General features: G+C 41.5%; 3 protein-coding genes, 1 long non-coding RNA gene and 1 pseudogene across 8 annotated transcripts in view; 1 reads left to right on the plus strand and 4 right to left on the minus strand.

Annotated features, from left to right (window-relative positions):
• Window positions 1-15,514: 15,514 nt before the first annotated feature.
• On the minus strand, window positions 15,515-19,522 carry LOC144707922 (Pentatricopeptide repeat (PPR-like) superfamily protein). Of its 4 annotated transcripts, none has more exons than XM_078581215.1 (3): window positions 16,729-19,522; window positions 16,450-16,570; window positions 15,515-16,368 (listed from the first exon to the last, which is right to left on the minus strand). In XM_078581215.1, exon 1 carries the CDS (start codon window positions 19,339-19,341, stop codon window positions 17,233-17,235), a length of 2,109 nt encoding a protein of 702 aa, XP_078437341.1. In that variant the 5' UTR covers window positions 19,342-19,522; the 3' UTR covers window positions 15,515-16,368; window positions 16,450-16,570; window positions 16,729-17,232. The 4 variants fall into 4 exon arrangements, with proteins under 4 accessions (XP_078437341.1, XP_078437328.1, XP_078437347.1 ...); XM_078581221.1 differs by having other exon boundaries at window positions 15,516-16,368; window positions 16,450-16,820; window positions 17,127-19,522; XM_078581206.1 differs by having other exon boundaries at window positions 15,518-16,368; window positions 17,127-19,522.
• A 6,498-nt stretch (window positions 19,523-26,020) lies between these two features.
• Window positions 26,021-27,539, minus strand: LOC144707947 (LURP-one-like protein (DUF567)). The gene is made up of 2 exons (XM_078581231.1): window positions 26,823-27,539; window positions 26,021-26,756 (listed from the first exon to the last, which is right to left on the minus strand). Exons 1-2 carry the CDS (start codon window positions 27,060-27,062, stop codon window positions 26,403-26,405), a joined length of 594 nt encoding a protein of 197 aa, XP_078437357.1. The 5' UTR covers window positions 27,063-27,539; the 3' UTR covers window positions 26,021-26,402.
• Window positions 27,540-39,735: 12,196 nt separating this feature from the next.
• LOC144714322 (small nucleolar RNA R71) lies at window positions 39,736-39,829 on the minus strand (annotated as a pseudogene).
• Window positions 39,830-67,957: 28,128 nt separating this feature from the next.
• LOC144707956 (bifunctional protein FolD 2-like) lies at window positions 67,958-70,195 on the minus strand. Its single transcript, XM_078581240.1, has 5 exons — window positions 69,837-70,195; window positions 69,427-69,737; window positions 69,045-69,281; window positions 68,805-68,972; window positions 67,958-68,144 (listed from the first exon to the last, which is right to left on the minus strand). The coding sequence occupies exons 1-5, from the start codon at window positions 70,063-70,065 to the stop codon at window positions 67,974-67,976; spliced, it is 1,116 nt and encodes a 371-aa protein (XP_078437366.1). The 5' UTR covers window positions 70,066-70,195; the 3' UTR covers window positions 67,958-67,973.
• Window positions 70,196-71,459: 1,264 nt separating this feature from the next.
• Window positions 71,460-72,089, plus strand: part of LOC144716508 (uncharacterized) — a 4,192-nt gene continuing 3,562 nt past the window's right edge. For both annotated transcript variants that reach the window (XR_013584908.1, XR_013584906.1), the window contains exon 1: window positions 71,460-71,691. This is a non-coding gene — a long non-coding RNA (uncharacterized LOC144716508). The remainder of the gene's footprint in view (window positions 71,692-72,089) is intronic.

The raw sequence follows: 72,089 nt of genomic DNA on the forward strand, positions 1-72,089 counted from the left end.
TCTCTACTGAACCTCTCAAAGCACTAGAGACAACAAGGATCACTTGATGGAGCTTCAAAACTTCACTCTCCAGAATAAAAGTGAACTTAAAAATATTTTTTACAAATAGTAGGGGTCAATTTATGGATCCAACCATATGGATGGTTAGAAGACAAAAAGATGAAGCTTCCATTAAAATTTCAATTCGATCCGAGTTCTGGATCATCAGATATCAAGCTTGGAATTTGGCTGATTTTTATTCGTCAATTTAATTCAAATATTTCTCTCTCCTCATCCTCATCAGTACCATCACACCATTTGGTTAGTGTTTTGTCTCAGCTCGGCATTAAATGCAATGATTGGCTAAGATTCTGTCTCGTCATTTGCTATTGACGGCTGTCGTCGCGCCACATGGCACATTACAGAAAAAGACAAAAAGGGAATAATCAGAGTATCTTATTAAATATATTTTAAATCAGATATCTAGCAGCTGATGTAGCGACACGTCAGCGTGCAACACGTCAGCAATTTCCTCTTCTATCTAATGGAAATTTGACATGTGTGCGCCACGGGAGAGAGAGAGAGAGAGAGAGAGAGAGAGAGAGAGAGAGAGAGAGAGAGAGAGAGAGAGAGAGAGAGAGAGAGAGAGAGAGAGAGAGAGAGAGAGAGAGAGAGAGAGAGAGAGAGAGAGAGAGAGAGAGAGAGAGAGAGAGAGAGAGAGAGAGAGAGAGAGAGAGAGAGAGAGAGAGAGAGAGAGAGAGAGAGAGAGAGAGAGAGAGAGAGAGAGAGAGAGAGAGCCAATCATTAACTGAGCTTAATCATTGATTGTGCCAATCATTATACTTGCAGCTGATTTTTTACCATGCAACAAATCAAACAGAGACATGTGGTGTCACGGAAAACAGATCTTAAAATATATTCAAAAATTCATGATTGGCCCAAAAATATAAATATATATATTCTGACTTTAAAAATCATATCTTTCTAATTTCAAGGTCAAGACGTCCACAATATTGATAACATGTATAAGTAATTAATTTAATGCAAATAAAGACATAAATATTATCATATTAAGCTAGGAAAATTGCATGTTATCAAACACCAAAAATATTGAATACGAAAATGTCAAAATCAACATGCTCTTAAGGGGATTTGTAATTAAATTAGTGGGGCACACAACCCAGTTGTTTGAAGAGACTGCACCACTTTCAAATGAAACAACCAAGGTCATAGTACTCCACCATCATTAATCCCCAACATGAGACCAACCTTGCCCTATTATAGGCTTTTGGTTTTTTTAAAACTCTTTCAAATGTTGGTATTAATGTTATTTTACATTTTCATCTAGCAGTACAAATATTATAGTGAAGTAATGAATTATTCGGTGATTTTTGGAAGTTATTTTTTTCCAAAAAGGTTGACTAAAGTTTTGTCTCTACTTAACGAACTTTATCCTTGATAACATCCAAAATTCATTGTTTAATTCACGTAATTATCATAGTTTTATCCATTTAAAGATTTTAAAATAGGGTTGGTATCATATATTTATAGGTTAATTACTTTTCCAAGTAACTTCTGATTTTACCATAATTTTGTGGTAGTATATGGATTTTTTGGGATTTATTTAAGCTGAGAATCACTCTATTTAAATGAAAATATAGGTTTAAAAATTAAATTTAATGTTATTTAATGTGGGGATGAATTAGTAAATTTTCTAGATTTTTCTAGCATTTGAATTAATTTTTTGAGAATTTATTCTAGGAAGAAATGATTTTTTAAAAAGAAAATGATATAATTATGAAAAATATGAGTTTAAAGGAATTTCTTAGGTCGGAGGGACTTTTTAAAATTTTGGTTGCAAATATACCCTTAAAACAGCTCTCGGTCATGCATTGCAGCCGTAAAGATTCAATTACAAATATCCTTCGAGTTTTATTGAATTAATTTTGATTTTTCTATAATTTTAGGGAAATATGGAGGACAGAGAAGCAGAGAGGCATATGCCCAATTACTTTTGAGCGGCGTTAGTTTGTACGTGCAAATTAAAGCAGGGACTTTGGTGAAAAAATTCAAGAACCAAAGTAAACGGGGACACGCAGCGAAATCTGGCCGTTAGAAGGGAATCAGATGGCTTAAATGCGATTGGAGGAGGAATCGTTTTTGGGCGGTAAGTGCACCTCCCCTACTGCGCATGCAATGTTGCACGTATGGAGTGATGTGGCGACCCCTGATTGGTTGACATTGGTCAAAATGCACAGGTAAGTGAAACTTGATATGTATTTGTACTGATTTTTTATTTTCTCTTATTTCCAGCCTGGGGGTACGTGGCACGTCAAGAAAGAACCCGCAAAAATTCAATTAAAAATGCACTGGCCAATCATAAGTTGATAGGAAATTGCTTGTAAAGTGAAATTTAATTAAAAAATGATATATTGGTCTAATGGTTAGTATTGGTCAATATTCATTTTTTAATTACTCTTAATCCTGAAGTCAGATTGAGATCAAAGTTTATGGCCTTGTGCATCTCAAACTCCTCTTTCTATTTGAGTTGTATCACTCAAATAAATCATACATAGATTGAAAAAAAATTAATTATTGGGGGTAAAATGGTAATTTTTACCATTTAACCTTTAGTAAAAAAAATTGATTTGAGGAGGTCATTCTGGAGGGGGCGCTTTCACAGCTACATGATAGAGAGGAGCTATAGGCTGGATCAACCCTATTTGGTATTTTTTCCTCCAGTGTATTTCAATTTTAGTGTAGTTTGAATTATTTGTCAGTGAATTTCTTTGTTCTTCTTGATCTTAGTCTGAAACTCTAAATCACTTGGTTTGAGTGGCATGTACAAGCCCTTACAAAAATTAAGAGGAATGATTATTGAATTGAACTAATTATTTCACTTGGACATTAATAATAATAATAATAACAAAAAATGAAAAAAATGGAGTTTAAGTTCTAGGGAAGATTAGATTATATTTATGAGATAGTATTGAGCTAGTTTGGATTCCCAGTCTCAAAAAAAAGAAACTAAAATCAATTTTTCTTCTTAATCCCTCTACTTGACTCCTTTGGTCCTTTTTATTGGATCAAAGAAGTCAATTTAGAGCATCACTAATTCTTCTGTTTTTCCGATCTCTTCTACCCTCCTTTTCAAATTCTTCATATAATTAGGGTTATTTGATCTTTATTGAAGATTAAATTAACCCTAATTAGGGTTAGATCATTCACACAGATCAACAATTGAATTACCTTACTAGCTTCCCTTGGATGAAACATATACTTATCATTATATATTTTAAGTTATAGTCTTATAAAATTTATTGCATAAGCTGAAATTAAAAATGATAAGGGATTACAATTGAATAGTTCATCCCCTATTTTTGGCGTATCAATTCTTATTTCCCTGTCACAACAACTTAAATGGGATACTCGTCCACCATGTCACTGGTGGTTGTGAATGGCAAGACAGCTACCCTTGATGCATCAACTTCATGCCATTCGCTACCATCTACATGCGAACATTGTGCACCTCACTCATCTCCACACATGCATCGTTAAAACATCCAAACCGTTGTTAATATATCATGCATATAACATAAAAATGTGCACCAAAAATACCCATACTTGATAGAAATATCCTTTATTAGAATTTATTTTTTATGGATTTTTTAATATCTTCTACAGTTTTTTATAATTCAGTATTTTTTTTTGGAATTACTAAACTCGTAATTTTATTCACTAACAATATAATTTTAGTTCTCTAGAAATATATTTAGATTTAATTAATAAATTTAATATCTTATTTTTTATTTAAATCTCGGTCACAAAATGTCACCACATATTTGGCCAATATTCAGTGAATGATTGGCTCTACCAGTCATTGAGGCATCACGTTTGTGATGCTATAATTATTCAATCACTGCGCATCCTTATCGAATTCCATGTGACATGTGTCATGTTCACTTTTTTTTTATTGAATGCAGTTATATCATGCCAACATGGATGAATAACAAAATCCAGCTATTTTTTTCGTGCTAAATGTGACTGATACGGGTTCCCCATTAAGCAATTAATGAAATGTGCCCTTGTGTGCATTAAATTGTGCATGGTTTGTTTTGGAGTATTGAGATTATAACGGTGGTATGGCATATTTCCATTCATTTTAAGAGGGCACCTTAGGGCAGGGAAATCAAGACCACAAATGCACAATTTTTTGTATGATAAAATATTATGAAATTTTTACTCCATGTACAGGTCTATAATCTGGCTGGCTGAACAGGAAATAATCTCTATGGTATCCCATGATTCACGAGATGCTAACATTAATTCATCATTTCTATTTTTAATCAAAGTTTGGCTAGACACAAGGCAAGAATAATCTCTGGATGGAGAAAACAAGGAAATTACTGTGTATTTATCATAATTGATGATTTAATCCAGTTGGCACCCACTTTCATCTAACAAAAGATAGTAAGCTATTTTAAAATGTCGATATTTGGAGATCCAACAATCAGATTCTGCATAGTTTTTTTCAGCAGACTCGTATCTCAAACCTCTATCCATCCATAGCATTGGATTACACAAATATATTGAGAATAGACAGAAAAACATGATAAAAGTGGCCCAACCCTAGTTGGCCTAGAAGGACACAGCAGATTCTAGAGTCAAAATTTTACTTGCTTCTTGGATAGATCTTGAAAGTTTTTCTTCATCTTTCAATTCCTTGTTTATTTATTTTGCAAAAGGCCAAGACGTGGGCCAAATTTTCATGCCCATCGAGAGGTATTTTAATGCTTAAGAGCATTGCATTTCATCAAAGATCAAGGTAAAAAGACAAAAATATTTGTCAATCATATTTCTGATATCTAACCTTATATTAGATTTACAAATCAATTTCCCCACATTCTCACCTTTTCTCGAGAATGATTTCCTTATTTTCTGTGTCTAGATCTGGAAGTTTATTGTTTTGAATTTTGTATGTCAACTTCATTAGTGGGTCTTTCATTCACCTATCAATAAAACTTTGATTTCTCTCTGCGCACATATTGAATACATGAGTTTTCAAAGAGGCTTGTACCCCCAAATCATTATTTGACAACCATATCTTCATGCGACTTCTATTTTTGGGCATTAAATTTCAAGCGTCATATTTCTACCCTCTGATAAATAACCTGCATCACTTTTTATTAATTGAATTAATTTATTCCTAAAACTGCTCCTAATCCTTGAACTATTTTCATTGTCAGTTCTTAAAGTTTGATTGAGATTCAAAAAAAGGTTTTTTTAGTATTGGCTTAGCAAATTTATAAGAACCAAAATTTTTATAAAAAAGTATGATATTTATCTGATAATATTATTGCTCTTGATCACTCGAAAAAAGGAATTCCTAAAATATATTAATATTTTTCTCTCAATTCTCCTAAAAGTTAACTTTTAAATCAAAGCCATCATTCTAATTCTCCATTTATTTTATTATTTTTTAAAATTCTTAAAACTATAAAAATATATCTATAATACCTATATCTACACGTCAAAAAGAATGCAAAATTCTGAATTTTATATCTCAAAAAGATTAGTAACTTTAATTAATTAACCCATTAGTGAGAGTTTATTTCCACAAAATTTTTATTCTGATTTTTTATTTTTATTTAATCAAAGTAAATTAATTATTTCATATAATTATAGAAAAACGTTAAGTATATACTTATACTGTTTATTCTAAATGCTTTTATTTTTATGTTATGTTAGCTTGTAATGATAGAAATAAGTTTTATATAAGTACATATATTTAATAAATATATATGATAGTATTTGGATAAAATAAATTGGAGAATTTGGATAAATCAAGGGAAAACACTCGATGCTTACTAAGTGTTTCTGAAAATGCCTCAATGAGCCAAACTATAAGCCGACATTCAAAACAGGATTGAGACATCAACTTATACGAAATGTTATCAAGGAATCACTCATATAGACTAGATATCTACCCAAGAAGTTTCAGAAGATCACTAGTCTCACCCTGATTCGAGTGGCTCAAGATGGGGACGCGGTTTGTCGCCCATGACTTTGGCTTGCATCGCAGTCGTCCTCCTTTGTGTAGACACAATTCTGAGTCATTCTGAACCTTCCTAAGTTTCTGGCGATGGATGGTGTGCAGCTGTTTTGCATGGCCGTATGCGATTGTGCGGGCAATTGCAAGCAGTTATGGGCGCTACGTCTAGGGCACAACATTGTAGCTGCTGTTGGCAACCCATGTTCAGTGTTGCAGCTGGCACTAGCGCTTGTTGCAACTAGTATCCTAATACTCTATAAACAAAATCCAAAAACAGATTTTTGGATGCCATTTTTGGGGTTTTAGCTTTTAAAGCAAAACCATAGCCATGCAACCTAGCTTTGATATCATTGTTGAGTTCTTGGGTTATGGTTTTGATGTATGAAACTAATTTGCGGCAGGACAAGCAGGAGATGATTTCATAAATGATATCTAAAACATGTAATATATTGATTACCTATTGGGGAATTTTTTCCAGTCATGACTTACTTCCTGGGAGAGTTTCTACAAGCCGATCAATTGCTTAACCTCCAAGAGTATCCACTCGACCAACTTTATGATCAATTGACCAACTTTATTAATTAACTATATCAACATGAAGATTAATTATCGAGGATCAATTTAACCCATCAATAGGTTAAGTTTTCAGCCGTTGGGGATGCCATGCTACACCTCGTGCTGTAGAAGATACATAGTAGTCTTTGAACTCTCTTATGGAATCCTATCCGTCATCAATTACCATACATGTATAATACTTTGTCTGTATAAGACACCCATATGACTTAGGGTATGGTTAATCATCAAACCCTAATCCATCATTTGGTTAGCACTGATGTGTAGCATGGATCACTGGATAAGGTCTTCTTCAATATTGTCACTACCGTGGCCAGGGATTCAGCTGAATTATTTGCCTTAAGTCAATCTCCCCTTATACTGAGGGCCAATGATCATGTCTTGACAATGCAATCATCTCTGTGGGCTTCTAGATATATCTGAGCTAAAACATGTTTGAATCCCATGGTTAAAGACTCGTAAGCTGTAATCAAAATATAATCATCCATCCATGAGATGTCCTTAGTGTCTCATTTCAACTGATATCTTATACAACCATGACATGAATTAACCATATTGACGTTTAGGTACAAATCAATTCAGTAAAATCTTTCTCCAAAGAGCACCCGTTATCTGTCCTTAGTGTCTCCACACTAATGGCCACAAGCTCAACCATATTTATCTTATAAGCACGATCAGATGGTTTTATTCTATCAGGATAACTCGAATCCCATCTCAATTATCCATTGAATAAGTATATGTGGAATACATGTTTAAAGACCAATGATCATTGTAGTATGATATCACCATAATTCCCTAGGTCATTGCACAAATTCAAAAAGTTCATTATAACATTACACTATAATAATAATGAACTAATATTTCATTTAATGAACTTAAATAAAAAATGGTGGTATGATTTGGTTTGACAACCACAATATATCCATCAGGGTTATGATCCATCTCATCGCTTGTCGGCCCGACCTGGTGTAGAGCTGAAAGAAACAGCCAGATATGATCCCATGTCGTAAAATATTATAAGAACAATGTTATTTGACTAAGATTTAAATTAAAATACCATACCCCCATACGATGGTGGGGGCTATCTCTATGCTAGGCCTGTCATTTATAGTGGGATCCTTTTCTGGGCCTTCTTTTGGCTTGTCCTTCTGTGTAGCTGGGTAGCATTGCTGCTAGTGTGCCAGCCCTTGCGGCTGAAAGTAGCCTTGAGTGCCCTATGCTCGCTTGCCTATAGCTGGCTTGAGCCATATTGCACCATGGCTCAACCCCAGGTGCCTCACTTAAAAACCCATTTATATATATAAATAAATAAGGGGTTATATCACGGTGTGGCCCGAACTTTTTGGAAAATTCGAGTTATAGCCCTTACTTTTTTTTTGCCGCGACACAGCCCGAAGTCCCATTTGGTCCGCAGCCTGTGACGTGGAGTCTACGTGGCTGCCAAGTGGAGTTCCGGCGGAGTCCACCTAGGCAGAATCCATGTGGCAGCCACGTGGATTCCACGTCACAGTGCGATTTGAAGAAAGAAAGATTTTAGCCCACCCAATGTGAGTCACCCGGGAGAGAGCTGAGAAAGGCGACGAAGGAGAAGGAGACGGTGGAGAAGGAGGAAGAAAGGGTGCGAGGGAGAAGGGGCTTCTGCGCTGATCAACGCCGTCGGCGCCGGAATCGTTGTGAGCACGCCCTCACCCTCGCCCTCCTCGATCGGCTGAAGCGGCCGCCCTACTCTGTCGCGCCAATGGTCCTCACCTACAACACCATCATCAATGCCTGCTCTCGGGCCACGGAGGTGCCCTGGGATAAAGAGGAGATGGGCGAGCTAAATTCATGCTCTTCCATACCCATTCGTTCATTTGCGCTTGTTGTTCTAGGGTTCATTGAAATTTGATCTTGAATTCTTCTTCCTCGCCGATTCTTTTTTGCTTTGATCCACGAGTGATGGTAGACTGCGGACTGACTGGATCTCAAATTTCAATCTCTCTCTTTGTAGAACTCTCGCATGAAGGAGAAGGGGGGGAAGAAGAATTCCCGCAGATCGGAGCATTGTCTTCAATTTGCCAAGAAATCAATTCTCCAAACGCAGCGAATTTGTTTTCATATGCTTTTTTTGTCAAATTCTGTTGGAAATTTGGTTTCTCGTGATTTGAATCAAGATTTATTTTAAGCAGTACAGTTATCCGGCGAATGGATCTGTTGATGAACAGATTCATCTTTGACTGTTTTGCTTCTTAGTTTGATTCGTCCTAGGTTTGACGCCTTCTTTCTGCGTTGCCTTTTCTCTTGGTAGATCTCTGCCTTTTCTCTTGCGGTCGTCATGGATTTAGGCTGCTTCAGGATTCAATTTCTTGCTTCTTTAATTGGTGGGTCTCTTTGCAGAGCAGATTCTTGTGAGGATTGAATTGTTGACCCCCCGGTTCCCTCTTGGCCTATGCTGCAAGATCTAACGGAAAGAAAGAAGAACACGACGGATCTATTAGCCGCCGGACGCAAGAAGGTTTTTCTTGCCCCAATTCCCTTTCATGTTACTTTTTCATTGTTCCAAGCATCAGTTTCTTGCTCTTTACTGATATTTCATACTATTTTTCTCATTTTTTATCCTCATTTCTATTCAGTTGCAGCAATATAGGCAAAAGAAAGATCATAAATCTCTCATGGTTTGTCGAGCACCTTTGAAGATGTTGTTGCTAGAAATTACCTTGAGGAACGCCAAGCCCTCCAGAAGAAAGCAGAATCAATCAAAAAAGGAGAAACACCTCAGAATAACTTCTCTTGCCTTTCCCAAACGACTGATGATGTACATCTGATTGCGATTCTGAAATGTCATCTTTATTTGAGTAGTGTCACTAAGGATTTTCTCCAGTCGCAGATTTCTGAGCTGGTCGATGAACAATAACTTAGTTCTGCTATTGAAATTTTACAGCCCCAGGATCTGGCCAAGGCGCATTACAGTTGAACATTATTTTTCCTCCTTCAGATGTGAACCTGCCTTTATTTTATTGTCTTTCATTTAACGCTTTTAGATATGCACCTATGTCGTTTGAGAATTTATTGAAAAACATATTTCAAATTTCCTATCTCGGTTGATACCGAAATTTTCAGGCAAGAAAAGTGAGTTGGCTGGATTCTGTGTTCCCCACAGATAAAAACTCCAACGTAGGAGACTGAGTTCCCCACAGCCGGGCTGCATTCTGTGCCAGGTGAGACGAACAACTATATTGCACCATGCGTTTATTATTAATAAACAGCATTTCAATAAAGTTAAACATTATTCTTGATTGGCAATTTGAATTTAAAATATGTTCTTGCTGGGTTAGAGCAGGGGACGGTGAAGGAGGCATTGAAATGACGGGGAGCATGCAGCATATCAGCTTATCAGAGAGCTAATGACGGGGAGCATGCAGCTCGACCATGCTTGGAGGTTGACCCAGCACGGACCGGAGGTGGCCCGGAGGTGGCCCGGAGGTGGCCCGGAGGTGGACTGCTTGGCTCGACCCTGCCCGCCCCCTTTGATGTGCCCCGGGCGTTCAATGAGGCCATATCAATTAGTCTGCAAGTTTTACACGGAGACAAAAAACAACAGCCCAAGCGATTCTTCATTTAAGAGAGAGACTGCAATTTCCCAATGTCTTGTTAGTCAAAAGAGCAGCTCAAGGAAATCTTCCTTTAAGAGAGAAAGAGATCGTAAAATTTTCAAATGTCACTAAACAAGATGTGAAAAATGAGAGAAAGCTGCAAGAATGGAGTTTGAAAGTTTTACATAGAAACAACCAAACAGCCCAAGGTAGTCTTCATTAAAGGGAGAGAGACTGCACAATTTTCCAAATGTTACTGAACAGAATGCTAAAAATTAATAGCAGCCCTGGGTAATCTTTATTTACGAGAGGGACAGAGAGAAGAACTTTCAAAAGTCATTGAACAAGATCTTAAAATTGACAGAGAAAGTTACATATGGGCTTCAAGATAAAGATAGAAGATCATCGGTATTTTGAGAAGCAGTAATGTATGTCCATCTAGAGAGAGAGAGAAAGCAACCCACACGTAGCTAAAAAAGCAGTAAACCATGAAATCTAGAGAGAGATAGAGAAAGTTACATGAATGGAACAGAGAAACCCTACCTCATGGAACTCCCGTAGCCAGGAAGAAGCTCGCAACGATTCCCGTAGCCAAGAAGAAGCCCCTTCTCCCTCGCGCCCTTTCTTCCTCCTTCTCCACCATCTCCTTCTCCTTCGTTGCCTTTCTCAGCTCTCTCCCGGGTGACTCACATTGGGCGGGCTAAAATCTTTCTTTCTTCAAATCGCGCTGTGACGTGGAATCCACGTAGCTGCCACGTGGATTCCGCCTAGGTGGACTCCGCCGGAACTCCACCCGGCAGCCACGTAGACTCCACGTCACAGGTTGCGGACCAAATGGGACTTCAGGCTGTGTTGCGGCAAAAAAAAAAGTAAGGGCTGTAACTCGAATTTTCAAAAAAGTTCGGGCCACACCGTGATATAACCTCAATAAATAAATACATATATATATGTATTTATTTCTTCTACCTCTCTCTTTTTTTTTCCTCCTTTAATTTTGACTACTTCTCTATATGATACAAACTAAGATGCCATAAGGAGAATTAAGATCATTAAAGTAAGTAATGTTTAAAGCTAAGCACATTTTCAATAAGAATTAATGCGCCTAAAAATTAAGTAAAATTACAATAAAACGTTGTTTTAACAAAATGGCACATTAAATGCATGAAATAAAATCCATCTAAAAATGAATACAATATCAGTAAAATGATCCAAAAATGATATTGAGATGAGTACATTTTCATGCCTCATTCGGGTTCATCACATTAGTCACGTGCCCGATACACCTCCTCTTCCCCACCATACAAGAGTTAAGTGCATATTGCATACAATTGTTGACTATGTGGTTCTTACTGCCATTAATACACCACCACTCCCACAATCACACACTCACCCCCTCTACAACCGGAGTACAGTAGTAACTAACACAATAAAGCACACAGAGACATTGATTGCATCATCCTTATAGAAACTAAGCTGGTGATTTCTGAAACGTCCCATGTAGCTCTACTTGTTGTCAACACTGCTGCCACTATACTACACAATAAATCTGCCACAAGGCTGACACCAAGTGCCACCAAAGCACCCTAGCAGCGAGAAAGGTCTATTTTTCTCTCTTTGGTTTTAAAGTAAATATAGAAAAATCATAGATTTGGTTGAAACTAATTTTCCACTCTTCCTTGGAATTCGTTCACAAAACTAATATAGAAATTTAAAGAAAAATTTTAAAAATGTTTCTCTTTATTAATTCTATCACTATTCTCCTTATTAATAAATCAATTATTTCTAACCACATGATGATGAAGGAAGCTGATGAGCCTGTTTTTTCAACCAAAATTTTTTAATGACATGTTTTATACACAATAAGGATTATGAATGGGAATTGTATTTGGTGATCAATATGCCACTGAGATTAGTGAATTGTTTGTATCTCTTCTGACTTTTTGAGTATATTTTTGTTTACCAAGGCGAAAATGAGGTGTAATTTTGTTGTTGTTATTATTTTCACCTTGATCAAATAAAATTTTCTATGTGTAATCTTACTCAGATATGTATATTGTTGAGTAAGTCGTCTCCACAGGGATTGGCTCTTAGAGTCAATTTTAACTAATGAGTTAGAGGATATATAGAGAAAGGATTTGACAAAGGAAGTTCCTTCGTAGAATTTATTTAGACCCCAAATTTAATATCTGTGTAGTGGAGGTATATTAGTGATTTTAGGATATTTTTAGAAAATTTTTAGAAGTCGATTTATAGGAGAAATCACAGGATCAAATAATGAAAGCAAAGTTTTTGATGAAATGACTCGGAGAACAAAATGGATTTATATGTATTTTTTATAAGGAACAAGATCGATTTTAATGTATTTTAATTTAATTATGTATATATAATAGGAAGTTTATCTTCCTAGATTTGGAGAGAGAGAGGACGAAGATCAAGAGAGATATCCTAGCGTTCCAAAGATCTGATGTTCAAGAAAAACCAAAGATCAAGAGAGAGAGAGGACGAAGGAGTGATTTAGAGAGAGAGAGAGAGGATGAGGGAGTGATCTAGAGAGAGAGAGAGAGGACGAGGGAGAGATCGATTGAGAGAGAGGGAGGAGAGGCAGTGATTGAGAGAGAGAGAGAGGATGAGGGAGTGATCTAGAGAGAGAGAGAGAGGACGAGGGAGAAATCGATTGAGAGAGAGGGAGGAGAGGCAGTGATTGAGAGAGAGAGGACGAGGGAGTGAGCAAGAGAGAGGGAGAAGGAGAGGAGCGATTAAGAGAGAGAGGACGAGGGAGTGATAGAGAGAGGGAGAAGGAGAGCGAGCGATTGAGAGAGAGAGAGGGAGAGGGAGTGATCGACAGAAAGAGAGAGGGAGAGAGGGAGCAATAGAGAGAGAGGGAGAGGAAGCAAAGGAGAAATATTTTCGTTCACAGAAAGTCATGCGTCATCCGTTCGTCATTTTCGTCATCTATCATCCGTCACGGAGGACAGATAACAAATGACGGATGACTAAAAGCTCTCCGTTCAGTCATCTGTTCGTCACTCTGGACGATGACGGATGTCTTTTTTTAATGGACAGATGACAAAACGTCATCTGTCCTACGGCTCTACAAAGAATGATGTCTGACCATTTTAAGATCTTCTAATGATAGCTGACCAGGGTCAACTCACTACTCAAACGGGTATAAAGGACAAATAAATGAGATAGGAATGATGTTTTGATAAAACCCCAAATTTGGTATTTATTTCAAGAAATTTAGCACAATTCATGCATTTAACGAGTTTAAAATGGGGTTGTTATCATAAATTTACATGTAATTAATATTTCCAAGTGATTTCTGATTCATCCCTAATTTTCTGTTAAATTTATTAAATTTTATGAATCTCTGAAATTAATTAAATCTTGAAATAATGCTGTTTAAATGAAAATGACAGGTTTAAAATTTAATTTTTATGTTAATTAATGTGGGGATGAATTACCGAGTTTTCTAGAAATTTCTGAAAGTTTATTGGAATTTTTGGGAATTTATTTGAGGAATAAATGAATTTTTAACTAACAAAATGATATATTTATAAGGAAATATGAGTTTTTAAGTAATTTCTAAACTTCCAGGGGCTTTTCTTAACGATTTGCTGCAATTATGCCCCTAAAAAAGCTCTTGGTTGTGATGACAAGCGTAATGATACAATTAAATTAAGTACGTGGTTCAATTGCAATTCATTAGGATTTTTTTATGATTTCAGGAAAAAAATTGGAGGAGAGAGAATGCGGAAGGGTGTATATGCAATTACTTTTCGGCAGTGTCAAGCAGAAAATACACGTTTTAACAAGGACCTAAATGCAAAATAACAAGGGGGAGTTTCGGGTGGCTTACGTGGCTGTCGGATGAGAATCCAACCGCGCTTGATGAATGTGCCAACGAGCAGTAAGTTCACTGCCCGCGCGGCACATACATTGCACGCACACGAGCGATGACATGCCATATTTCTATTGACGACCCGTTGTGCATAGCGCACAGTTAAATGCATTTAAAATGTACAACCCTCATTTTTTTAATCTTTTTTCTTTATTTTTACTCTCGCCAAGGGGTATGTGGCACTCATAGATTCAACCTGAAAAATGGATTTCAAATTGCGCCAGCCAGTCCGCCATCGACACATCATGGCATGTGAATAAAATAATTAAATGAATTTCAATCCAATGGCTAAGATTGGTCAAAATTCATTTATTCATAACTTTTGATCCTGAAGTCCGATTGAGGTGAACTTTTTATGAATTTGCTCGTCTTAACCTCCTCTTTCCATCTATATGGTTGAATCATTCATATCACGTATAAAATTATAGACAAAAATTAATTACCGAATGGGGGTAAAATGATAATTTTTACCATGTAACCTAAGTATAAAAGCCAAATTTCGAGAGGAGGAGTTCATTCTGAAGGGTGCTCTATCACAGCTGCAAGACAGAGAGGAACTTCAGCCTGGATCCACCGGTTTGGTACTTGTTTCTTCATTGTAATTGAATTTTTAGTGTATTTTGGATGATGTTTTAGTCAATTCCTTCATCGTTCTCCTTGATCTTGGTCTGAATTTCTAAATCACTAGGCTTGAGTGGAATGTACAAGCCCTTACTGGGATTGAGAGGAGAGATTGTGAAATTTACATAGCTATTCCATTTGCACATTAAAAAAATCTATAAAATAACTTTAAATTGTAGGAGATATTGTATTGCACTTATGATCTAGTAGTTAGTAAATTTTTATACCAATTTCCTCGAATTCAAACTCAACCAAATCATATTTTTCTTAACAACCACTCTAATTGACCCCTTTGATCCTTCTTTTTGGATCAAAGAAGTAAATCTAGAGCTCCTAAGTTCTTCTATTCTTCCCATCTCTCCTATCTCCCTTTCTAAATTCCTCCTCTAATTGGGGTCATTTGATCTTTATTGAAGATTAAATTAACCCCAATTAGGGTCAACTTATTCAAGTAGATCATCAATTGGATTCCTTACTAGCTTCACTTGGACGATACTCATACTTATCACTGCACATTTTAAGTAGGGTTCTATAAAATTTATTGTACAAGCTTACATTAACACGACAAAGGATTAAATTTTTTGCAAAATTTACCCCTATTTTCGATTTATCCTGTTGGAATTAAAACATGTAGAAATAGAGGAATTTAATATTAGGGATTTCACTTTTAAATAGAGATGGGAATGATCCAGGGATTTCACTTTTAATCTGGTGGGGATGGAACAAGAAACATATATGGATGAATAAAAAGATTTGTCCATTTAATTTATTATTCCAAACGAGCTGTGATTGCAATTTCTGAAAATGACCTTGGTCCAAATAAACTTTGGAGGCACTTTTCCATGCATTTTTTAAACATCATGTACCAAAAAGTTATTCCCACGCAATCTGGAATGTCTCCTTGCTGTAGTATTGGAAATAGGATGATGATGAATGCTATTAGATCCTAGTGAAAGACCAAGAAGTAGCACGGCAAAAGCAGCCCCATCAGGGGTGTTCCCAGAAGATAGAGACTTAAATCAAATATCTCAGAATAGGCAATTGTCTTTTTTTTCGTCGAGGAATATTTCTCATGATGGTTGAGCAACTTGGTAATGAAGTGACCCATATATTTGACGTACCAGGAAACTTGTGAACCTGCTTCTTCAAAGCATATGGAGGATAAAAAAATGGGATCAGGTAGTTAGAAAATATCTAATGCGCCCAAATGGCTTGAAGTTTACAGAAGTGATTAAGAACAAATTTATTGCCTTGAAGGAGGGTCAGAAATTTAATCACCAAACTATAAATTTGAGCATACACATTTTGTTTCATAAACTTAATCAACTACAATGACACTCATGACTAGGCTCCTAAACTCCTTGGTGAATCAAGGCACATGAAGTCCTAAAAAATGTCTGCATTCTTAGTCCCAACAAACCAAAAATGAAGGTCAGGTTCTGCATCGAGACACAGATCATACCAAGGAGATGATATGATGCATTCCCGGGCAATCCTAGATATCAGAATGAGAAATCTCACAATAACGAGGGGGAAATCCCCAATTTCCTACGGGAACATGTTTGATTTCATGCAACATTTGAGAGAGAAACATGTTTGATGTGAGGGAGAGAGGCTCTAGGTGGTAGGTGGGATGCTTGCTCGGAGAGAAATCCTGCTTGAACTAGCACCTGACGATGTAATACAGGGGAGGTCAGTTAGGTCACAAACGCGGATGAAAGAGAATGAGAGAGAAGGGAAGGCATACTCACGATTTACTTCATGTCCCCTTCTTTCCTCCCAACTTGGCTAGTTATAGCCGTTTAGTGTCGCTTTTTTTGATGCACCAGTTGTCGGATCATATCATAATGGCTCTGGTGGATCCTCTACGTCCTATCTCATTACATTTAAAAGTAATCAACAGCCATAAGAATAAATGGTAGAAGATACTTGAGAGACATGACTGGATCTTGATGCTCTAATGAGGACTAGAGAGAAATTGATTTTGTTTTCACAAAGAGCGTATAAGTTAATCAAACTAAGAAATTTACCCGAGTATGAAACAAGACGCATCATATTTTTAGTTGATCATGAGCCAAACATATATATTTCAACAGCTTTGAATAGTTTCAACTGGATCACACTGCAACATTACTCAAGATATAATAAGACCCCCTGAACTGGACAATAAACGGCAATAAAGGAACGGGTATACAAATAGAACTTTGAAGAAACCAAGGCTAGGATAACTTACCCACTGTCACACTCAATGATACAACGTCATGTCATTCTAGATATTTACAGCTACCAAAAAACAATAGGACACTAAATGATTGTCAACTACGATGATCCAACATCAAGTCATTGTTGATATTTACAGCCAATAAAAAATAATAGCTTCAATTTTTTATTTCCAGCTAAAGTGGAGCAAGTAGTAACAAATACTCACATCAGCGCTGGCCTATACTTCAGTTAATCAACCTCAAAGGTGTTGAATGCTTCCACGGAGATAGCAAACCAGGGGGAACAGACAGAGGAGGCGGTACTCCTAATATTTATTGTAATAAATGGAAGTATTTTGTTTGGAATGCCTCATCTGTGTTTTTAGAGGTAGAATTCTGAATCTGATGCAATAACTTCTTTTTCAAATCAGTGGCAAGCGAGTGGTCACCATCAACACAGGCACTTAAAAACCCTGCATAAGTCACATAATCCACGCTGCTTTCCTTCCCCAAAAGTTGGTGCAGAAAGCAGGTTGCCTGTGCTACATCCCCTCCAGAAGAAAATTTCCGCACTAAGATATTTGCTGTCCTGACCCATGACTTTTTATCAAGCACGTCTAACACGTTCAAAGCACTAGAGACCTGATCCTTCTTGCACAACTCATATGCTAGAGTGACACGTGTCACCTCACAAGGGCAAAGCCTCTTGCCAACCATTTCTCTGTACAGGGCCTCTGCTTCTCTCAACTTTGACTCCCTGCAAAGCCCACTGATTAAAGCACCATAAGTCATGGCATCGGCAGCACATGCCTTATACTTCATCCTCTCAAAGATTTCCATTGCAAGGCCCACTTTCCCATCCCTGCAATACCCACTAATCATCGATGTGAAGGCTTTCTTATTAGGCACTAAACCCAGCTCAAGAGCCTCTCTTAGAAATATTTCACCATCTTCCATCCTCTTTAGTCTGCAGAAAGAAGAAATCACAGCAGTGTACGCATAAATATCAGGCTGCCATCCGAATTTCCCCATCAAGTAAAAAAAATCCAAGGCCTTGGCCATCTCCCCTTTTTTGCAGAGCTCATTGATCAACACTGTGAACGTTGCACGGTCAGGCTTGGGCCCATCTTTAAAGCATGCATGAACAAGCCCACAAGCTTCTGCCCACTTCCCCTTCTTCAAAAGACAATTTAAAACCGCATTGTGTGCGCATATGTTAGGAGGGAAACCTTGTTCATTCATCTGGTCAAAGAAGTAATATGCACGAGTCAAATCTCCAGCCTTGCAGTGCCCGTTGACCAGAACAGTGTAAGTATTGGCATTTGGTTCCAGACCCTGCTCTTTCATTCTAGAGAGAAGCATCTCTGCCCTGCTCATCTTCTCCTCTTTGCAGTACCCTCCAATCATGGCAGTATAAGTGTACACATTGGGCTTGTACCCATCACTCCTAACCAGCTTGAGAAACAGCCTAAAAGCTCTCTCTATCCACCCAATTTTGCACAGGCCATCAATCAAGGCTGTGTGAATGAAGACGTTGGGCCTCAACCCTGCCTTCGTCATCGTCTCCAGCGCCTGAAACGCCTGCTTCACGCTGCCCCGCTTGCAGAGGCAGTTGATCAAGGAAGAGTAGTTGATCACATTGGGCTGTAGCCCTCGTTCTATCATAGTCTCGAACACGGAGACAACATCAGCAGAGCAATTGGCATTGCTGATGGCAATTATAACCATCGAGCACGTCGCATTGTCGACCATCCCCCCGCGGTCGAGCAGTTCCTTCAAGAGCTTCTCCAGGGAGAGAATTCTTCCTGCTCTACAGCAGGCAGCGATCAGAGTTCGATAACTGCAATCATTGGGTGCAATTCCGTGGCCAGGCATTTCATCGAACACTTGCTGGGCAAAATCTACGGCACCGAGCTCGGCAGCCACGCTCAGACTTCTGTTCATTGTGTGAATGCAGAGAGGAAGGCCCTGGTTAGTCATCTCAATGACCATGTCCACAGCTTCTTTCAACTTACCAATCTCAGCAAAACTTGTCACCATGCATCTCATCACTTCCTGAGCTTTCTCAAAGTTAGAGCGGCGGAGGAGGGCGGAGGCAGCGGTGAGGTAGAGCCGAAGGAAGTGCTTGAATTTGGGCTGAGAAGTAGCCCAGTAGAAGAAGCTCATGGCCGCTACAGAGCCTTCCGTGTCGGAGATCATGGCGAAGACTGTACCCACTTGCTCGGGCAGAAGGTCGCTAGCGTTGAGACGAGCTTGGCGGAGTTTCATGTCTCCTGCCTCGCACGACTCGCAAACTAGACGGCAGATTCTGCCCATTAAAGTGGCAGATTCTTCGCCATCGCCGCCGAGAGAGGGAGAGTTCGCTGCAGTCGAGAAGCAACGCAGGCGGTGATTTGTAGCAAGCTTCGCGAGATGAAGAAGGTGGGTAGAGGAGGACCGCATTTGCAGGTGGGCATTTAGCCGAAGAAGAACGTTTGGTCGAACTGGAATGGAATTGCACGGTGTTGGCCAATTGCTGAGGAGAAATTAGCGTTGCACTTCTCGTGATTTAAACTCTGGGAGATGGTATAAATGGCAGAAACTGCTATAATTGCCGAAGACGCAGATGGGTCAGTGGAGAAAACCAGACGGCAAAGAAGAAAGAACACCGCATGGTCTGCTAGAGCTGTAGTTCAGAGACGCGGACGGGACGATTCTTTCGCCCCGGGACGAAAAAATCGTCCGTCCAAGGGTAAGAACTAAATTCGGAACGAAAATTCGTCCTGGGACTACCGGACGGGGCGGTTTTCGTCCCGGGGACGAAAAAACCACCGGATTCACATCCGATGGTTGAGATGTAGCCATGTGGCCTAGCTATGACAATTTGCATCAAAGTCCCTGTATTTTTTCGCACATGCAAACTGGTGCCGCTAAGAAATAATTGTACATATGTTCATTTGGATTCTCTCTCCTCTATATTTCCCTAAAAACTTAGAAAAATCTATATTAATATTTTCCAACGGGACGTAAATTCATCCCGAGAGGACTGGACGGGACGGTTTTCGTACAGCAGGACGACAATTCGTCCCATCCTTCGTCCCATCCTTCGTCCCTACACTGAATCCGGACATCAGACGGGATGAAATTCATCTCGTCCCGGCCATCGTCCACGCCCTGGGCGATTCGGAACTATAGCTAGAGCCTGGCAAGTATAGTGCAGGGACAAGGACGGGATGGTTTTTTTGTTCCAGGACGAAAAAATTGTCCCATCCGCCAGGTTGGACGAAAATCGGGAAGGAAATTTGTCGCTAGACCTCTGGACTGCACGGTCTTTGTGTCCCAGGACAAAAAGCCTTTCTGTCCTGAGGTCTCGAGATGAATTTCCATCTCAATTTTCGTTCACGTTTCTGCACTGATTCCAGAAGTTACGGAATGATCTTCATCCCATCCCGTCCGTCATCCACGCCTCAGACGATCCGGAACTATAATGGCAAGGGAGGAAAATGTTATTATAGTATGGAGATTTTAATATAGATAGTGAGGGCAGTTAAATTAGTCCAGAATTTTATATGAGAAGCAGTATCAACTTACAATTCTTTATGTTTGGGCCTGAAATTTTCATGACATGGATTTGAATTTGTCTTGGATCAGAACTCAGTTCAAGTGGAATTCATTTGACCTCTCAAATTTCATCTTGAGATCTTGAATATATAGATTGGTCGATGTTGGGTTAACACTTTAATAGTTTTCTAGTTGAGAAAATATTGAGAGAGATTTATTTCTTGACATGAAAGTGATGGAACTTATGTACCTATTCTTATAGAAGTATGTGTGGATATTTTTTAGCAGTCATTACCTATCGTATGCGAATGTTTCTAACATTTTATACATAAATAAACAAATCCACTCGAAGTTATTTTTTGCCAAATGTTCTTTTCATCTTTTGCATTAAAAAATGGGAGTTGATCAAAGTAAATTTGAACAAAACTAACAAAACTGGCCCATTGACAGATGATTCATAGTGAACCCAAAGTCTGATAAGATGGACTATGGCCATCCACAATTGTTTTAAGAGTGACTTGAGATGCTCTTACTCGCTGTAAAAGTATACACAACACATTTTCTAATAAATCATTATCTTCTCTACTCTCCCCTCTTGTTTTCTTATCCAATGGATAGTTGCTATGCTATTATATAAGTTGAGATTCTGATTTTTCCGCGTGCTAAAGTAGCCTTTCAATAATTGAATTCACAGAAAAAATTTTCCTATAAGTTATGACTTTACGAGATCTATATCTGAGATTTTTGGGGGCGGAAAAATGGACTCATAGCAGAACGGCAGCAGTCAAGTATAATCTTCAATGGTTTATATTTAAAAATTGATTGTGATCTCATTGCGTGCTTGTTCGACCTTCATAATGAATTCCAAAAATACCTAAGTACACTTTATGCATCATCAACTAACCTAAAGGTGATAACTAGCTAAAAGGGGACCAACAAAAGAACAAAAAAATCCACCTACTAAAATAATCAAGGACCTCCAAAGTGTATTTGAAAAGCCTATCAATTAGCTTTAATTTGAAATAAAATCTAGGACATTCATTTCCTTTTCAATAAACAATAGGAAAGTAGGGAACCCCATTAATAAATCCAAAAACAATTGCTTAAAATAATTAGATCAATATATTTTATGAAATTTGAAGGATTTTGGTATTTCAATTATTGAAATATTGAAAATCTATTTTATCACCACTAAAATTAGAGTCTATTTGTTACTATATGGATTTTTGTACTTTCGCAATGACGATTGGTATTTCATCACATCAGCTAAAGCTTTTTTGTTCCTTTTTAGTTCTATGTCAAAAAGATGGACTTTATCAAGGGTCAGAATGGAACCTTTTTTTTCCTAGGATAATTTTAAAAAAATTACCCAGATTCTGAAATTTACTAATCAAACGTGTGTTATTTATAGTCTTAAAGTTGGTTGTAAACTATGATCTTGAAATGAAAAAATGCTACAAAGTTGAGATAAAATTGATAGGTTAATCCAATTTCGAACCATGTTATGTCCCAAAATGAAAAAATACAGCTTATAAACTAAAAACTAATCAAACTGGTAATGAACCCAATGACTATATTCAGATCTCAACTCTACACTGATTTTTCTCTCCAACACGGCCCTTGATTCAAGTTCAATTAGCTTCCTCCTTGATGCAGTAGTTCACATGATCTTGCACACAATCAAAACTTGAGGATCTTATAATTCAAATTAACCCAAAATCACACTTTGAATCCATGTTGATGTTTCACAAGGTCTGAGTCTGTGGGAGTATATTACTGGCAAAGATTATCGAGAGGGGTACATTCATAGATACAGTAATTTGTCATATCAGAATGGGATAGCTTCAATATGTTATAATTTTGAACTACCTAAGTGAAATAAAATAAATCAAATTTGGACCTTTACAACTAAGACATAAAAACAAGACAATTGTATCACCTTGGGAGGAATTAAATATGCTACAATTTGGTACCTTGAACAAGTACGAACCTATGTCAAGACTCTATATGTATCAGTGTGGTCCTTGGTAAGTCAGATCTCTTTGAATTATACTCAGTAAATATCATAGTCAATCCCAAAAATATATTTTTGTCATTCTAATCACACCAAGAGGAGAGGCGAAAACCCCTCTATGGTGCCCAAGAGAAATTTGCATGCACCTTTTACTCTGGGGGCTTTATCTCTGTTTATACTTATTAAAAAAATCATAAAGACCCCAATACTATAAGCCTAACTTTGGAGGACTAATAATGTTACTAGTGTGACTCTCTAGGGTCATGTATAAGTCAAGTTAATGACTCCATAGGTCCAAAACCCCTTTTTGGTTAACCTAATTATTTAGTTGTTTTCAACATATACATTAATTAACCTTGGACTGATTTAACCCCACTGATAGGCTTAAGTTTCCAGAATGTGATATGCTAACCTTTGCTGCATGCTCTAGAAGGTACAAGTGTTTCATCAAAACTCTAATTAAATAATTTTTGATCAGTCAATATGTTCATATAATCCCTCACCTATGTGCTGACGGAAATATATGTGGTCTGCAAACCAATCACACATACCAACATCTTGTTCCATATTCATAAAAAGAACATACTCATTATAATGCACGTGTGATGCTATAATGAAGTCCATGAATACATGATCTGATTCAGTGAATTATGATGAAATCATGATACTGAGATCACTAGTCTTTAAACATGTGTTCTAAATATTCCTATTCGAAGGATATGTGACAAGGACATCAAAGTATCTGGATAGAATAATGCTATCTAGCCTCACTCATATAATGAGTATGGCTATTCCCATAGCCGTTAGTGTGGATGCACTAAGGATAGATAGTGGGTGCTCTTTAGTGGAAAGAGTTCCCTAAATTGATTCGTACGAATCCCTGAATGGTATTATATCGACTGTCAATCAGGTTGATTCGTGTCACAGTTGTGTAAGTGGTCCTTAGACCTGAGACACCAAAGATGTCTTGTGGACGAACAATTGTACTTTGACTATGACCTACGTGTCTCTAATCATGGGATTCCAAATGGTTTTAGTCTGTGCGCATCAAGAAGTTCATGAAGCCGTTTGAGTTGTCAAGATGGTATCATCCACGCTATGTATAATAGGTGGCATCTCAAGGATGACGATGCGATGAAGTCCTTGGCCAAGGTAGTGAAATATCAGAGAAGAGTTCTCCAATGATTTCTGAATAGACCAGTACTAACTCGGATGCTTGAGTAGGGTTTGACAGTTGACCATACCCTAAGTCTTCCAAGGAGCGTCAAGTGGATGAGGGACTTTACATACACGATCATCGATGATGAACAGGTTCCATGAGTGAGTGGATAAACACTCCTTTGTATCTTCTAGAGCACGAGGTGTAGCTTGGCACCCCACGTGTTAGAGACTCAACTTATCGATTAAGTTAAATTGATCCGGTGCTAATTAATATGTATGATGATATAGTTAATTAATTTGTAAGGCCAATAAAGGTGGTTGGGCCGTTGGAGTTGTTAGCTAGACTGTTATGGGCCTAGAGGGTAACCCACAAATGATCTTTTGGACGTTCGAAGATGTACTTAATTTTTGGAGTTTTATGAAAAATATCCATTAGTATAAATAGGGCAAGGCCCTGAATGAAATTCATCAAGGCCAGAGTTTTTCAAGGGCCTTCCCCTTCTCCCTTTCACCACATCTCCTCTCCACTCGCGATGCAATCAAGACAATGTAATGACGATGACTGAGTGTGAACGGGGCTCGTTAATGAGAAGGAGGAGATCCGACCTGCCGAGAACAGTGTATATACATCTAGAGGCTGCACACTTGAGCAGATTGACTCGTCTTGCTCGAGACCCAAGAAATCACAGATGCGATCCGTATTGAGGTACTTCGTTTCAATGGTTTTATCGATGCCGTATGATTTCCTGTTTCTTCTACTGCGGAATGTTTTTAATCTCTTCATCATCATCAATGCCTCTAGAACCCAACATGTGCCAATCCTTAAAATGACTTTTGATACCATCAATTATCAAACCGTAGTTAGTCATCTTAGTTAGAATTTATGCACTTTGGAAATCATTGGGGGACACTTTTTCTTATATTTCCTCTACTTTAGCAATGAATTCGCCACTTCATATTCCATGCAATAATCTCCTCTTATACCAAGGGAAAAAATTGCAACTTGACTACTTGATCACCATCTTGAACTTTTTTCTACATCCAAGCTAAGACCGCATGTAATCTCATGATTAGATATCAAAGTCAAATCATACTTGAGTATCCAAAATCACAATATGATGTCAAAAAATTCCAAAATAAATGCAATACATAAAATTCAAGAAAACATTTTTTTTTTAAAATGGAATCATTTCAGGCTTGATAGTACCCATATATAATTATTTTAATGCAAGTAAACATGTACACGTGGACATATCAACCCAATAAATAGTGTGTTATCACCCATGCCTGATTAGCCTCCCATCATTTTTTCTTCTGAAATCACTCATTCCACTAATCAGACTGGTAGTGAGAATATCTACGAGATATTCGACGAGAGTTGAAGAAGCTTAAGAGGAGACTCATTGTCGCATCAATCACATGGACATGTCTAGAGGCTGGGTACGTGAACCGCTTGAATAAACTCTTACAGTGAGAAAAATTAGGAGTAGAATCAGTTCCACACAAGGTTATGTGATCATGTAGGGTTTATTTGATCAGTTATGCATTGATTTTCATCTTCCTCTGCATGAACTTTGATTTCAACTTGACAATGAAAGTCAAAGAATCTGACAGGTCATTAAACCATGAGAGTGTTTTTTTATTAATTGTTCTTGTAGTAGACTTTATTCGTAAAGTGGTTGAGACTAGCAGAGCGGTTGTTCCTTGTGCTCAGGTGGACTTGAGAAACCTATCACAGGGTAAATGTGGAATAAAGATAAATATAAGGTATATTCGAATTACAATATCATTGATTTTTATGAGAGTCTGTGAATAATATTATTTTTTGAGAACAAAATATATACCTCAAAATATTGAACATCTAGAATATCAACCACTTTTATAGTATCTAACTGTTGCCCTGTTTCTAATAGTTAGCATACTGTGAATATTCCAGTGTTTGGATGTTATCGAAATCGAATAGATAACAAGAAACTATTCAAAACTAAAATTGAATAATTTCAAAATAAATGGTCCAAATAACATAGAACTTAAAATTTATAAGACAAATAGTCTATATCATGAATATTAAGAATACATATATTGATTCCTGTAATATGGTATGAAGTTAGAATTGAATGGACTATTCTCCTAATGTATGATTTCCACCTAGTTTTAAAAATGCATCCAAAATCTTTTGTTCATTTTTTACTGTGCTCCTTTTTTATTATGGAACTCCACACGTGATAATTTTTATGAATGAAAAATATAACTACAGTTAATATTCAAATTGCATGGCGGGACTAGGATACTAACCAATAGTTATACTTTAATGACGTGGTTAGACCTACATCAAAATCTCAGTAATTTTCTCTAATATATCAAACTATAATTGTTTTTTCACCATGCAAACGTCAATAAGAGATATCATCAAAATAAGCATAGATTAAAATACTCAAAAAGAGTATTGATAGAAACACCAATTCAGCTGTACATCCCCATCAAAACGACTATAATTTCCATTATCCTTTTATAAAGCGGAATTCAAGACAAGCACATCGTCTCCCTGCCGGTTACAGGAGCAACCAAACCCCTCACCATGATAACCAAGAGGAAAGATCAACAACGCACAGGCTAAAGCACAATTGGTGAAGTCAGTGCAAGAAATTCCATCATCTTTCCATTCTGTACTTCGAGAGGCAAAAACATTGTGTGATGGGACTGCATCGCGTACGAAAGCCTTGTTCGACGTGATCAATTCTCCGACGGCTTTCAAACGAAGAAGCTTGGGCGCGGACGCGGAATCTATCTATCCGAACATCTGCTCAAGAAGGATAACGATCGCCATGGCGACGTCTGAATCGAAGCCAGGCTGAACAACAAGGCGGAACACGTCCACGCTGAGGGCAACTCCCTTGACGGCCTCCTTCTGCTTGATCTCTGCCAGCACACGCCGACTCTCGTCGTATATAGAGCAACGCCTCTGCGTGTAGGATCCCTCTATATCGTAGATTCCGCCCCCACAACCTCTGGCGAGATTTCTAGGCGTAATCTGCGCCAAGGCGTTTCTCTGCCAGAGTTGAACGTGTTTCCTAACGGAGAAGAGCGGGTTCCTGGTCTCCTCCCCTTCGTAGACCAGCCACTTGTCTCCAAACCACAACCTCTGCGCCATTATAAGGGGTTATTCATGCATTATAAATGAATGTTTATTGGACAATGGATTATTTACCTTTCTGCGGACAGCGAGGAGAGGGACGCCTGCAGCGTCCATGAGGATAATTTCCCGCCTACAGGCAGAGTTGTATAAATCGACGCGGTAGACGAGGTCTCCGCTTGAGTCAAAGACGGTAAAGCCATCGCAGTTGAAGAGGAGTGATTTCCTCCAGACAGTCAGTGCCATCGCTTCTTGCCGACTGCGACTCAATGAACTTGGCCCTGAGGCAGTTGCGTTGGGGTGAACCTTCGGCATCCCACCCGAGTTTCTTCTTCTTTTTCTTTTTCTTCCTCCGCAAAATCCTTCTTCCTCTTCTTATTCTCCTTCGTCTACGTCTTCTTCCTTTAAAAATCCTTCTTCCTCTTCTTCTTCTCCTTCTTTTACAAAATCCTCCTACAAAACCTCCTTCTTCCCAAAAACCTTTTTCTTCTTCTTCCCCAAAACCTTCTTCTTCTTCTTCTTCTTCTGCTTCTTCCCAAAACCTTCTTCTTCTTCTTCTTCCTCAAAAGCTTCTTCTTCTGCCCCAAAATCTCTTCTTTCTCTTTGTCTTCTTCTTCTTCCTCTACAAAATCCTTCTTCCTCTTCTCCTACAAAATCTCTTTCTCTTCTTCCTCTTCTCGTGCAATATTCTTTTTCCTCTTCTTCTATGAAATCCTAATTCTTCTAGAAAAAACTTTCTTTTCTTCTTCTTTTCTTTCTCTTCCTCGTTTCCTCAGCATGTGAAGAAGAGGAGAGGAATCAGCTTCTTCCGCGAGACCAAGCAGCCCTTTATATAGACGGTTGCCCGTCACCAAAGCTCACAATAAAGAAAAACAGAACGAGCCCCACCAAGTAGGATACCCTTAACATCCTCAACCGAAGGCGTCATCATCTTATGGCCCACCCCCCACGCCGAACAGGAAAGGTAAATACTTCACAGCCGGGCCACGCTGGGCTCCGACGTATTCCAGATATCAAGAATCTAACTTCACTTTCAAAATAAAAATGAACTACGACCAAGTAACCTTCTCCACAACGTTTTTTCTCCTTAGGTAAAAGGCAGCTATGGAAGATCAGATACTCGACAAGCTCTACCGTCCCGAAACATCAAGAACATAAATAAGCAAGAGAGAGAATGAGGGACGAAGCCATAAACAGTATACGGTATTAGGGGTCAGGATGACGAGATCCCTGCGCAGAATCGACTGCGCATGGCGTAGAAGAACTACAGTCAATTCATTCAATTCGAGATTCATCGGCTCGTCTCTGACCACTCACGAGAAATCGGAGATGAAGATGAGACCGGGCGGGAAAGAAGAAGTCTTTGGCTTGGCCAAGTTGGCTAACGGTCCTTTTCATTTGGTTCCCTCCCACGCGAAAATTTTCGCAATTGCTAGCCATAAATGGGTGGTCCGTCCTCCTCTTGAATCAATACACTCCATTTCACTTTCATTACAGAAAGATTTTGTTATTTTTTGACAACTGGGGGCCATTTTTTCTGTTTTAAGTCGTGGCTAATATGTTTCCATAAAGGTTTTGAGGTTTACTTAAATAATCTGGCTAAGCATGTTGAATACCCACCGTAATGGCTTTGCAAGGTTATTTATCCCACGATAACAATTGAGAAGTGAGTAGGCCAGTCCGCCGTGCTGGCGACGCGATCGAGGAAAGCCTTTTCCGTGAACTCACGCGCAGAAAGATCTTTTTGTTCGCAATCGCTGGGACCTGTTAGCACTGTCGATTATTTCGCCATCTCCAATAAATTATGATTGAAATTTGCGTATTTTAGTATACTGAATTATTCCATCGAAAATCTCGACACGAGTTCGACCGAAATTCCCGTAATCATCATGTTTACTGATTTATCCCTTACAGCTATGAATGGAGGACCGAATATATGCGATTTTGTGCACGCGACAAGTTTCTTTGTTGGGACGAAGACAAGAGCCAAATTGGGTCCGCCCACGTGGTGGGTTTGAGCGAGGATTGATGGTGGGGAATCAGACATGCCCTGTCGCCCTACTTGGTCGACTACTCTAGCTAGAGAGTGCGACTGGAAAAGGATCCCGCTCTAGACAACAGGAAAACACTTGAAATCGAATGCGTGCATATCTCTCCAAGCAAGGAAAATCCCTCGAATTTGCCGCCTTTCTCCTTTGAAGAGAACGGCTCCATGAAAATTCATAAAATTCTTGTCGCGTTCTTGTTGAGCGATGCTTCCTCACGTTGCTTTGAACTACTTTCAAAGGCATTTTAGACCTTGCCATCCAGTAGTTTCTGAAGCATCAGCATCAAATTTCTCGCGAGCGAAGAGAGAGAAAAAGTGTTTATGCCAAGACAAGAGAAACGCCTCCTGGGGACGTCTCCATTAATAACAGCGATGTATTGGAGGGAATTTGGTGGATGTTCTTTCCGCGATCTGTCGCCGGAGAAGCAGCCAAGAAATGGAGCTTTCGACGATTACGACTGGAAATGTCATACTAACGAAGCTCGCTGTCAACACAAATACCATTCTCATTACTAATCATCTTCAATTACCACCGCTGACCCAAGCTTATGCTAAATGTGCTTTCAGATTGTGTTGATTAATCAGTAGAAAAGGAGCTCCAAACTACGTAACTCGAATCGAGGTTTTCTTCCTACCGTCAATATTCCATCTGTTTGTGATAGAGAACGGATGGCCGCCAGGCTTTATGGAATACTCCCAGTTGTGGGAATTTCACGAAGTTGATGGGTGATGGTAACGTGGAATGGACTCCAAAGACGTACACATCATCGCTACCAATCGATGATTGCTTCGCGGGAAGAAAAGTTCGAGGACAGGGAAAAAATCTGGCGAGGGTTGGGAAGACAAGCGGCGGATACAAAGACCAAACTTAGGGATTATCAAGAAGGCGTTCTCTCTGAGCATTCGCTTGGAAAGATGATGTATTTTGTCTTAGCGACTGAGACTTCTACACCTCAATCCCCCGAGAAGAATCCTATTGACGCCTTTCCAGATACCCACGTGACGTGCAAATTAACATGTTCGTAAATCTGGAAAGATGAATAGATAGACAGATAGATAGATAGATAGACTTGTCAACTGATAAATGTGTACAAATATGTAACTATAGATAAATAGGCGGATGGATACACGAATATAGATAAAAGGCAGAAAGCTATAGCTTGTTAATACAAATAGATACATGTATTTAAGGAAAGCTAGTTCTATAGTCACAAGAAGGGAACTCCCTAACCTAAACGTGGTGGGATGGGAGCAATTCAGGGATGGGCGAACTGACAGGAAGTTTGTCGATAGGACTCCATGTAAAAAGTTTGGCGAAATACATATATCACCCTATGTATTAATGCTACTTCAGATGTAAAAATTATGGTCAACAATCTTTAAGGAACCTAGAAGAGTAGTTTTTTTACGAGTGACGGATAGATAGTTAAACAGAAGGATAAATAAATTAATTGACGTCTAGATATATGCGTATAAAGAGAGAGAGACACATAAATGTATCTCTACTAATTGAAAGATAGATATGTAGATAAGATAAGTTATACAAAAATAAATTAAAAAGATAATTTTAATCCAGAACACGGTAAGTTTTGGAAGAGTATGCTCTGTTCGCGAGTTAAATTCGGTCATCTCTAAGGTAGATGCGGAGGATTCATTGTTTGGATCCAGTCAGTGGGCACACCCGATGAGCTGACGAAGGCGACTAAGATGAAGTGGGAGTGCGTGTTGAACAGGAGCACTTGCGTCACGTTGCTTTTTAAATATGAGTGACGTGTTGTGCTCCATTACTGGCTGCGAGGGTCGGCAGCTTGACGAGCTCTTCCTGGTCAAATATTCAACCAATCTAACGCACAAGTTGAAATGTGTTGAATTTCCCTCTGTTTTAATCCTGAGATTAATCTAAAAAAAAGATACTCCATAGTTAGTTCTTGTCCTTGAACTGTGCTGCCGTTAGCCTTCGAATTTGAATGTTTCCCATGCTATTGGCCCGACATAGTATATATGTATGGACTGCTTATTGGGAACTAAAGCTCAAGATAATCCCAGGTGGGGTTTACTGTTTATAGTTTATCTAATATGCCCCACTGACCCGGTGGTAGACTACTAGACCTAACCGTAAGGGCTAGTCGGATGTTAGGTAAAGAAGACAGGCCCTACCCGTTGGTAGACTAATCAGACCCGGGTAAGAGAGGTCAGCTGGGTGGCAGGGTACAACTCGGCTCCTTAACTTCATTTAGTGATTTTTTTCGTTTATCTTTTTTATTAGGGTAATTCAGGCAATAAAAATTTTAATATTATGTTTACGTCGTATGTTTTTACGCCAATCCAGGTTAATAGATCAACACATATTTATAATTACTAGCTTTAAGAAAACAGCACTTATATTTATGAAAAATTGGGCCCAGTTTGGATAATCATGTTAAGAGTGATCTGAAGTTCTGGAAACTTTTACTCACCAAAATAATGAAGACAATGGCAATTCTGCATTTAAATCTGTCATTTTTTCTATGAGTCCACATCTCTTGATGATTGGTCGCCATTTGGTCTAATCAAATGGCTACACGCAGGCGGATATAAAAGCTAAACTACAAACCCCATAAAAATTCCAATAAAATAAAATAAATTTCATAAAATACAGAAGATATAATGTCAGAAAATTCATAAAATGAATATTCAAGCTCAGAAAATTATTTCTTTAAGAGTATCATGTTGGCAAATTGAAAAAGATGCCATCAGTCCAAAAAATCGGAATCTCACTCTTAAATTAGTTAATTATTTTTTCTTGATAATACACATTCATAATCATGCTATTGTAGATAAATATGTAAATCTCATGATATCAATCTAATATTTAGAGTGTTATCAGAACCCCAAACTTAAATCTTCATTAGTCTCTTAGCAATAATCTTGAATTTCCGTGGATTGTCCACTCCCGTAGTAAACCTAAAAACATGAGCATGAAGAGTAAAATATGTTATGTCTGTAAGTAAGCTACAGCACACATGATAAAATACCCCATGGTTTTTGAAATAACTGGTATTCCTAAGGAGGGAATACTATTTCTTGTTGGTTATGATACAATAATCTTGTGGATGCTCTCACCTTTTTTCCTATTTAGGTCAGTCATTCCCATGTGGTGAGTACTTATCATTTAGGATTCCCCACTAACATTCCTCCTACCTGAAATTTAAGGATGGCCTACTTTCTGGTTTTGCTCCAGCACATAAAATCAACTATGAATAAATGAAACATGTGTTGGTGAAGCTCCCATCTTACAATGTGAAAAGAGCAAGAGAACAATGGATGGCTCAAAATAATGGGTAAAATAAGTAAGAGATATACAGATAAATAATTCTTAAACTGCGGAGCATAATACAACAGAAGGATGTAGAGAAAAAGCGGATAAAAAATAATCCTTAAAAAGTGGATAATATAGGCATCCATCCGCCGAAGTGAGGGATAATAAATGTGCTAATCAACAAATCCAGTACAATCGTGATAATGTCAATGCTGCCAAAACAACTAAACTTATATTTTTCTTTTTAATATGAAAATTATTGAAAGATAAGATAAGTGGATATTTTTTATTCCAAAGATAAGGAAATGTTGATCACATAAATATTCTTTATAGAGCTCATCCCGGACTAGCAAGAAAATTTTAGAATCGATTAAGAAGATGTAGATAAAAAAGAGGATGATAATAAGGAAAATATATCAGAATGAAAAATGATATCACAAGGATAAAGAAGAGAAGTATTTGGTAGTAAAGCATAACATAAGTAATTGGGGCTTATATAGGATGGATGGGTTCCAATAGAAAAAAAGTGACAGTATGTGAAATGGTGTGAGGTAGGCCAGGACAAAGGAAAATTATTATAAAAATACAGGTTTCAAAGATAAAGGTGAGTCTGTGCTTAGAGATTCAAATAGATGATCACACATTCCCCAAATGATATTCAAATTAATGGAGATCCTAAAACTAAATAGGACCAACTAGTTGAAGGTGATATGATGGGCGGCTCACTCATCACTCAAAGAAAATAACATGTCTTAGCCAGTCAAGAGAGGACCACATGAGTCTAGATCATGGCTCATATCATCAAGGGATGCACTTGATATGTCATAAGTGCCTACCCACAATACTTTTGTTATAAGGATGTGGGGTGAATGGGTTTTCTAAGGTGGATATTATTAAATTCACATCAGTGATTTTTTATAGGTTCATAATTTAAGAAAAAAATTAATATTTTTTTGCAAGTTTACCCCAAAACTTGAATGATGCAAGGATAAGAATAATTTGGAACTATTGAATGCAGTTTTTTCGCTCACATTTTCAAAAATGCATCGCTTAAATTAAGAAAAAATTAAAGAAAATAATGGCAAAGCATGGTTCCTTTCTCCTTTCTCCTTTCTCCTTTCTCCTTTCTCCTTTCTCCTTTCTCCTTTCTCCTTGAATCCTTGAATCCTTGTCTATTCAACTTATCCCTTCCTTTTCAGAATCCTGAAAAATTAAATCGCGCGAAAGAGATGTGAACAGATCATATTACTTACATATTAATAGCCATTTATTCAGTTCAAAATACAAAAATGAAAGTCGTTGCCAAGTCAGTATTCAAGATATGACTAAATAATTAGACATGTCTAATAAAATGAAATCAGTATTCAAGATATGATCAAATCAGTGTTCAAAAAATTAAAGTCCTAGAAGAATGTCTAATAATTAGAGATGATTAGATAATGCAATATCAGTATTCAAGATCATCATGAAGGTTCACCATAGCTTCCCTACATTGAGGTTCCAAGTCCAAGTACTGCTTCACTCTCTGTCCATTGGCTTAAAACTATCAAACTTCCCTTGGATCTGAAATCAAAATAACTCCATAATCAAACATTTAAGCAATAATAAGTGAACCATCTCATTGACTTGTAATCTTCCCTAGAAATAAAATAAAATGTTAATTATAAAGCTAAATCTTTTTATTCTCCTTAAATTTCCTTCTATTCTAAAATTCTATGGGACCTTTTGATTTATGATTCATTTCTGAACTACTGAAGCTCCTGCCGCTAGAGCATAATTTTTTTCCCTACATCTTCCAAAGTGAGATTTAACTCTTTAATTGCCTAATAAGCTCGATGTTCAATATGTCCTTGAATGTGGCATGAGTTTCCAAATACCATGCTATAATGGGGCATTCTAATTAGTTCCTTATAGGTTGTTCTCAAAGGCCATAATGCATTGGGTAATCTTTCACTCGAGTCTTTATTATCCAGTCATATTATATATTTTAAGGATTTTGTTGATTTCCTGATTCCGAACTTCAAACTGAGAATTGAGATGAGGATATTTTGGAGTTTTCTTGTTATGTTAAACCCCGTAAGAATCATGTAAAGACCTCAAATGTGAATTTTTGAATGACATTCACCATCACTAATTGTGGGTCTGTGACATTGATTGGTCCAAACTAAGGGGTAAAATTTGATCTTAAGTCATTTGTAAGGATAGTTAAGTACCAATCAACAATTTTATTTCCTTACTAATAGTATTTTAGTAAGGGTCGATCCCTCAGGGAGCTAGGTAGCTAGTTAGGATGAATTTCAATTAGTATTGCAAGTTCAAGATTCATATAAACCTTTTTTGTAATGTTTTTAGTGATTAGGAAGGTTAATGTTCAATTAATAAGGATGATATGAATTTTACCAAGTGTGAAAACATTTCCATAGAAAGATTAGATTGAGAATGATTTTTGAGAATTTTTTCAGAATTGTTTATCGTCTCTAGAGAGAGATAAAAAATTCTGAATTTAATTGAGTGAGAAAAGGAGAGGAAGAGAGAGATAGCGCACAAGCTTGGGCGCTTCCGCCGCTGTTTGTGCGCTGGGCTTCGCCGCTCCGCCGCTGGTCGCGCACGCGGAGGTCCTCTCACGTGCGGTGGACCAAAACAATGATATCTGGAGTTCCAGATATCGGTTTGACACGTGTTAGTAGGCGTTGGAAAGCTTGAGACGTTGGCTATCTGCCCTAAGGATAGCCAAGAAGCTTAAGAGAATTCTAAAAGGAGATAGGGTGCGAAGAAGCACGTAACCTTTTTGTCACACCCCAAAGGGCCCAAGGTTGTTGCTCCAGCTCCCTACCAACTGGCTTCAAGATCCAGGACGCTTCTAGAAGACTCCTTGCAGCTGCTGAATGAAGGTGGACCCAGGAACAAGCTCAAGAAAGAAAGAAAGTGAAGAAGACAATACTCAATTCTTGGATGCCCTCAAGGAGGGTGAGGGGGGCCCTTTTATAGGGTACATGTGTTTGTTCCAGCCATTCTTGGTTGTTGGATCATGGATGAATGTCCAGGATTGAGTTATTGAGGCCTCGATCCAGGTGATCAGACCCCAACCAACCAGATTCCAACTGGCTATAGTTAGTTACAATAAACTCTAACCAATGGGAAGGGAAAAGAAAGAGTTTGTTAGAGTTAGTTACAACTCATCCCTAGCCCTTGGATTTGAGCTTGAATGGATGGATGGATGGGTTCCACCTCATAAATCCTGGGCTGAATCTCAACCCTGGGCTCTCCTCCAACCAGGATCTGCCAGCTGGAGTCACCCTCATGTGCCTTGATCAACCTGGAAGCCTCCAAGGACGTTGTTCATTGCTCCTTTTGACTTGAAATTTTGTCCCAAGCCTCAAGACTCCTGTCTTGACTTCCCCATAAGATTTGTAATTTTATTACCATCAAAAGTCAACCTTGACCTGAAGAGCCAACACACTAGGGGAATTGTTTGATTCATATCCCACTTGACTACACGAGTCAATTGGGGGTTAGAAATATCCCTCAAATCCTCTTAAAGGTAAATCCCAAAATCTGTAACTTGTGAAATGCATGTCAAAGCGTTGATGGAATCATTCATTAAGTAGAAAATGTAAGCTTTTTAATCATTGGGAAAGTGAAAAGGCGTGATCTCATTACTATGCAAAATAAGCATTTTTGGCAATGTTGTACTTACTTTTAGGATATTTAATATGAATAATGCATAGAAATGACTACCCTTATTTGAGTTTATCAGACATCCAATATGAATAACATATGTAAATTCAAAAAAGTCCACACTACTTTGTGATCATTTCTTGAGTGGAAATCGCCTCCAAAAACTTAGGCACATAATCCACATTGAATATATATATATATTCATGTACATATGATGGTGGAAATGTCCCATAAAATCCATGCCCCACGAATTTTTTTCTTCAAATTCATTGGTTAACTTTAGGGTGATTACATAATTATTTTTTAAGTTTCAACATACATAGAGATTTCAAGAAAATTTTACAAAAGTCAAATGAATCTCTAAATAAACTAAGTAAAAAACTAAATTGAAGAACTTTGAAAAGAGTAATTTTTTGAAGAGAAAAACCCATCAAAAAATATGGAAAGCAAAACTCGAAAGTATTTCTTATGCTCTTATTATAAAAATTATAATTTTGATTTATTTGCAATAGACTTACAGTTAAACATATTTTCACATTTTATTGCCATGTTCTCTCCTTTTATTCATTTTTTTCATTTCTTGGTTTTTTAATTTTGATTTTATGCATTGATCTTAGAAGCTTAAGATGTTTCCTAGAAGACCACTACAGAACTCAAAACAAAGAATGATGATGTAATTAAAGATCATATATTGGTTGGGATGCCTCAAAGTGAGTATATAAATGATATTTTATAGCATTAAGGGCAATGCATTATTCCTGCTAGGGATGAGTTTCATGTGCTATATTAAATTTTAGTTATTTAATATAGAATGGGGGTATTTGTTTTCTCTAAAGGTTTAGATTTTGATATCCAAACTTTTAGAATACATTCGATCTTGATTATGATTTTAGATATGAAACATTCAATTGGTCTATTGATGACTCCAAACTGATAGTGATAAATATGTGCATTTCTACCTAATTTTTCTACTTGTTTATCTTTATCTGCATATACTATCAAAATTTATGTTAAGTTGTGAAAAATCATGAATAAAATCACTTTTTTCTAATTTTCAGTTAATTATTGTCATTTGTGGGACTAACCCCACTTAACTCAATGAGTTAAGTGGAATGAATCTCACTCTCTTGTTAGTTTATGTGGAAGATGCAGGAATTAGGTGAAACTTTGATGACTAAAGGGGATAATTAAATGAAGCAATAGCTATTTGGCCCAAAGGAGCAGGCCCAGCCGTGACCCTTGGCCAAGAAAGGAGGCCCAAATCAAGACAGCTCGCTCTAGTTTAAAGGCCCACTAAAGAAGCTCCTTTAAGCCCACTATGAGAGGCATCTCGGGCCAAAGAAAGGAGGGCAAGGGGAACGTCCAGTCATGATTATTTATGAGCATTTAAGGTGCTTGGATGATGATTGTAGGACATCCAAGCCAGGGAAGAAGATCTAGACATTCAATCCATAAATCGTCCAAGGGTGGAGACTTAAAGATACACCTTTAATGCTAATTAAGGAAAGAATTCTTGAACATCCCTGGGGTATTTCAAAGGTATCAATGCTGATTGGAGGACCATAATGGACGTGGATCATGACCCATAAAAGAAGATCTGGCCATCCAATGTATTAAAAATCCAATGGCTCTCATTTGCTCTCTCTCCCTATAAAAACCCCTTTACCCTATTGTAATATTCATTTTGTGATTCATCCAAAGTAATGTTTGGTGGCCTAAGTGCAATTGAGTCATAGATCCATTCATCTTAGTGAGGCAGGCTGAGCAAGAAGATCCAGGGCTGAAGAAGCTGGTGGAAAGGAGAAGAAGTCCCTTGGGCCTTGGAGGGTGTGACAAAGGGGTTACCTTCTTATTTCTTCTTTTAACTCTGAACTATTCATGTTTGTCTGTTGGTTAGTGATGCAGGACGGACGCAGTCCACGTCCTGCGGCGGAAGCGTGAGGTCCGTTCGTCCCTCTCGGGGACGTTCATCTTGGGCGGCACGCCCGCCTTGTCGGTGGGTGTCCCGGAAAGGTCCTGCGCGGGGCCTCAATTCGTAGAAGCCGAGGGTCACCGTTCTCCACCAACGCCACGGGTCGCCGTAGAGGCATTGGTGGGCCTGACAACCGGTGGGCGGATAGGTTCAGCAGGCCGATAGCAATGGCGACGCGGCGAGCGCGCGCGCGGGCGGCGACGCGCAGAGCCGCGCGGGCGTGGCGGCGGCGGCGCGCGGCGGCGCGGCGTGGCGCGGCGCGCGAGGCGGCGTGGCGCGAGGCGGCGGCGCGACGCAGGGCGGCGTGGTGAGGCGCGGGACGGCACGACGAGGCGCGGCGCGGGTGGCGCGCAGGCGACGCGGACGCGCGCTGGTGGCGCGAGGCTCGCGGCGGCGCTGGCGGCGCGCGGCGGGGGCTGCGGCGGCGGCGGCTGTGCCCGCCTAGGGTTTTGTCGGGTGAGGCCTACGGACAGGAAGGGGGGGGGGGGCGTGGAACGGGACGGGCGGCCAAGTTTGCCCCGTTCCGTTCCGCCCTACACTCACTCACCTTCTTTTCTTCTTTCTTTCTCTCACGGGAACGGGACGGACTTCTTTTCCAAAAATTAAACAAGACATAAGATGGAACTGGGGCCCTCTCCGTCCCTTATGTAGGGAGGGTAATGGGCCCTAAGAAGGGATCATAAGAGGGGGAACCCATTAGGAAAGGGTCCCCTCTTAAGCCCACTAGTGCATGGCTTATTTTAACATGAAAATTTAGCTAAACCTAGGAATTAAACTAGATATTAGAGGAAAGAAAATACCTAGATAACTGAGGGCTATGCCATCAGTTAGTCTTGGAGCAGCTAGCCAAAATCCAGACGGTTCCAGCGCATTCGACCACACTCAAAAAAATTTTCTAGAGTGAAGTTAGTGCAAACCCATTTTTTTCTCTCCCCCGCCAAGTCACTTGCCCCATTTAGCATCTGGACTAAGCCAAATTTTGCCTAAGTCCAGAGCGCCAGACTCTTTCATTTTTTATTTTATTTTGGCTTTAAAATATTCCTTCAAAAATCCCAAAAATTCTTTTTCTGCCTACTAATACTTTTATAAATATTTTAATTTTATTTAAAATTTCTTTGCTTATATTTTTATTAGTTATTTATCTTCATAGGTAGTAAACCCACTTCTTAAATTCATAAAAAATTATAGGTAAAGTACAAATTCATTAGAATTAACCATTGCTCCCTATGGATCGACCCTTACTCTCGCTGGCTAGTAAGTTTATTATTAATTTTGTTGTTTTAATTCAGATAAACCTATGACACTATTTAGTGATGTTAAATCATCACTAATTACCTCTAAAATCTGAGTTATCAAGTGGCACCGCTGCCGTGGAGCACAGTGACTTTATTTAGGGAATTTGTATTTTGTTTTCCTCTTTTGGTGAAGTTGAGGGCATATAACCCTTAACAAATAATACTTCTAACTTCTTCTTTGGAGATTGACGGTCTTAACAAGGTTAAAGGCTGGGAATAGTTCTGAGGAAGATCTAGACACTCAATATCCTGCCCTTCCAGTAACACTTGCAGCTCAAGATAAAGAAGAAGTCGATATGGTAGAAGATGGTCAGCCACAACAAGGTAGGAGAAGGACGATGCTGGACAGATCTACTCCGTCAAGAAGTCTAAGGCAAACTGGCATCAACATCAAAGTAGGTGAGGGGCTATGTTTAGGTATGACAATGCCCTACTTAACTCTCTCCGTGAATTTACTCGTCATTCTTCTCAAAACCCATTAGAATTTCTTGATGATTTTCACATTCGATGTTCCTCTCAAAATAGTCCTGGTTTAACTACTGAAGCATTAAAAATGAAATATCTTCCGCTTACTTTGAAAGATTAGGCTTTTTCATGGTGAAGAAATTTAGGGATAACATTTAACTCGTGGGAAGAAATGCAGAATAAATTTCTCCATAAATTTTATCCCCTTTCCAAAACTAATTTTTATAGAAAATAAATTCAGAAATTTTATCCTCATGATCATGAAGCATTTAGTGAAGCATGGGAAATGTTCAACGAATTAATCCAAAAATGCCCTCACCATGGAATAGAAAAATGTTAGCTAGCTGAAATTTTTATGAATCAATTCCTGATATTTTTAAAAGCAAAGTGAATCAAATAGCTGGTGGCTCATTCTATATGGCTTGTCAGGATGAATTTTTTGATCTTTTGGAAAGGGTGGCTGAAACTGACTTACAGGTAATTGGAGCAAGTCAAAATGGAGGAAATGCCAACCCAAAACGAGGGAGAGGGCTACAAGTAACTTCAAAGGAAGATGATCCTCATGAAAGGATAAGAGAAAACTACAAGAAGCTTGAACAATTGACTTCTACTCTAAATAATGCTTTTCTCCCTAACTCATCCCTTGTGAAAGCAAATATTTGTTCTCTATGTTCTAGCAGAGATCATGAGGATGGAGCATGCCAACTGGGAGAGGAGGAGGTGCATGTGTTGAACTACAACCAGCAGCCTTGGGGAGGACCAAAGAGGCCCATCTACAACAACCAAGAAATCTACTCCCAAGGGACCAAGGCACCTTGTCAGCAATGAGTCCAATTTCAGACCCCACCACAGTAGCCTTATCAAGCAGCTGCACAAAACCAAGTACAAGATTTGTTTACTCTAACGCCTATGATCTCTCACATAATAGAGCAACATAATCGAATGCTAAGGGATGAAATGGAGATGCGCATGCGAGCCATGATGGTAACACATACAAAGATAATGATGGACGCTAAAGAGCAGATGAGACCAATTTTGGAGAGCTTGAAGCAAAGGAAAGCTGACCATTGAGGTAAGGGAGTTGAATCCAATTCACACTCGAGTCAATTTCCAACCCAACCTTCCATCAACCCCAAGGACTTATGTCATTTACAAGAGCAAATCCTATATCATGACAATGAGGAAGATCTTGAAGCAATTCAAGCCATTTCAAAATTGAGAAATGGCAAGGAACTTCAAGATCCTTACCAAGGCAAGGAAAAAACAAAATTGGATGAAAATAATTCGAGAAGTAGAGGCTCCATCACCTAGTGTAGAACCCCTACCTTCAAGCTACACCCCTCCCATTCCTTATCCGTCGGCCTTAAAACCCCATAAGTCTTCTTCTAAGTATGAGTATAGACTCTTAGAGAATTTTAAGAAAGCCACTATGTCAGTAGCCGTAGAGGACATGATTAAATGTGCACCTTCTTTAAAGAAATATTTTAAGGATTCATACACACCTAGGAAAACCAAGGAGGTAGTTAAACTTTCTGAAAATGCCTCTCGTATCTTACACTCTGTTCCAATTAAAAAGAGAGATCCAGGAGCTCCTTTTATTACATGTTAAATCAGTGAAAAGACTTTTACTAGAGTATTATTAGATACAGGAGCTAATATTAGTATTATTCCAAAAGTTTTACATGAGGAATACTGTTATGGGGAATTAGAGGAAATCTGCATGCATCTATTGCTAGCTGATGGAACAATTAGATAGCCAAAGGGTAGATTATCTGATGTGATGATAAACGTTGAAAATTGTGAGATCCCTATCGATTTTATTGTAACTGAGGTCAAGGTGAAAGGGATCTAAGTTTAGCACCTATCATCCTAGGAAGGCCCTTCTTAGTGACAGCTAGAACAATCAAGGCGTAGACCTTTGCGCAGGAATGCCGCCTACTTTGGGGACTTACACACATCCTAACACCTTTCTTTTAGGCCTTCCACATTTGTCTCTTGTATTTTACCCTTAAATTATTATTTTCTGACCACGCACATGCCATTGATACACGTTTGGTGTTCAATGTTAAACAACATAAGATTGCACAACTCTGGGCTCATTCATGACGAATATTAATGGAGAAGTCAAGCACTAAGTAGACACCTTGTGTGAGAGAGCATCCTTTATTTGAAAGATACGAGGCTAACTTGTTCACTGATAGCTGTGAGGTCAAACCTGTTTATCATAAAATAACCGCAAGAAAAGCCTTGGAATGAATGCACGACAACTCATCTATTTAAGATTGTTCATCATTTGGAACTCTATCCTTATATTTTTCTTCCAACTTCTCTTGGCAAAGAGTGACTTGGATCTATAAGAATCCATGAGTCCATGCTTGAGTGCCAAGAGTGAGGGATGGAGATTTGTAGTGAGAGTGTAGGGTATCGAGAAGGAAAATATCAAGCTGTGAATAGGTGCAAATTATCTTATAAATATCAAGCATAAGTCATAATTATATGCATCAAAATTTCCAAGTTTTCATGGGGGGGGGGGTTTTATGTTCTCTCTTTCTCTTTGTCTCCTGGTGATATCCTCCAATATCCTTCACTCCTTTTTGTATCTCTGTTAGTTTTTATTATCTATACATCATTCCCTCCTCTCTCTCTTCATCAGATGTGGATGATGGAAATGTAATCTGATCAATCAGACCTGTCAATCACTCGTAGGATGTACTTTTAAGGTGTCTGAAAATGAGATTTGGTTCCAGTTTGAACTCACCAATCGTTGGTTTTTTAGGAACTATTTCCTTTTCTAGACTCTTTATCTTTTCTTTTTGGTGTGTTTTCCTTTCCATCCTAGTGCTATATTGACTTTTGTAATAATCATCCTTTTATAAGTTATTTTAGGTCATTTTCTCTCTCTCTTCTTCCTACTACAAGTGGTAATGCCAGATTGTTATCATAGAAACATAACAAAGATAATAGTATTAATTCCATAGTTATACTTATTTGATTTTATAACAATGGACCTTGTCTCCTTCACATTATTAATGAGACATCTGATGTATAATAAGAAGAATCTGACACATGGATTATTCATGTCTAACGAGGGTTTTCTTAAATATTTTTCCATTTTGTCAGATTTATTATAATATGTTAGTATGATGTATGATGGGCTTTGATTGTTTGCTTGAAAACAAATTTGTATGCAGAAAAACATTAAAGAATACTCAGGATTATCTATAAAATTTTACATAATCTAATGCCACTTGACTTGATCTTTGGGAGGGTCTCTTCAAGCCGTTTACATGTCTGGCCGCTAAACATATTGATACAATTGCTGTGATGATGGATTCCCTATTTTCTTGACTTCTTCAAGATTTTGTAGATCTTCTCACCATATTCTATAATGTGGAGTGAGTGGATTTCAAAGAAATATAATAAAATGCATATATGGCTGGCATTGACACCTAAAATGGGTACCCCTCTAGTACGACATATTAAAGGAGATTTCATAAAAGTTCTTAGACTTGAAGTATATCAACCGATGTCTATAGATCATATGCATGTGACCCTCTAGGTCCATCTATCAGCAACGCCGCTGCGGGGGCCCCTACACAATGCCGGCACTAGCGACTTCCTCTGAGCACCTCCTAGGTACACTCATGTATGTTTTTTTTACTGCACCATGGGCGTTGACGAGTAGGATCCAAGTATAATTGGGATATTTATGCTCTCTCCACGTCTATAAGCGCTGATAAACAATCCACTACATATGTCCAGGGCACGGTTGGATCGGTCTACGGGCACAACAGCAAGGTTGGACGTACCCGACACCGTGTATTTTGCCAAAAAAATAAAAATAAAAAATAATTTTATTGACTGAATAACATTTATTGTTTAATCTTATTACTAACTACTTCAATATACAAATTAGTTAACTAAATATTGATTTAACCCGATTGATAGGTTCAGTTTCTAGCAAGTGGGGTGTGAAGCTACACATTGTGTTGAAGAAGATGCATACTAATTAAACTCTCTCATAGGACCATTACTATTATGAGTAATTGTTTCTGTATAATCCTTCGATATGGATAGTTTCTGGCTGTCAAGCCAAGCACATTGGCATATCCTTCATAAATTGATTCGAATAAATATTTACTCATTATTATTTGCGTATGATGTTAATAATGAAGTCATTGAACATATGCACTGAGGTTGCAAATTACGATGAGTTCATGATATAATGATCCAAGGAACATCATGTCTAGGATGTCTCGACCCGTAAGACATCCAAAGATTTTCAAAAAAATTATCACATTTTCATCACCTGTCCTAGAGTTGTCCTCCCATCCTCTCCTGTCACTAGACAGCATCCCCACTATTGGAAATAAAAGGACATTATTCACACAGTTAATATTTTGATTGTTTATTTTTTGACATTTTCTTTTTTTGGCAAAAAACATGGTGTCAGGTACGTCCAACCCTATAGTTGTGCCCGTAGACCGATCCAGTTGTGCCCTGGACGCCACCCAGGGGGCTTTTATATATAAAATGGAGCATTTATCAGCGTTCATATGTGTGGAGCGAGCATAAATATCCCACTTGCACTCGGATCCCACTCGTCCACGCCCATGTGCAGGAAAGGAAAAGATACATAAGTGATACCTAGCAGGTGCTCGGAAAAGTTCTCGCATGCCGACGTCTCACCCGGCCATGCTCCATCCAAGCGAAGGTGGGGAGCGGAGTGTGTGGTGCCCATGAAGCAGGGGTGTTGGTGGAAGTGTGCGCAGTTCACCTCGTTGTCGTGTGATGTCATAAGTCGTCCGATCAGGCGAGAGGTGGTGCGCTCCCACCTCAAGTGCTCCACGCAATCTGCCACTCTCGTGGGCCCTCCTTCGATAGGGTGGGATGCGTACAAAGGGTCGGCAAGCCGAGGCGTTCCACGCGATAGCTTCCCCTAGCGGTTGGAGGGAGTGCCTACCATGAAAGAAAAAAGAGAGGAAGGGTGTCGTGTGTGTACCGCGTGGTTGGCGAGGGCATCTGTTGACTGGTTGCCTTCTTGCAGCTGGTGACAAACACTGGTTGTGCGAGGGCGGCACCGCATGATGTCCCGCCATACACGATGTAGTCACCACTAGGAACATGTACCTGCACGAAGCATAACAACTAACACTTGTGAGTCCAATTCTACAACGATTCGGTGAAGGTTTCGTTCCTCACAGAGGAGTAAACCATCACGTATCGCCATAGCATCGGCTACTGTATTAGTTTGTAGGCCATAGAAAGAGAAAAATGCAAAGAGAATACTCCTTGTATTTTTTAACATTTTCAGTTCTCTCTCTCTCCATCTTCTCTCTCTCACACTCATGCTCTCTCTCTATCACGGACTTCCACTCTCGTACTCCCTCCCCGCTCTCTCTCCATCTCCCTTCCCCTCTTTCTTACTTCCTCCCTCTCTCTCTAGTCCGCTCTCTTGCTCCATCTTGGAGTCTCACTAAGGGACTCTCTTCCCTCTCTCTCTTTTGGACTCCCGCTCTCTCTCCATCTCCCTGTTCATCTCTCTTACTCCCTTCCCTCTCTTTCTCAAACTCCCGCTCTTTCTCTCCATCTCCTCTCTCCCTCTCGACTCCCTCCCCTCTTTCTCAAACTCCCCTCTCCCTCAGTCTCAGTCTCATCTATTCTACTCCCTCCCCTATCTCTTTCTCTTGGCAATAACTAGCTCTCGGTCTTGGTCTCTCTCTCTACCTCCTTTTCTATCTTGATCTCCCTCTCTCTCTCAAACTTCCTCTCCCTTTCTCTCAGACTCCCTCTCTTTCAGTTTTCCTCACCCTCTCTATTTTGCCCCTACCACTCGCTAACTCCCTCTCCCTCGTCCTCTCTCTTTCAGTCTCCTCCCCCTTTTGACTCCCCCTCCCTCATTCAGTCCCTCTTCCTCTTTTGGTCTCCCTTTCTCTCTCCCTCTCCCTCACTCAGAATCCCTCTTCCTCTTTCGGTCTCTCCCCTCCTCTCTAGCTCCCTCTCCCGCTTTTGGTCTTCCTTTCTATTTCCCTCTCTCTCTCTCAGGCTCCCTCTCCTTCTGGTCTTCCTCCCTCTATTTCTCTCTCTCCCCATCCATCTCCCTCTCACTTTCAGTCTCTCCCCCTTGTCTCTCTCTCTAACTCCCCTCTCCTATCTTAGAATATATCTCCCTCTTTCACTCTTGCTCCCTCTCTCTTGGACTCACTCTCCCTCTTTTGGTCTCTCTCCCTTGGACTCACTCTCTCTCTCTCTTTCAATCTCTCTCTTGGACTCACTCTCCCTCTTTCAGTGTCTCTCTTGGACTGTTCTCTCTCTTTAGGTCACTCTCTCCCTCTCTCTCCTCTCTTTCGATCTCCCTCCCTCCCTCTCTCTCTGTACATTTCTTATTATCCTAGATATAACACAATATTATTATTATCATTCATTATCCCTTTTCATCATTTAAAATTCCATCACCATCATCATCGATGTTGTCTTTCCCATCATGTCAGTTGTCCAAGATACTCTGTCACTACCACGTCATGCCTCACAATTATTTTGTCATGTTATTGGTCACCATCACCAGATTAAAAAACATCATTCGTCATTGTGTTAAATTACATGACAGATGACACTTGTCATTCCCTACTTTCTCTCTCGCTCTCTCCCTCTCCATCTGCCTCTCTTTTCATTCCCTACCCTCTTTCTCCCACTCAAACTGGCTCTTCCTCTTTTGATCTTCCTTTTTAATCTCCATCTCTCCCTCCCTCTCTCTTGGTCAAACTCTCTCTCTGTCTATGCCTCTTTTGATCTCCCCCTCTTTGTCTTGATCAATCTCCCTATCTCTTGGTATCTCTCCTTTTATTCTAAACATTATATACTTTTATTTTTAGTTTTCCTTTTTTCCCATTTTTAATCATTTAAAATTACATCACCATTGCCATCTGTGACACACATTCCATCACGTCACCTGTCTAAGACACTATAACACCATCACATCTCATGTCACATGAATTTCATCTGTCATCGTCACTGCATTAAAAAATGACATCTGTCACCAATCCATCACCATCATGAATGATGTGACAGATGACTTTTGACATTCCCTAAATTGATCACTAATTTTTAAATTCTTAAAATGAATATAAATATTCAGTGGATACTCAACATGTAAAATTGAACTATCTTGATAGAATAGTCCTATCCAATCCTACTTCTACGAGAAGTATGGATGATCTTGTGGCCATTGGTTTGAATAAAATAAGGAAAATTGGTTGGTGTTCTTTAGGGAAGGAGTTAACTGATTTGATCTGTATAAATCCCATAATAATAGTATATCTAACCGTCAATGAGGTTGTTTCATGTCACGGTTGTATGAGTGGTATGTTCAGATGAGACAGCAAGGAAATAACAAACTTGTTTTGACTAAGATGTAAAAGTATCAAATCATGGGATTTAAACATGTCTCAGTTCAGACATAGAAAGAATTACATGATGGTGATTAAATGGTCAAGATAGGACTGTACATCCATGATGGTGATTACATGATGGAGATTGACTTGAGAAAGAAGATGTATCAAATATCTGGTGAGGACAGTAGGGATATTGGAGAAGGTATTCTCAAATGACTCTCATTCATTACACATCAGTAGTAAATAAGTGACAGAGTATGGTTTGATGACAAACATACCCTACGAAATTCAGCAGTTTTATACAAACAAAGAATTATAAATCTACAATAAGTTATGATGGTCATGCTTTCATGAGAGAGAGTTCAAATACTATTATGTATCTTCTAGAGTAGGAGGAGTTCAAGTACTATTATGATGGTCATGCGTTCATGAGAGAGAGTTCAAATACTATAATGATGAAGAGAGAGAGAGAAGAGTGATAGAGAGAAATAGGAGCCAGCGAGAGGAAGCTAGAGGGAGACACGTGCATGTGTGTGAGAGAGTAGGAGAGAGGGAGGAACAAGCAAGAGAAAGCTTGAGGGAGAGGACAAAGTAAGAGAAAGCTAAAGGGAGAGGAGAGAGTGAGGGAGTGAAGAGGGAGAATGTGAGAAAAGAATAGTATATCAAGAGAGAGCGTGAAGAGTGAGTGAGAGAAAGAGAAGAGCAAGAGAGTGAGAGAATAATGATATACTGATGAAGAGAGAAAGAGAGAGACCATAGCAACAACGACGGAGGCATAGATGAACAATTGAGAGAGAGACAGGGACTTGAGAGGAAGAGAACCAATAACATTTTGATACAAAATTAATACAAAATCACACATTTGCATTGTACAACACTCAATATAGTGTGAGGAGCAATTTTTTGAGCAAGTGTGCAATTTGTGGTATAAGGCTCAAACTGGGCCACACATCACACTAAAATTTTATCGTTCACTTGAATTGTAATTCTCTAAGAATGGGTAAACTCCTTGCACGATAAGTTGGAGCACAAGTATGGAATATTTTTCCAACACAGGAACACCAGAACATGATTAAAAAGACAAGTTGATGTCGAACGTCGTCAAGACATCGTCCAATCGACACTGAGGATAGCGGCTCGGTATCGAATCAGGAGCTCGATCGGATGATGACGTTCAGCGTCGTCCGAGTAGTGCAGATGAGCAGGTATGAATGATGATGTGAATGGGAGAAAATCCTACGTGTAGTACGTACGAGTGCCGAGATGCGGTGTTGAAGTTCTAGAAATTGACGGGGTCGCTATGGGTGAGGTCAAACGGACCTCCCGAACCTCGCCCGAGAGGGTCGAGGGCGAGTACGTCACCGAATGGGAATGTCCCGCTGTTATGCTCACACTCGTCGGGCTCGCCCGACTCGTACCAGCCAGGTAAGACTCTCGTTGAAGTGTCGTCTTCTCAACCTGTCTCGCTCTCACCTATATCTAACCTGAGCGCGGAGGCAAATCGAAGATGCACTGAAGAAAGTAAGAGACAAAGGGTAGCGGGTAAGGGAGTACCTTCGTCGCGATGGCAACGGATACTTTGTATCAGCAAGATCAGGAGAGAACAGGTAGGCCGGGGGTGCCGTCCGTCGGAGGATGGAGCGATGCACCATGTTAGGCAGGAGTGGGGGCCTTGGCGCACAGCACGACCGAGCAGCATGAGCAGCACCGGCGGTGCGGTGGTCAGGTATGGCATGGGCGCGGCGGGGGCAGGGCACAGCGCGAGGTGTGGCAAGAGTGCGCGGTGTGGGCGGCGTCGAGCGCGACACGTGCGCTGCGCAGGCTCAGCGCGTGCACACGACGGGCAGCCTGCGGGCAGGGTGCCGGCAGGGCATGGCGAACGTTGCGACCTGGGCGTGGCGAGGTGCGGCGAGTCGCATTCGTAGCCCGAACGCTGGGCTGGCAGCACTATCGGCAGACAGCGGCGAGCTGTCCGCGGGAATGGCGAGCAAGGTCTCCCTCAGTATCGTGGGCCACGGGCCGCAAGGGGTGGCGGAGGTAGCGTGTCACGCACGCGCGAGAGCCCAGCAGTACGCGTCGAGTCTGGGCGGCGGGCGCGTTGACTGGTGGGGCAACCAGGAGACCGGGCGGTCATCAGCGTAGCAGTTCGTGCGGAGGCGTCTGCTAGCGGCCGAAAGACCGTCGGACGATAGCTGAAGCATTCGGGCGGCGGCAAACTCAGACGGTGGCCGCGGAGAAGCCGATGGCGGAGCAGCGGCGGGTCGGGCGGTGGCGGATAGGCCGGTGGCAGTGGATCTGGCAGCGGTTCTTCCTTCTCTTCCTTCTCCTCTCCTTCCTCTTCCTTCTTCTTCTCCTCCTTCTTCTTCTTTCTTCTTCTTTCTCCTCCACGAATGTGACTCTTGGTCTCCCAAAACGTTATAACTTTCAAATGAAAAAAATCAAGAGTACTTTGGGGGGGCGCCCACCCTTCCTTTATATAGGAAAGATGAACTAGGCCCCCCTTAAACTACAAAGGGGAAAAAGAAAGAAAAAAGAAACAAGAAGGGCTTGTAAGGCCCACTAAGGTAGGTGGGAGGGGAAGATATCCTCATATGGGTTCTTCCCCTCGCTACAACGATAAAACGATAAAGATGAAAAGCGAGGACGAGAAAATAGGAAACAGGTAAAACGATCCGAAGGTGGCGTGTCATCACGCCGTATATCTGAACCCGGGGTCACGCGTCGATGTTGCGGCTCATCGTGTTGGCTGGACACGTGTCGGTGGTGGGCTCGATGACGGTGCTGGCTCCTCGCGTGATGACCCTGCAGTGTCGGACGGTGCCGCGCCATCAATCCATCCGGGGTGGAAAGGACTCGACTCTGGCGAGTCAGGGTGGATGAACGGCAGCGGTGGAAGTAGACCTGGCCAAAGGCGCTGGAGCTCCTGCTCTAAAATCCAAGTGTCGTCCGTGCAAGTCTGTCCCGCCCAGCACACCAGGAACCTCCTCGATATCCCCTCACCTGCATGGTCAATTACCTCTTGCAGTACACAATCGATTGCCTCGTGCCTATCGGGTGAAACAATCGGGGGAGTGGTTGTGGCAAACTCACTCACGCTGATGGGGTCTAGAGAGGCTGGGTGTGGGGGGTGAGAAGGGGCCCGATACGGAGCTAGGTCCGCCACATTGAATGTAGAGCTTATTCCCCAAGTGGAGGGAATCTCGACGACGTACGCGTTGTCGCCCACTCTTCGGAGGATCGGGAACGGGCCGGCACTACGAGAATGCAGCTTCGTAGCGACCCCGGGAGAGCACCTCTCCGGCCTAAGTCTAACCATCACTAAGTCTCCCACGTCGAAATCTCTGGGTCGGCGATGCAAGTCGGCGGCTTGCTTGTACAATGCATTTTGCTGTGTGATCCTATCATGAATGCGATGATGTAATGCAGAAATATGCTGGGCAAATGCAAGACCGTCTTCAGAAACCCTAACATGCGGATCTATGGGAGTTAGGTCTAATCATCAACGGGGTGCCTGGCCGTAGGCGATCTCAAAGGGGCTCAACCCGGTGGTACGCTTCACCAAGGAGTTGTATGCGAACTCGGCGCGCGGTATGATAAGGTCCCACAACACGAGGTGTTCGCCAACTAGGGAACGGAGAAGGTTGCCCAAACTTCGGTTGACTATCTCCGTCTGACCGTCGGTCTGCGGATGGTAGGCAATCGAAAATTTGAGCTTCGTGCCCAAGAGGCTCCACAAGGTCTTCCAGAAGTAGCTTGTGAAGCGTACGTCACGATCGGACACGATCGAGGATGGCAGGCCGTGGAGGTGCACGATCTCCCTGAAGAAGAGCTGGGCGACCTTCACGGCGTCGAATGTCTTCATGCAAGGCACGAAGTGTGCCATCTTTGAGAACCTATCCACGACTACCATGATAGAGTCGTGGTGCCTTGCGGTGCGAGGCAATCCTAGGGTGAAATCCATGCTCACGTCGTCCCAAGGATGCTTGGGCGTCGGTAGCGGGGTGTAGAACCCGGCGCTCTTCTTGACCTGCTTGGCCAAGGCACATACGCGGCATTGGGCAACTATGTTGCCGACATCACGCTTCAGCGAAGGCCAGTAGAACTGGTATTCTACGTCCGCAATCATCTTGTCGCGGCCAAAATGGCCGCTAAGTCCTCCGGCGTGACACTCCCAAGTGAGGAAATCACGCAACGACGTGCGAGGCACGCATAACCTGTTCTTATAGAACAGGTATCCATCCGTGATGACGAAGTCCCTATAATCCTGGGACGGGCTTCGTCGGACCTCGGTGATGATCGAGCTGAAATCGGGGCAGCTGTCGTACCCATCTCGGACGGTCTCGACCCTAGAACTGTCACCTTCATGACGTTTAGCACTTGGGCTCTCCGGCTAAGGGCGTCGGCAATGACGTTGTCCTTGCCCTTCTTTTGCTTGATGACGAACGTGTAGTGCTGTAGGTACTCGACCCACCTGGCGTGTCGGTCGCTCAACTTCTGCTGCGAGTGCAAATACTTAAGCGCATCGTGGTCTGAAAAGAGGACGAACTCCGAAGATAGGAGGTAGTGCCGCCAATGCCGTAAGGCCTGTATGACGGCATAGAACTCCTTATCGTACGTGGAGTAACACAACTTGGCGTTAGTCAGCTTCTCACTGAAGAACTCGACGGGCCGACCTTCCTCGCTAAGGACGCCACCAATCCCGATGCCCGAGGCGTCACATGTGACCTCGAACACCTTCCCGAAGTCGGGTAGGCGAAGTACCGGCGCCTGTGTCATCATGAGCTTTATCTGCTAGAAAGCTCGTTCTACTGCCGGTGTCCAGGTGAACGACTCCTCCTTGAGGCAGTCGGTGATGGGAGCCGTGACGGAACTAAAGTTCCGTATGAATCGTTCGTAAAAGGTTGCGAGACCTATGAAACTCCTAACGTCGTGCATATTGGTTGGTGTCGGCCACGACGTGATGGGCCGGACCTTCTCCGGGTCCACGGCAACGCCCTGAGGGGAGACGATAAACCCAAGGAAGGTGACTTCCGAGGTGAGGAAGCTGCACTTCTTGGGGTGAGCGTATAACTGCTCGCACCGCAGGACGGTGCAAACCTGCCGGAGGTGGTCGAGGTGCTCGTCTGTTGATCGACTATAGATGAGAATGTCGTCAAAGTAGACAACTACGAATTTCCCTATGAACGCGCGTAGTACCTCATTCATGAGGCGCTGGAAAGTACTAGGCGCGTTGGAGAGGCCGAATGGCATTACTCTCCACTCATATAACCTGTCCTTATCTTAAAGGCGGTCTTCCATTCGTCGCCGGGACGACTCTGAACCTGATGGAATCCGCTCCTCAAATCTATCTTGGAGAAGATAGTAGATCCTACCTGATTGGTCCTAACTAAGGGGTACAATTTGATTGAGAGTCGTTTGTAAGGATAGTTAAGTACCAATCAACAATTTAATTTCCTTACTAGTAGTATTTTAGTAAGGGTCGATCCCTCAGGGAGCTAGGTAGTTAGTTAGAAAGATTTTCAACTAGTATTGCAAGTTCAAGATTCATATAACCTTTTTTGTAAAGCTTTTAGTGATTATGAAGGTAAATGTTCAATTAAGAAGGATGATATGAATTTTACCAAGTATAAAAAAATTTCCGTAGAAAGTTTAGATTGAAAGTGATTTTTGAGAATTTTTTCAGAATTTTTTATCGTCTCTAGAGAGAGATAAAAAATTCTGAATTAATTGAATAGAAAAAAGAAGAGGAGGAGAGAGATAGCGCACAAGCCTGGGCGCTTCCGCCACTGCTTGTGCGCTGGGCTTCGCTCCACTTGTGGAGGTCCTCTCACGTGCTATGGACCAAAACGACGATATCTGGAGTTCCAGATATCGGTTTGACATGTGTGAGTAGGAGTTGGAAAGCTTGAGACGTTGGCTATCTGCCTAAGTATAGCCGAGAAGCTTAAGAGAATTCTAAAAGGAGATAGGGTGGAAAGAACAGCGTAACCTTTTTATCACACCACAAATGGCCCAAGATTGTTGCTCCAACTCCCTACCAACTGGCTTCAAGATCCAGGACGCTTCTAGAAGACTCCTTGCACCTTCTGAATGAAGATGGACCCAGGAACAAGCTCAAGAAAGACACAAAGTAAAGAAAACAATACTCAATTCTTGGATGCCCTCAAAGAGGGTGAGAGGGGCCCTTTTATAGGGGTACATGTGTTTGTTTCAGTCATACTTGGTGGTTGGATCATGGATAAACGTCCAGGATTGATTTCTTGAAGCTTCAATCCAGGTGAACAGACCCCAACCAACCAGATTCTTTCCCCCCAGGTTGAATTTGGAGGGAACAGAACAAGTTGGTTAGAGTTGGTTAGAGTTTGTTACAAATCATCTCTAGCCCTTGGATTTGGGCTGGAATGTATGGATGGATGGGTTTCACCTCATGGATCCTGGCCTGGATCTCGACCTTGGGCTCTCATCCAACCAGGATCTGCCATCTGGAGTCACCCCCATATGTCTTGATCAACCTGGAAGCCTCCAAGGACATTCTAGAAGGTCTCATTCAAGCTCCTTTGCACCAAGCCTATCAATTGAGTCAGCTCCACTGGTCAGCGTGTATCTTTTTGATCTTTGCTCCTTTTGACTTGAATTTTGGTCCCAAGCTTTCAGACTGCTTTCTTGACTTTCCCATTAAATTTCGTAATTTTATGACCATGAAAAGTCAACCTTGACCTGAAAAGTCAACACACTAGGGAAATCGTTAGATTCATATCCCACTTCACTCAATGAGTCAAGTGGGGGTTAGAAATATCCCTCAAATCCAATTAAGAGTAAATCCAGAACTGTTTAACTTGTGAAATTCATGTCAAATCATTGATGGAAACACTAATTAAGTAGAAATGTAAGTTTTTTCATTTTTAGGGTAGTGAAAAGGCATGATCTCATTACTATGCAAAAACAAGCAGTTTTGGCAATGATGTACTTACTTTTAGAAGATATAAGATGATTAATGCATGGAAATAACTACCCTTATTTGAGTTTATCACTACCATCATGTAGAATAAGTCCTCGACTCGGGGAATGGGAAAACGGTACTTGACCATTATCTTGTTGATGGCACGACTATCGCAGCACATACGCCACGTGCCATCCTTCTTCGGAGCTAAGAGTGCCAAAACCGCACATGGGCTAAGGCTCTCCTGAATAAGGCCCTTCTCTAAGAGCTCCCTCACCTGCCGTAGTAACTCCTCGTACTTCGACGACTCCATGCGGTAATGCGGTAGGTTCGGTAGTGACGCGCCGGGTACTAGGTCGATTGCATGTTGTATGTTCCGCATTGGGGGCAATCCACCTGGTAGCTCATCCGGAAAGACATCTCCGAACTTCGATATGAGAGCCTCGACCTCTGGTGAACAAGGTGTAACTGGAGGAATGGTGGGAACGTCGAGGGTGACGGCGAGACGCAAGGGTGTGTCATCACCCTCGCGACCCAGGTCACGGGTGAACAAGGGGCCTCTAACGACCATTAACCCTACGGGTTCGGTCGCGGCCGGCTTGTTTGCCAGCTTCATGGCATATGGGTGCCATGTAACCTGCCATCCCTAGTACATGAACGAACAGGTGTTCGTACGCCCGGCTAAGGTGACATCGTGGTCATACAACCAAGGGTGGCCTAGGATGATGCTCCCCACTTTCATGGGAAGTACGTCGCAGAGGACGTCCTCGGCATAGGCGCTCACCTTCACCGGAGCGCGACATTGACGCTTCACTGGTAGTGAAGAAGCGTTGATCCATGAGACGTCGTAAGGGGTAGGGTGATCGATCGCGGCCAACCCTAGTCCGGTGACCATCGTATCGGAGATGGCGTTGATGCAACTCCCGCTGTCCACAATCAGCTTGCACGCCCTTCCATTGATCTTGACGTACGTATAGAAGATCGAGGTGCGGAGGGCCGCATCAACGAACGATGTCGGTTGTGGTGCAGCCGGCGGGGTCCTACCGGGGTTGGTAACCCGCGGCGATGGTTGCGCTCTGCTAGAGCCGGATGTGTCGACGGCGATGTTGGCCAACAGCCGGTTGGACACACGGGGTGCCACAGAGGTCTCGCGTGCCTCGATAATCTGTATGTACCCGACCTGACCATCGGGCTCCTCATACTCAAGGGCGTACTCCTCGTCTCCGTGGTAGTGATCCTCCTACGGTGTGTCTGCTCCATCGATGTGATCCTGTTCGACATCTCCGGCGTCGATCAGAAGTGTTGAGGAAGGGCATTGATTGGCCCGGTGTCCTCTCCCTTGGCACTTGTAGCACGTTACGTGTGCTTGGCTAACTGCTGTGCTCCGGGCTGGTAAATCGCTGGTGGTGGCCCCCACAGTGGACCCCATGGAGGTAACAGGGGTGGTTCCTTGCCCCCTGGTGGTCGGAGTAACTCGTGTAGTCGCGGGTGGTGTAACACGAGTGGGAAGGGTCCGGATGGGTGGGTTCCGGGGCGCGGTGTTCGCGCTAGGTGCCGGGGTGTCATCGGCGGGAGGATCCATATATTCCACTAAGTGGTAAGCCTCCTCGACTTCGGCCGGTTGGCACTCGAGGACCTTGCTGCGCATGGCATGTCTGAGGCCATGGGCGAAAAGTCCAATGATGATCCGTGGGTTCTCCACGAAGCGGCAGCGCATCTGACATTCCTCGAAGGCTTCGATGTACTCCGTCACTGCGAGTCGACCCTGTTTGAGGTCAAGCCACGAGAGAAAGAGGGATATCTGGTACTGCCGAGGAACGTACTTGCTCCTTAGCTTCTGCGCCATTTCCACCCAGGATGTGATGGGTCGTCCTCGTCGCTCGGCGGCGACTTGCTCATTCTCCCAAAAGGTCTTGACCTGTCTACCAAGTCTCGTCTCCGTGTACTCGACACATAGGTCGTCATCCATGCGATACCACCAGAAATACGAGTTCATGTTCGACTCCCAGTCGATGAACTCCTTGGGCTTCCGAGAGCCCTCAAAGACGGCGACGTCGGCGCACACACTCCTCTGGATGTGTGCACGGTGCTCCTCACGCCGACGTTCATCGTCGTCCAAGTGCCGCTCGGGCACGGGGTAGTCTCCACGTCGCGGCTCCATGTGGCGAGGGGGTGGGATTGGTTCGTAACCGCGGTCATCCCAAAGGTGGGGAGGACCATCCCGTGGTGCGCGGTCGATATGCATCGTGCGATGTGGATGTAGGGGGACATCGTAAACCCCATAGTGTCGTGGCGGGGCGGCTGAAAATAGTCGTCACGGCGCGCCGGTGGGTCAACCATCCTAGGATCATGGGGCTGGATGGGGTAGTATCGACGGAATGGATAGTCGTGGTCCATGTCGCGATCATATCGACGGACGTAAGGGTCCGGGCGGACCGGTCGGTCCGCGTCATACCCCCGGGCGGGGTCGTCCAACGGGTGCTGCATATCCCAAGCACGGATATCCTGGGGCTCTCGTGCTGGCTCTCAAATTAGGCGCCCCTGTAGAGGGACGCCGTCTGAACGGTGATCAAAACCCTCGTAATCGTCATCGAGGTCGTGGATGAGTCTCCCCTGGGGTCCTTGTCGAGCAACCCATGACGGGTTGCGAGGTCCCCCTTGGGCGGCCGGACCCACGTCAGCTCCATGCTCGGGCGTCCGTTGGTTGGCGAACATACGCTCCATGCGCTCCATCCTAGCCGTCATGGCGCAGAAGTAGGCTCCCTGCTCGTCCGGTAGCTCCTCTCATAGCAGATACTAGCATGGTGCTCCTCCCCGTCCTCGTCCTCGACCCCGTGTGGGGTCGTCGACTGACGGTCGCCCTATCCTCGTAATCACAAGGCGAGGCGTCGTCGAGGAATCGCGGTGAGCCGCATGGAGAGTGCTGCGGCTCGCGGGACGCACTGGGAAGTTCCGGTGGGCCCGATGTACAGGGAGCACCCGTACCGTCGGGTGTGGTTTGCGTGGCCTCGACATGCAGTAGGGCAGGGTCGGCTACCGGGGTCGCGGATTGGGGTCCCGAGAGGGCAGTATCATTGCCCCTCTCGTCATGAGATGGTTCAGTTCGTCGTAGGGAGGTAGAACCTCCGCGTTGCGCCATCCGTGCGGATCGCATCTCTACGGCCATTCTTGAGAATCCTATATGAATTTTCGAAAAGATGATGCGATGCGGATGCAACTAAATGCGGATGCAAAGTCGGAGACGTGCTGTGGGCAACCACACCCGGGCTCTGATACCAATTTGATGCCGCATGTCGTCAAGACGTCGTCCGGTCGACACTGAGGATAGCGGCTCGGTATCGAATCAGGAGCTCGATCGGATGATGACGTTCAGCATCGTCCGAGTAGTGTAGATGAGCAGGTATGAATGATGATGTGAATGGGAGAAAATCCTACGTGTAGTACGTACGAGTGCCGAGATGCGGTGTTGAGGTTCTAGAAATTGACGGGGTCGCTATGGGTGAGGTCAAACGGACCTCCTGAACCTCGCCCGAGAGGGTCGAGGGCGAGTACGCCACCGAATGGGAATGTCCTGCTGTTATGCTCACACTCGTCGGGCTCGCCCGACTCGTACCAGCCAGGTAAGACTCTCGTTGAAGTGTCGTCTTCTCAACCTGTCTCGCTCTCACCTATATCTAACCCGAGCGCGGAGGCGAATCGAAGATGCACTGAAGAAAGTAAGAGACAAAGGGTAGCGGGTAAGGGAGTACCTTCGTCGCGATGGCAACGGATACTTTGTATCAGCAAGATCAGGAGAGAACAGGTAGGCCGGGGGTGCCGTCCGTCGGAGGATGGAGCGATGCACCATGTTAGGCAGGAGTGGGGGCCTTGGCGCACAGCACGACCGAGCAGCATGAGCAGCGCCGGCGGTGCGGTGGTCAGGTATGGCACGGGCGCAGCGGGGGAAGGGCACAGCGCGAGGTGTGGCGAGAGTGCGCGGTGTGGGCAGCGTCGGGCGCGACACGTGCGCTGCGCAGGCTCAGCGCGAGCACACGACGGGCAGCCTGCGGGTGGGGTGCCGGCAAGGCACGTCGAACGCTGGGCTGGCAGCACTATCGGCAGACAGCGACGAGCTGTCCGTGGCAATGGCGAGCAAGGTCTCCCTTAGTAGCGTCGGCCGCGAGCCGCAAGGGGTGGCGGAGGTAGCGTGTCGCGTACGCGCGAGAGCCCAGCAGTACGCGTCGAGTCTGGGCGGCGGGCGCGTTGACTGGTGGGGCAACCAGGAGACCGGGCGGTCATCAGCGTAGCAGTTCGTGCGGAGGCGTCTGCTAGCGGCCGAAAGACCGTCGGACGACAGCTGAAGCATTCGGGCGGCGGCAAACTCAGACGGCGGCCGCGGAGAAGCCGATGGCAGAGCAGCGGCGGGTCGGGCGGTGGCGGATAGGCCGGTGGCAGTGGATCTGGCAGCGGTTCTTCCTTCTCTTCCTTCTCCTCTCCTTCCTCTTCCTTCTTCTTCTCCTCCTTCTTCTTCTTCTTTCTTCTTCTTTCTCCTCCACGAACGTGACTCTTGGTCTCCCAAAACGTTATAACTTTCAAATGAAAAAAATCAAGAGTACTTTGGGGGGGCGCCCACCCTTCCTTTATATAGGAAAGATGAACTGGGCCCCCCTTAAACTACAAAGGGGAAAAAGAAAGAAAAAAGAAACAAGAAGGGCTTGTAAGGCCCACTAAGGTAGGTGGGAGGGGAAGATATCCTCATATGGGTTCTTCCCCTCGCTACAACGATAAAACGATAAAAATGAAAAGCGATGACGAGAAAATAGGAAACAGGTAAAACGATCCGAAGGTGGCGTGTCATTACGCCGTATATCTGAACCCGGGGTCACGCGTCTATGTTGCGGCTCATCGTGTCGGCTGGACACGTGTCGGTGGTGGGCTCGATGACGGTGCTGGCTCCTCGCGTGATGACCCTGCGGTGTCGGACGGTGCCGCGCCATCACAAGTGATCTTCAAAAATAAGCTAAATGAAGATGTGAAGATGATGTTGAACAAAGCACGATTAGGGTCACAAGATGACATAAAAGAAGAAGAATTAAACTACAAGGATACATGCTCTGGTGGCACAATTTCAAGTTATACTACCTATAGCATTTAAAAATGATTTTTTGATATTTTAAATGGATGTTAGAGATGAATTTATAAAAGGATTAATCAAAGAATAAGTATAATTGATATATCAACATGTGATTGTAGCTCTAATATGTGTCGATGTCATCATGATTGGATCGCATTGCCATACTCTTTGTGATGTTTTTTGCATAATTGATAAAGAATTATTTTGAGATGAGATTGATGGTGGAACTCACCTAATTTTTATGCCCTAAAATCAAATAAATACTCCTGGAATTTTTCGCCCAACAAGAAAAAAATGCAAAGGAACTACTTATGAAGGCTAATGTGAAAGACATTAAGGCCCAAGCAACACCAATGCCAACTAGAATGACTCTTGATGCATATGACAAGGTAAAAAGTGTGGATGAAAATAATTACATGGAATTATTGGTTCCCTCTTATACTAAACAGAAATTCCACCAAACATTTTATTTAATGTATGTATTTGTTCTTGTTTCCAAAGCAATCAAAATGAATCACAATTGATGACACATTCAAATGCATTATTAGGTACCTTACAGGAACTGAAAAAGGCATATAATATTTTTAATGAAGGTCAAGAGCATAAGATTCTTGGATTTGTGATGATGACTTTACAGGTTGTCATAAGGAAAAGCCCAAGTGGATCCTAACATTTCTTTGGACGATACTTTACAATATGGAGTTCAAAGAAACACAATTATGTTGCTCTCCAGATGACCAATGATAAATATGTGGCAAGTGGAATGTGTGTAACATGGATATTATTGATTGAGAACCAACTCAACCAGTATCGGATACACCTTGAAAAAATCCCAATTCTGTATGACAACAGCAGAGTAATTGAGCTAGATAAATAACCCAATTTTGCATTTCCTCACAAAGTACAATTAGATCTGACATCCTCTTACTCATGATCATATTACCAAGGGTGACATAGAATTCAAGTTCATAGAAACTATAGTTGACATCTAACATCTTCAATAAAAACCAATATAAAGTGTGATATTAAAAATGTCAATAATAGAAATATTGCAGCTTTGTCCCAGCAATCTAGATCCTGATTAAGCAGAGGTGAATTCATAACTTGACTATGGTTTTCAATGTTTTGATCTCTTCCATCAAATTCACCCAATGTATTTTTTTATTTTCAAAATCTCACTGTGATTATAGGGTATCATTCGAATATGATACTTGATAACATGCAAATAAGAGCTGATAAACTGTTAATTTCATCATATTTTTGTAGATTTTAATGCTTATAACCATTAATTTTTTATGCATGTTCTCATGTTTTTAGGTTAAAAGAAGAATTTCCTTGAATTTCATGTGAAACAATACTTTGGAAGAATAATTAGGTAAATTTATACATTTTAAATGGTTTTAAAATGAATTTTAAAAGAAATTAAATGTTTAATTGACCACTTCTATAAATAAAAATAAATTAAACAATAAAATGCATTTTAGAAAGTAATAAAACTCTTTTATCACATTAATAAACATTTTCTACAGTTTATTCCAGTTGTTTTTCAATTAAAAATGTTTTTCACGAATTTAAACTGGCCCTTATTGGGCCAGTTTTTGGTGCTCACATGGGTGTTACATGGTGCAGGGCGTACAAGACCACCGCGGAACAATCAGCGCGCAGATTGGTGCCTTGGGTGCACGACACGCACATACACAGAACCGTGTGTGTCACACACCGCACGCAGCCGCGCGGTGACCAATCGCATGCGGCTTAACTCGCTGCGTGTGACGCAGCGAGTTAAGCGCATGCACAGTGCTGAGCGGGTTTTCTTCCGTGCATAGAGCGCGCATGTAGTGCGGTGCGCACGGAGGAAAACCCATACATGACACCAAAAAAGTGAATGGTGATGCGTTGTACGTCCAGCGTACAACACCAAAAAAAAATAATAATAACAGAATCGGAAGAAACTGTTCTTCCGATTCTGTGGCGATAAAAGGGGAAATCAAAAAATTAAGCAGCCATTCTTGATTTTTAAGCTCAAGGAGCGATTATCTAGCTCCTTTGAAGACTCAAGGTTCAACCAGGAAGGATTTGGAGCTCGATTTGGGGAAGAAATTTGCAGATCTGTCACCGCAATTTTCAGCAAGTTCAAGTCAAATTCGTGGAAACTTTTGGGTGTTCGTTGCTCGAAGTTCGCCCAGATCGACTCTCTAGCAATTCCTGGTACTTCTAGGTTTATCCTGAATGCATTTTACAATTAATTACTTGTTCAATTTTCCTAAATTTGTAGTCCATTCATGTTCGCCGTTTTGCCCAAATTTCGATTTTAATTACCTTAATTCATAAAATGTAGCTTGTTTTTAATTCAGTTAGTATCCCTTGGTTCTCAATTAACAATTTCGAATCATACTCATACCTTAATTGACTTATTTAATATTGTGTTTCTTAAATTAGCAAATCGTGAATCGTATTCACAATTTGCTAATTTACGACATCTTTACAATTTCAAATCAATCAGGATAAAATAAAAATAAAATAAAAGGGATATTCTTAACATTCTAAATCCATGAGAAATAAATCAAATAAAAATACAAAACACTAGAAAATATTACCTTAGGGTTTATAGTCCATAAGAAATTTGGATAAATCCTAATAAAAAGATTGGCAATGATTTGAGATCAAATTTCTTCTCTAAATCTTTTTTATTCACTAAAAAAAACCCAAAAACATAATCCAAACTGAATTAAGTTCTTGGGTAAAATAAATAGGGAACACTAGTGATAGGTGTTGATTTGGAGTTTAATGATTTAAACAATTTAATAAAACGTAATGCTAAAATTCTATAAATCTAGGATCAGTTCATCACTCAAATAACCTAGTTAGGGGATTAGTTAGTAATTCTCATCAAGAATTCCTAACTAATCATAAAATCTGTTCCCTAATCTGATAATAATTGCTATTCCCTAATCTGATAATAATTGAATTTCCCCATCGCCTCACTAGGGTTCGACCCCTTAAACACTAAGGGACAAATATTTTTTATTGATTAAGTTCAAAAGCCCTTAAAATAACAACGAATAAACACACATTTTTTAACTTATCAATACTTATCCAAATTAATGCACGAACATATGCTCACCATAGTGAGTGATATATTTTAGATCATGAGACATAATAATGAGGTTTATTGGAAAGGTACACATCATGATGCATACAAGTTCATATTATTTTATCCATATCATAGTGCAAAGTTTCATATTTTTTGGTTTGTATTCCTATTGTATACCTATGTATGCGAGAGAGTTTGGATACATCAATATATGGGACTTACTTTGAGATCGTTGATGTGTGATATATCATTAAACATGTTTTACCGAGTAACTAGTAGTTCTGTGTTTCTCACTTCTTATTGTGAGGACATGATGGAGAACGTCAGCTTGCTCCCTCAGAGATGCCTTCAGCACCGTCCTACTCGTCATCAACGGCCCGCGGGTTAGCGTTCCGCCCGACTGGCATGCCAAGGCACCAAAGAAGACACCCTGCTTCGAACATCCCGGGTGAAATTACTTTCGTTTTTTCATCGGGTTTTGGTTTCTTTCGCCTCTTTGTTTAGTCTCATTTATGTTTTCCGTCTCGTCTAGTCATTTTCGTCGAGTCATTACACGTCTGTCATGCATCCGTATCAATCTTCTTATGTTTTCATTTTGTTTTGTTATTTTGCCTATGTTTTGGTGTAAACAGGGGCCCATTATATAAGGGCCCCCTCAATGGACCATATCCCCCCCCCGGCTTATGGATCTCCTAGGGCCCATAAATTCCCCCCCATTATAAGGAAAGAGTATTGCCCTAGGAGAACTCAGACCATGTATTATCAATTTGAAGTTGTTTGTGCGTGCTTGGTCTCACAAAGAACAGGGAAGGAGACGAGAAGACAAGGGGAAGAGGAATACGGATCGGAGGAGGAAAATCGACGCCGAGAAGAAGAGTGAGGAGGGGGTGGAAAATCGCACGGCAGGTGGTTATGCTCTTGCCAGATTCCCTCGGACCGTTCGACCCTCTCTTCCTTTCCTGCATTGGCCAATCAATGGGAACCACTGTTGCACCAGCCCCACCAGTTTGCCAGATTATGGCCACATGTGAAGATTCCATGTTCCCCATTGCACAGGGGTCACCTTGTACCAGGACCGCTTGATCGACTGAACACAGTCAATGGGTGAGAACCTGTAATTCACTTCACTTGTGAGCCGCTATTGCACTTGTGCCGCAGCTCGACGAAATTTCTCCGGCACTTACTCGCCTTACGCAATTGCCTGAGTTGGAGGAGGTGGTGGAAGTCGACAAACCGGCTGGTCTCACGCCAAATCGAGATTGCGTCCCTTCCAACCGCCGCCAGCACGCCAATTCCTATTTGCTGACGCCACTTGACAGGCCCGTTCCAGTTAGCTGCTCGTATTGCATGCCGGGACTGTAGCGACGCTTGGCTGCATCTGCTCTCTGGTTGAGCGCCCCATCAAGGCAAATCCTGATCGCCGGGCTGCTGCCTGACTGCCGCTTGATGTAATCCTCTGCTAATGGCGACCACATCACTGCCTACGACTCCGACAACCGCTCCTTCCACATCAATCCACCTATTTGGACATGCCCGTTGAGCCCCAGGCATCTGTTCAAGTCACTCCCTGACCACATTCCCCTTGGCTCGTCGTCCCGAACTCCTCCGACGCGCTCATGTGCGCTATCGCCAGTCGAGCCATGACGATACCCCTCCGGTGCCTCTCCACCGCAACCCGCACCGATTGCTGCCATCAAGGAAGATCGTGACAGCAAGCATCCCGCCGACAAGGTACACTGTCATCCACTTGCCTGTTATATTACGTCTTGCAGTATACTGTCAGCTTGGCTCCACCGCGCTCGGGCTAGAGATAGGTGAGAGAGAATTGAGAGTAAATTACGAGAACTTGAGCATCTTACAGGTACGAGTCCATCCCTTCTGTTACCTGCGAGCCCCTACGGATTGATTCTGTTCGGCATCGTAGACGCCTTCGTGCCTCCAACGAGGCTCGTGAGGCCATCGTCTTCGTCACCCGACGACCCCTTCGGGACTTAGAGTTTGGCACACCTCATCAAGTTGGGGCCTGCAAGTACGACCATGTAGGATGCATCGTATCGTTCATTGTTACATACCCTTTAGGGTTTATCCGTCGGACAACGTCATTGACGACGTTCGACACCACTATCTAGGTAACCGAGCATCGTCTCAGTATCGACCGGACAACGTCCTAGGCGATGTCCGGCATCAAATTGGTATCAGAGCATCGTCTCGGTACCTTCTGGATGACATCAGCGACGTCGTCCTACATCATCTTGGTATCAGAGTATCATCTCAGTACCTTTGGGACTATGTCAGCGACGTCGTCCTGCATCACGACATGTCCTAATATTATGCTATTTGTTTCTCGTCATTCTCTCTTATCATTATACTATTTGATTTTCAAAAAAACTCTATTCGACTGTTTCTATATCTATCTCACTATTCATTATTTTAATCAGTAATGTATAAAACCTATTATAAAGACATTTTCCTCCACATTCAATCTTCTTTCTATTTTTTCAAAATCATATACCAAGGTACCTTGTTTCACAAAGTCAACATGTATCCACCCTAGAACTATCTCAAGCTATAACCTACATCTCATTACTCTTATATTCCCTTTATCTATTTTATCACTCATATATCTCCATATCTTATTTTAATAATCTATTTTGATTTTCATGGTTCTTCTTCGTACTATCTGTATCTCTCTCATTTGAGTGACCCTATATCTATTCAGTTTAACCTGTATCACAATGTTTTTCTATTTGACCATTCTGGTATTTTATTTTCCGCAAAAGCTCTATTCCACTGTTTCTATATTTATCTTGATATTCATTATTGTATTCAGTAATGTATAAATCCTACTTCAAAGGTATTTTCCTGCAGATTGAATCTTATTTTTATTTTCTCAAAAACCATATATGAAGGTACCCTATTTCACTAAGTGCACATGTAATTATCCACTATAGAACTATCTCAAACTATTACCAACATGTCATTACTCTTATATTTCCTTTATCTATTTTATCACTCATATATCTAACTATGTCAACTTTCACAGATTTTTCGACATCTAATTCAAGGATAGGTATTTTAAGTTTGTCAATAAACTCATCTTATATCCTTATATCACTTATTCTTTTGTCATATCAAATTTGTTCATTCTTTCATCTAGTTTATTTCATTTAACTAGTTCATTCTTTTATGAGATCAAATGTTTATTTAATTAAACTATTTACCTACATTTCATTCATTTATTTAGTTGTATTACCTCATCTGATATTTTTTAGATTTAAGTTTTCTTATTATAATTATTGTTTAGTTTATCAGATGATCAATTAAGCTCCAAAACTGGTGGGTTCATCAAGGTCAAACCTAAGTAAGACAAACGTTTCCAGATAAAAGTCAAAATCAAATAAAGGAGCTCATTTTAAGTAAAGGCCAACTAAACTCAATGTCATAGTTCAATCTTGAGTCAAAGTCAACTTAAGCAAAGTCAATTAAAGTAATGGCCAAGTGAAGTCAAAGTCAAACCAAAGTCAATATCAACTCAAGTCAAAGTCAGGTGTTTGGTCAAATTTAATAAAAATCACGAGTAAAGTAAAATTCAAACTGAGCCAAGTTGAGATCAACATAAATGGCCACTCTAAGGTGTTAGGGACAAGCCGTACTCAACTAAGTAGTTATTTATTTTATTGAATTACCTTATATATACAATATATAGGTTTTACTGACACTATTTTACTTGTTGACTCTTTGTGGATCAAGATTCCAGGGATAACAAGAGAGTCTACCTGAGTTGAGGTTCACATTTATTGGACGAAGGACAAGTTTGTGGTGATGCGAGACTTCAGTGAGGAAGTCGGCTCTATGGAGTTGAAGCATTTGGCAATTAAAGAGGTCTACACTAAAGTGGTTAAGGTTATATGACAAAGATGAGTAGTAGGGAGTCCGGGGGGAGAGCTCTTTGTGTGTTTATCAAGGTAATCTTACAACCCAAGTGAGGGATGCACATATTAGGTTTCCTTGTGAGGATTAGAGTCAAGGGAGACATACCTGAGATTGCGCTTAAGGGATTTTTAGGTCCCCAAACCAATATAAAAATGAAGTGCACTGTGAGATTAAACACTAAGTAATAAATCTAAAAATCTGTAAAAATACATTATAAAATATAAATAAAATTAAACTAATTTGCACTCCTCTTAGTTTTACCTTCAATATTTCCATATTTGAAATAATCTACACTTTATGCACATTCTGGGAATGGTCAACTAACCTTACTTGACAGTATGTCAAAAAGTTTTATTAATGATATGTCTGCAGACAATTTATCAAATCTGTGCAGAAAATTACAGGAACTAGGTGGAATGAATTTAGGAGCTATTTCTTTGAGATATTGGGCCCAATTCGTACGCTTTCAGTTTTGGGCTTCTAAGGAGATGTTAGAGGGGTGTCTGGCACGTCTTGGATACTTTTAAAAATTCTCTACATATTATCTTTTAAATAAGAGCATTAAATTCAAATGTAAATTGAGAAATTTGGATTAAATCAATAAGATGAGAGGAAGGAATGGCAAGGAGATACAACAGGATAAATGAGTGGACATTTTAGACCATTCCCTATGATAAATATTCTTTTCCTCAATTTATTTGCCTCATTCTGGATGCGGTCTAGAAATGGCTAGCCAGCATGACAAGGCTCACCCAGGATCTTGGGCATTCAGCATGGTTGAAGTAAATGTTTTGAAGCATTCATCCCCTTCTTGCAGAGAACAATGTGTGATCCTGGTGAAATAGAAGCATCCAAGTTTAGAAAGTGACACTGGATCTCAAGGCACATGCATCAAAACTTAAGGAACCTTGATCAAAAGTTTACAAATAATCTCTTGTGTTTCCCCCACTTATCCTCTATTTACATCATTTTCTCTCTATCCACCCATTTGTTACTACTTTCTCTCTATAGAATCAAATTTATGTCCTTAAAACTTACATACTTTATCTATTTCTAAAAGCAACATTTGACAAAATAATTCATCCATTTACCCTCCCAACTTCTCCCATTTTTTCTTCGTTGACATCCCGCTAATTTTATTATTTTGGATGCATCCCATCCAATTTCATTGTCTCAACTTGGCCAAATTTTGATCAAGACAGGGTTCTATGACGTGTTCCACAAATATAAGACATGATTTCTCCATTGAAAACCCAATTTCTAGATCTCGTCTAAACTTTGGTTACGTCGGGACCCCCTTGACCTCGTCCAAATTTTTATCTTTCTGCTGTAACACAAATTCTAGAAAATCCAAAAAATCCTTAAATCTTAGTTTTCACTTGAAGCTTATTTGTTTCATTTCCAAGCTTCAAAAAACTGAGAAGTTTAATAGCTGCCTACCTGAGGATCAATCCCCCACTTACTCTCTATTATTTCAAGAGCATTAAATGAAAATTCTTAATGCATCATGTTGCTTATGTCAAATTAAAACAATGACATAAACTCCATAAATTTAGACTTATCATCCCTCCTACAGCAGACATCTAGTATGATGTGTACAGGCTCCCTTACCCCAAAACTGCATCCCACCTGCCTTCCCTTTTGGTGCCCCACAGTGGTGTCCAAACGACCCAGGCTCACAACACCACCCAGCAGCTGCTGCACCACTCATGTTGGCACTACTTGCGGCCATTCCCGTCGCAGCCAGTCACAATTGCTTCGGTCGTCAGGGCTGCCGATGTTGCCGTGAGCCACACCCATGTCTCTGTGAAGTGCATGAGGTACTGTAACAGGGTTGAATTGGGCAATGAGCCATTTGAACTTCTGCCCCATGTTCAAACCGCCCATCAATGGTGACTTTGTAATGATGGAAAAATTGCCTATCTGGTGACTATCCCCATTTGGGACAGTGCAGTGCAGCCGCACACATTAAAAAGGAAATCAATTGGGAGAAAAAAATATTAAGAAAGGGAGTAAGCACGTTTGGCTGCGTTGACAGTGTTTGATAGGAGCATGGCTATGGTGACAGGACCTACTCCACCAGGAACAGGAGTAATTGCACGAACAACCTTTAAGGCATCCTCATAGCAGACGTCCCCCACCAGTCGGTACCCATGCTCACTATGAGGGTCCTGCCATGGTTTTTACAACCATCAACAACAAATTACAAGACGATCAAGCTCAAGAATATAGAGCAGGGACGCGGACGCAACGATTTTTTTGTCCGGGGACGTAAAATCGTCTGGTCCAAAGATTTTCGTCCGGTCCAAAAATTTGTCCCGGGGACCACTGGACGGGACGGTATCATCCTATGGGACGGGAAAACCGTTAGTCCGGAGGTCTCGGACGTTGGACGGACGAATCTGGATGGAAAACCGCCGGATTCACATCCGACGGTTGAGATGTAGGCACGAGGCCTTGCAATGACAATTTGCATCAAAGTCCCTATTTTTTTAGGTGAGTGCAAACGGACCCCACCCAGAAATAATTGTACATATGGCCCTTCGCATTCTCTCTCCTCCGTAATTCCCTAAAAAGCTTAGAAAATCTATATTAATATATTAAAAATATAAAATGGGTTTTTCAGTCCCGGACAAGGGACGGGGCAAAAATTCATCCCGGGAGGACTGGACTGGACGGTTTTCTAACCGTTCGACAAAAATTCGTCCCGTCCTTCATCCCTGCACCGAATCTGGACGTCGGACGGGACAAAATTTGTCCCGTCCCGTCCATCGTCCACGTCCGGGACGATCCGGAACTATACTCAAGAATACATTAGATAAATGATCTACCTCAACAGGATTCGTCCCTACGTCAACCACAATCGCCCCTGGCTTCAACCAGCTGGCCTGGACCAGGCCAGGAACGCCAGCCGCAGCAATGACGATATCTGCTCTCCGCGTGATCTCTTCTGGGTTTTTCGATAGAGCGTGGACTACACTGACTGTAGCGTTGTGTCTCTTCAAAATGATGGCATACAACTTCAGTGGGTGCACTTAGACGGGGGAGAATTGTAGAACCGGATAGATTACCTGCAGGAGCAAAGAGGTGGGTAGGCCGACCACCTTGCTTTGTCCGATAACGACGACGTTCTTACCGCAGAGCTTGACTCCATGCTGAAGCAGAAGCTCAATGCAGGCCTCGGCGGCGCAAGGGATGAACAGAGGGTCTCGCCATCTGATTGCAAGGTTCCCCATGTTCAAAGGGTGGAACCCGTCCACATCCTTCTCCACGCTGATTTCCCCCAGGATCCTTTCCTCGTCCATATGCTGCTCAAAGAACCCACACCCATTTCAATAATATTCAAAACGGAGATGGAACAAGCGTAAAATTGAACAGTAGAGCGGAGTTTGATGACGGACTGGGTTTTTCCCGTTCGGTACAGGAAAAAATTTAGGGGAGAAATTATCTGACCTGCGGAAGCGGGAGCTGGACAAGAACGCCATGAACAGAAGGGTCATCGTTGAAGTCCTTCACGGCTCTGACTACGTCTTCCTCTTCACAGTTTTCGGCGTGGTTGGCCACCAGGGATTTGATACCCACTTCCTCGCAGGCTTTTGTCTTGAATCTAACGTAAGACTCGGAGTCCCTTCTCTGACCCACGAGGACGACGGCCAGCCCGGGCACTTTCCCAGTGGCTTCTCTCATCCGACGTACCTCTTCAGCTATCCCCGATCTTATCTCCGCCGCAATGGAAATCCCGTCGATGATAATGGGTGCCAGGCCTTGTCGATAATAAGCAATAAAGATATTTCCTTTTTCAGATAATCTCCACTCTCGATGGATAGTCAGGAATTCTGAGTTAGATACGGAAATAGGAGTACCTTCTGAGTTATGCGGGTTCTCTTCTGGAGTATCAGAGGGTCCGCTGGTGTCCCATACGTCTGGAAGATTGACCCCCAAGATTGGGGCATGACTCCGGTTTCTCTTCCTCTTTGCCGACGATATATCTATCTGCTCGCATGGGGAAAGGCCGCTCTTTTGAGACGAGAAATGTCCACTCGATATGGATAATGGGCGTTTTGTTCTCCACCAGAGCGTGGCTCTCATCATCCTTCTCTTCTGAAAGCTTAGCGATGGGCTTTGAAGCTTTCAGAGGAAGAAGACGAGGCCAGTCCTATTGCGCAGCTACGCCGCCTCCACCTTTGCTTCTGGAGAGAGACCCTCGGCTACTGCCAGCTATCACAAATCTGCCCAAGATTTTGTCACCCTGCAGGATAGTGAGTAGAGTTGGAGGACGGAACGGAAGACGAAAATGAACGGACGGAACGTATCGGAACGGTATTCCGTTCCGATATCTGTTTTTCGCAAAAAATTTCGTCATTTTCGTCATTCGTCATCGTTCCGTCATCTGCTGGTTTCCGTTATTCGTCTTTTCACGTAAACGGAACGGAACGGATGCTTCGGTGACGGAAAACGAAAAACACCCCCCCACCCCGGCGTCTGTCGCTGCACTAAGTTCTCTCTTCCCCTTCGCCGCTGTCTCCGTATCTCGCCCCTGCCAAACCACCATTGTTAGCGGAGAATATGGTTGCTAGCGGAGGCCAACATTCGTTATGCGTTAGTATTGATTAGTCATCTTGAAAATCCTACGGTTGATTAAAGAATCCCACAACTGCGAACTCTGACGGCCCATTGTCTACCATTTTAATAGAACTAGATAGAACAGGTGCCCTCTGCCCTGAGACGGATTTAAGAGGAGCTTCCGATCTTACTCTTGATCCATGACTCCGGAGAGAATAATTCCTACCCACTGATGCTATGACCAAGATTTGGGTAGGCCTGAAACATCCATGATTAAGAAAATATCAATAAAAGAGTTATTCATCATTTCTTGGTTGATTTTTTTTTAAAGAATTCTGGGTTGATTTTCTAAGTTGAACATACTTAAAATTCGCACTTCATCCCGGCCTGTTCAAGAAAAGGGGGACCAGCTTGTCCAGCTGAACACAGGACTGTCCTGTCATCTATTCCATGCAGCCATAAAAGAGGCGTCTGCAACATTTGAGACACAAGGAATGAATAAGTGCAACCGGAGCAAGTGGCAGCAACCGCAACCAAAGTTATGCATTAGTTGTACGACAAATGATCATTGACTATGATTTTTTTGTGAAGAAAATAATTGACTACGACGGAGAGACCAAAACTACGGAGTTCCGTCCGGATAGACCAAAACTAACATTCAATTAGTATCGTGTTTAAAAAAAGAATAAATAATTATTTTAGTGAAGGACTAACAAATAAGACGATTGTTCGATTTGGTGCGAATTGCGCGTTCTGTTCGGATTTCCGAACAGAACAATGTTGAAAACGAACACAACTTCGCACACACGGCTGTGCGGTTCGCTTTGTGCGAATTGCGCGAATTTTTTTTAAGGTTTTTTTGAAAAAAAAATCCCTCGTTACTCTCGTTCTCGTTCTAGTTCTCGTTATTTGGGTATGTGCGAATCCAGAGTCTCCTTCTCCCTCCCTCGTTCTCCATCTTTCTCACTTCTCACTTCTCACTTCTCACTTCTCAGTGACTCTGAATCACTCGTTCTCGTTCATCTCTCTCGAGTCTCCAGAGCGGCTTTTTCTTTCTTTCTTTCTCCCGTCTCTTCTCCCCGAGCTTGAAACCATCGGACTTCCTCCCAGTCGATTTGGCGCCGGATTGGGACGGGGTCAAAGTGGAGGCATTTGGTACGTTTTTTTTTCAAGTTTTTTAGACTTGTGTCTTTCTTTGATTCTCTTTTCTTTCGTTCTAAATCTCTGATGCTTTATGATTCTCTCTTTATTTCTCTTCAGTTCTTTCCCAAAAACTCTCTTATTCGCTCTTTCGCTCTCTGATATTCTGTATGTGTCTCTCTTATTCCCGTTCATCTCTCTCTGTCTAAATCTAATGCTCTTTCCTATTTTTATCTTCGCCTCCCTTGCGCTCTAATTTTTTCCTTCCCAAGGGTACTCTCATTGTCCGAATTCCTCTTTTTCTATGTCTGATTCGCTTTTTTCAATCGCTCTCTAATTGTCTGTCTATCAAATTCTCTGGATTTTTTTTTATCTCTCGGTCATTCCCCCTTCCTCTCTCTCTTTTTTCATCT

Source organism: Wolffia australiana, chromosome 1 (assembly GCF_029677425.1).
Source record: "Wolffia australiana isolate 7733 chromosome 1, ASM2967742v1".
NCBI lineage: Eukaryota > Viridiplantae > Streptophyta > Magnoliopsida > Alismatales > Araceae > Wolffia > Wolffia australiana.

Excerpts from the sequence above, each read along its gene's own strand:
- LOC144707956 (XM_078581240.1), bottom strand. The coding sequence starts at position 70,065 with ATGATGAGAGCCACGCTCTGGTGGAGAACAAAACGCCCATTATCCATA. Across the intron at positions 69,282-69,426 it reads TCCAGCTCCCGCTTCCGCAG|CATATGGACGAGGAAAGGAT; the intron begins GTCAGATAATTT and ends TTCTTTGAGCAG. Across the intron at positions 68,145-68,804 it reads TAGGGACGAATCCTGTTGAG|GACCCTCATAGTGAGCATGG; the intron begins GTAGATCATTTA and ends AAACCATGGCAG.
- LOC144707922 (XM_078581215.1), bottom strand. The coding sequence starts at position 19,341 with ATGCGGTCCTCCTCTACCCACCTTCTTCATCTCGCGAAGCTTGCTACA.
- LOC144707947 (XM_078581231.1), bottom strand. The coding sequence starts at position 27,062 with ATGCCGAAGGTTCACCCCAACGCAACTGCCTCAGGGCCAAGTTCATTG. Across the intron at positions 26,757-26,822 it reads TCCTCGCTGTCCGCAGAAAG|AGGTTGTGGTTTGGAGACAA; the intron begins GTAAATAATCCA and ends ATAATGGCGCAG.